The 64,503-nt window shown below is 34.8% G+C and overlaps 3 protein-coding genes, 1 non-coding gene and 1 pseudogene across 5 annotated transcripts in view; 3 read left to right on the forward strand and 2 right to left on the reverse strand.

Annotated features, from left to right (window-relative positions):
* LOC143257853 (hemicentin-1-like) overlaps positions 1–536 on the reverse strand; it is a 23,538-nt gene extending 23,002 nt beyond the window's left edge. The window contains exons 1-2 of the mRNA XM_076516884.1: positions 192–536; positions 1–62 (exon numbers count right to left, since the gene is read on the reverse strand). The exon at positions 1–62 is cut by the window's left edge and continues 233 nt beyond it. The gene's annotated coding sequence lies outside the window, so the exon portion shown is untranslated. The remainder of the gene's footprint in view (positions 63–191) is intronic.
* LOC143257854 (cell adhesion molecule DSCAM-like) overlaps positions 1–15,782 on the reverse strand; it is a 15,818-nt gene extending 36 nt beyond the window's left edge. Inside the window, exons 1-5 of the mRNA XM_076516885.1 lie at positions 15,742–15,782; positions 4,893–5,170; positions 2,742–2,861; positions 1,758–1,922; positions 1–62 (exon numbers count right to left, since the gene is read on the reverse strand). The exon at positions 1–62 is cut by the window's left edge and continues 36 nt beyond it. Coding sequence (XP_076373000.1) covers positions 1–62; positions 1,758–1,922; positions 2,742–2,861; positions 4,893–5,170; positions 15,742–15,782 — 666 coding nt within the window. The remainder of the gene's footprint in view (positions 63–1,757; positions 1,923–2,741; positions 2,862–4,892; positions 5,171–15,741) is intronic.
* A 343-nt stretch (positions 15,783–16,125) lies between these two features.
* On the forward strand, positions 16,126–16,211 carry TRNAY-GUA (transfer RNA tyrosine (anticodon GUA)). Its single transcript is given in 2 exon segments — positions 16,126–16,162; positions 16,176–16,211. It is a non-coding gene; the product is annotated as a tRNA-Tyr (tRNA).
* Positions 16,212–44,817: 28,606 nt separating this feature from the next.
* LOC143257855 (uncharacterized) lies at positions 44,818–49,773 on the forward strand (annotated as a pseudogene). The gene is made up of 3 exons (XR_013032005.1): positions 44,818–44,889; positions 48,842–48,980; positions 49,295–49,773. The product of XR_013032005.1 is annotated as an uncharacterized LOC143257855 (transcript).
* A 6,970-nt stretch (positions 49,774–56,743) lies between these two features.
* LOC143257856 (uncharacterized) lies at positions 56,744–59,185 on the forward strand (the record flags this gene model as incomplete). Its single annotated transcript, XM_076516886.1, has 2 exons — positions 56,744–57,064; positions 57,760–59,185. Coding segments are annotated over 2 exons (765 nt in total), but the record flags the coding sequence as incomplete, so codon positions are not given.
* Between the last annotated feature and the right edge of the window lie 5,318 nt (positions 59,186–64,503).

The following is a 64,503-nucleotide window of genomic DNA, read 5'->3' on the forward strand; positions in this document are numbered from 1 at the left end:
TGGACTTTTTTGTCCTTCTTCTACACTTGGAGGGAAATTAAATGGCTGTATTTTCATGTGCACTGCAAGATACGATAATGAAACATCAAAACCATAGAATAATAAGTAGTACATGTATTAGTTTTTTAAAAAGCTGTATATTTGACTGTAAATAAAAAAAATAAAGTTGAAAAAAAGATCAACTTTCTCACCTTCACAGAACACATTGAAGAAACATAACAGCAATGAGAGAGATGTAGTCCAAGTCACCAATCCGACTGTAGCTCCAACAAGAGTTTGCGAAACTGGGAGTTGGTAATGCGCCATGTTGATTTCCTTTGTATAGATGGTAGCTACGTGGCATCCAGTTACTCGAATGTGCTTTCCTACTAGGGTAATCGAGTGTTCATATTAAGGTCGCCATTTCAATTCTGATTCACTACTATATTTAACACAAAATATGCACTTCAGGAAATATGGCCCCTCGTCTGCCCAATAAAACTTACCGACTGTACTTTATGAAGCCAACCAGAATAGCGAACATAACACCTATGATAAAATATTCCAATAAACTAGAACGTCAGCGCCACGCATTGGCAAGTGTTTGAACTACTATAAATCATAATTATAAAAGTAAATATTACCAACGATCAGTAGTAAAATGATTATAATAAAGTATTTATTGATGCAATTGAAATACATTCAGTTAGGGTGTTTCAACAACAGATTAACAACTGTTTGGTTTGTTTATTATATATACATACGCAATGTAAATTAGCCATTCCTAATTCTGAGATCAGATAGTTAGTATAACTCACCATCAACTGTAATCGAATATTAGGAACTGACTGTTGCTCTTATAATGCACCTATGGCCTCAAAATACGGAACGTGATTTTATTTTTTCGGCTGAGGTTCGAGAACCATGTACTATCGGATCTATAATTCAACACTATAACCACGAGGCTTCGGTCATCTCATCAATAACTGTAACCACAACTTAACGATCAATGTTGACAATATTTGTATATATTAGTCAGTCTTTAGATTTCATCAAAATGTACCCTTTCTTGACGGGATGACACATGAGATGGTCACCTTGATAATAGGATACAAAACAAATGCAGTAGGAAGCATTACGCATGCGCACACCCAAATAAAAATTGATGTTTACGAGAATATAATGTGATAAACTGTAACGGGTAAGGTTGGACATGCGATAAAAGGTATTGAATACTCATATTTAGCTCCCTTTTGATTTTAATCACAAAAAAACATTTTCCACAAAGAAACGATTTTATTGTGCACTACGTCATTGAACAGAAGACCCCTTAGTTTTATGATAACAGGTGTGACCTTTAGACTTGATCACTGTGATTGGTCCTGCTCTTTCTAAAATCTACGTTTCTATACTCTATGGTTTAGGCGCTCGTTACATCAGTACAGAACTCCAAAGGGGTTTCTGTTGCTGTTTTCCTGGAGCAAGGCTACACATTGGGCTATTGGCACTGCCCACTGTGGGAAATCAAACCACCGATTTTTCAGAGACGACTCCAAAAGAAAACAAGCAAGAACATTCTGTTTTAAAGTCAATTAGATCAAACTTGGGATACGATAGAAATATGTTTATTGAGATTTCTCTCAATCAGACGGACCAAAGATATTATCCCATCTACAACATGTGTTACAAAGGTAAATAAAAAATAACGTATGCTTCTGATATGAGACCTGATAAGTCATCTGCCAAAGGTGTTCAAAGTTAGCTATAAGACAAAATACCTTTCACTGTTAGCTGTATGGTTTTCTTTAGGGTGCTACCAATTCCATTTGATACTTCACACATATAGTATCCTCTGTCGTTTTGTGTGACACCTAAAATTCGTAAAGAACCATCTTCGAGTTTGCTGATTCTTGCATTTTCCATGACAGGTGTCATTTCAGTACCTTCAGAAAAAAAAAAACATATACAAGGTAAGTTTATTCCATCCAAATCTCCATCTGGTTTCTTCATCGTTTACAGAAGGGATTTGATGTAATACACATGAAGGAATTTTTTATATGTAAAACAGAGACGGTAAAATTCCTTCAACGAAAGTTGCGGGATAGAAGTAAATATTCTGTATAAATATGAACCGAGTTTCTACAAATTTCCCTTTATTTGGAGGCGTCGCTGATATTTTCATCATTATTACGAAGATCGAAACGCTGACTCCAAAATAAGAAATTTATGGACTTCTTGATTTCGAGATACACGCTGAGTTTTTTATCATGATTATGAAGACCAAAATGTCATCCCCAAATTAAAAAAAAACCGGCTAGAGAAGTCCACATGTTGACCACCACATAAATACATCTAAAGAAAGCATAATTACAAAATTTCTTTTCTTTGTTTTCTTTGTCTTTAGCTAAAAGTTACACTACTAAAGAAAACGTTCGTGAATACATTTGGTAACTTAGAACATTTAACCATATTTATAGTTTCGCTAATAAATTGAAAGAAACATGTGGTGAGACTGTTAGAAGATCATTCGTTTTACAATTTAAATGCGACATCGTTTCATGAGAAAAATATGTCTCAAGTACGACCTGTTTTTCAGAATTTGTTTAAAACAAAACCAAGTTTTGTCACATACTTGATTATGAAGAATTAGAAGTACAAAAATAGAGGTCGCTTATACGACAAAATTTGGGGGAAGTTGGTTTAGTTTTTTTTAATTAAAGTAATTTTTATGTGCGTTATTGAGAAGAAAGAAAAGTACAAACCTAGAGGTCGCTTCCAGTGAACACTGGGTCGAGGATAACCCCAGGCGCTGCAGTCCAATATACTGTCTTCTCCTAAACTCACTACAATATTACGAGGCTCGTTCCTCCACTTGGGAGGCCCTGAAACACAATGGTATCAACAAATTAGCATCATTTTTTAAAGAAGACACTCCAAACCTTAATATATTACATTTGTAGGTTAATCAGTCCTTTAAATATTTGAATTTCGCGCAAAGCTAAATGAGAGCTATCCGCGCTAGCCATCCCTAATTTAGTACTGTAAGACTAGAGGGAAAGCAGTTAGTCATCATCACCCACCGCCAACACTTAGGCTATTCTTTTACCAACAAACAGTGATATTGACCATCGCATCATAATGCTCACACAGCTGAAAGAGCGAGTACGGTTGGTGTGACAGGGATTCGAACTCGCGACCCTCAGATTGTAAGTCGAGTGCCCTAACCACTTGGCCATGCTGGGCCGGGAATATAGGGATACCATTCTATCACAACAATTTGCTTTATTTTTAATATTTTTTTCCAAAAATTGATTGAATGGCGTTACTTTTCATATGCAACCACCAGAGTGAACATTAAAAAACGAAGATGCATAAAATAGAACAATTCGGAACATTGTGTTGAATACTTAATTAATTAATATATACAAAAGCTTTGTAAAATGAAGAACTAATAGATAATAAAGTGCGCAAGACAAAGAATTAATGTGAAAAGTTAAAAAAAATTCAGTTTATAAAAAGTATTAAAACAAATGGATATTGGATATAAAATAAACAAACAAGTTACTAGTAGAATTTCATCTAAACATTTTTTATACAGTAGTGACCTACATAGAATGTAGCAAACAGCAGTACTATATAAAATAATAATTAAACTTAAACAACAACAAAATAACGTTGTTTTGAAATGTACTTATTTTATATGTCGTTAAATGTTTATTTTCGAATTTCGCGTCGAATTACAAAAGGGCTGTTTAGCCAAATCTAGCTCTAATCTTCACCCAATAGATAATTCTTTGAATAATGGGATTTGACTGTCATTTTCTATATAGCACATCCACTGCTCCAAAGTGCGAAGCGCATTTTTGCATTAATGGGTCGCTAGCCATGAAATTTTGGATCCGCGCTAACCGTTAGTCTACGTCTAATTCATTAAATACACATACATGTGAATTAAAAGTTCATATTGCTAGGCTAAGAAAGAAGGCACTAGTGTAAAAAACTAAGAAAATGGCGGATGGACATTGCAGATAGAATAAGTAATGTCAAAATTGAGAATTTTTATAACGATTTTTATAAAAACTGGCATTTTCTTAATTAAGAGACATTTACATTTGTATAATAACTGCAATTTTAATAGTGAGTACAATAAAAATCAACGAGATTTTTGGTAATCGATCAAGTTGCTGTAATTAACCCAAAACAATGATTTGTTAGCCGCAAAAGGCTTAATATACATCGGGCAAACAAGAGATTTAAGCTAAACTATTAGATGACGCTTCATTCGAATATTGTCAAACCTGACCGTTCAGTAACAGTTAAAGTATCTTGAACGTTAAATAAAGATGTAACATACGGACAACAGTTATTTCTTAAACCGTGTGTCTTTTTTTTGTTTTACTAACCCGAATACTATCTGGGACAGATAAAATTACTATAAGTAACTAAGGTAAAATTGTCGTAATATTGTGATTCAGTAGAGATTTTCTGATTAAAATGTTGTCCAAAAAAAACGTCCTAAACACGAAAAGAAATGTGTCCCAAATTATTCCTGAATAGTTCATGTAATATTAGTAACTTTCTTGTTGATTTTAACCATTGGTGTTCATAGTTTTGTCTGATAGTACGAAAATATTCACAGTATTCAATTGTGATGAACTATAACATAAGAAAGACGTGAGAAAAAACAATAATAACAACAATCTGTCTGTCCGAAAGGTTGCATAAAATAAAACTATAATTTTTTTCTTTTAGGTGCCAATTCATTCTTTATTATGTACACAGTTAATGTCTTCATCCAAACAACTTCTGCACGCTGATAACTTTTGGATACAAAAGCTCTAAAGTTTAACAACTTTTACTTTAAAATGTACTCATCAGATAAGCTGGCTAAATAACGGGAATATAAACCAAACCTCTCACAAGGAGCTCAGTGGTGTATTTATCCTCTCCATCAGAACTCCGAGCCACACAGGTGTAATTTCCAGATGATTCTACAGAAGGACTCTTGACCACAAACACGGAGAATGTTTCATGGTCTAAAACTGTCCACTGTTCTTCAGTTTTAATTACAGAAGAGTCTTTAAACCATGTAAACTTGACCCTATTCTTAGCACCCACTGTGCTACAGAGCACCTGAACATCTTCACCCACTCGTGCATCAGCTGGGAAGTGGAATGGTTTAATTTTAGACCTGAAAATGTGAATTCGAAGAAATTCCACATTAGTTCTTTCTTTTTAGTAACACTTTACAACGAGGTCGAAAATATCTACAAAACTGAATTCACTGGTTGATATGCTGAATAAATTAAAACATTTTTTTTTTCTCTTTTAATCAATGAATTCCCAAATAGAAAAAAACGTTATGTAACATTAGTAACATTCTTGTTTTTAACCATTGGTGTTCATATTTTTGTCTGGTTATTAATGTTTGATACGAAAATATTCACAATATTTAATTGTGTTATAAACATAACTTGAGAAAGAAATATTATTTAAAAAAGACCAATGGCTTACCTTCACACAACACACCAGTCAGAAACAGTATTAAAATCCATAATATTCGGTGAGAGAAGAAAGACGCAGTCGCCATAACAGACTTTTCCAATCTGCAGTACACTCTTGTTACAAGCCAACCAAATGCTTCACTGTAGATGTCCAAATGTGTTCAACCAACATTAAATTCCTGAAGCAATAATGATTATATCCAATAAAGATAAGTTTCTTATTTACTTTGATTGGTAGATCAAAGGAAAACACAATAACACTTCAATCAGTTCGTGTTTCGTCTTTGTCTTTCAAACATGAAATCTCGCCTATATATGGCGCCGTGCGATAAGGAATTTTTTGTAAGGCACTTTGTTAATTTCAAGTGAATCTTAAGCGCCACACAGTGTTATTTTAATGTACTACAAATTAGAAAGATCAACCGCTTGAGGGCTAGATATTTTAGTGTAGTAATCAGTATTTGTTCGCTTCTTTTACCTTATTTTCATCTTGAAATAATTTGTTAAATTATAATTATTGTACAACAAACGTTTCATGCTGTTGGTAAAAGACACAAATGTTTGAATAATCAAATCACACGAAATCTTAAAAAGGCAAATCATCTTTATGTAAGGAATTGTCGAAGTTACTTTGAATCTTCCCAGTTTATTCGTTATTAAGAACAGCATATCAATTTTCCCCAGTTTTCAAAAAGCCAGATATGACAAAGTTAATCCGAGAAAATGGTTTACAAACTAGATTTTGAACATCAAATTTGTAATGTTTGAGGTGACATTCCGGTTGACCTGATCAATGAAAATACAGTCTTGCGTTTCTGTTTCTACGTAGTTAGGTGTCAAGTGCATCGTTAAAAAATAGAGTTTAAAAATCGTTTGATTGGCTGGTTGGTTAAGCTGGAATTTAAAAGTATTAAAGAGAAATTTTAAAGATAAACGTACTAAATCTATCTGACAACAACTGTTAATATTAAGTTGATTATTTAGGGCTGTTTACTGAATCTAGCGCTTTCGGCGGTAGCAATCCCTAATTTAGAAGGAAAACAGTTAGTCGACATCACCTAGCACCAAATCTTAGATTTCTCTTTAACAATGAACAGTGAGATTGATTATAACATTATAACCCTCCCATGGCTGAGAGAAAAAGCATATTTAATGAGAGGTTTTTATCCCGTTACCCAAAACTTTCGAATCGAGCTCCTTATCCATCAAGCCATATCAGGGTTAAAAATGGGTTTAAAATAAGCTTGTTTTAATTTTATAATTTTCTTTGGGATTTCAACCACCTTGATAAAGAAACTTGTAAATATCAGAAATTAAAATAAATTATTTTCATAATTACATTTTAAATATAAGGGCAGAAATATTTTGTCAAGTATTATTACAAACTTCGCGACGGATTTAGAAGACCAGGGTTTCGGAAAATTAAGTCAAGTTGTTATACACCTACAACTACCAGAGAGGGAAAGATTTAGATAACAATATTCAACTGTGCATAAACTTTTAAAGAAACATTCGACGAAATACTTTCAAAGGTAAACCCTCACCGGGAGCAAGCAGATGAAGATATTCGTTCTTAAGAATTCTGAAGTTCTATGTACCTATTTTATTCGTTTTATATCAATAAAACCAGTCTTTTGCGCTTATAGTCAGATGGTCAGGGCATGCAACTTGCTACTTGGATAAATTAATCTGCTGAATAGATTAGCCACAAAAGCTGCACCTTACAATGTAATGATATAAAATGGTTAGTTAGAATGAAGGTTCTTACCACCAGATCTAACGAAGAGGAAGATCTGTGGAGACATCTATATGAGGAACTGAACTAGTGAGGCAACGTGAGGAGAACAGTTCTTTCTAATTGTCGACAGTTCTCATGGTTAAATTACGTCTTTAGCAACATAATCTTTACAAAAGATGTCTGTAAAATTAAAGTAGACTCACTTGGATGGTGAAATTAATTAACCATTTTCCACACTCATACCCATTCCATAAGAAAAAGTGATCTAGTGGTTTGAGAAACAAAGCATGATAAATATATAAACTATACAGCAACGAAGACTTATTTCATTCGTAACAACTAAAACATATTAATCAATAAATCACTGACTGCACTTAACAACCCTACAAAGACATTAAACTACATATAAAGAGTCTGTACTGCGTGCTGTAGCTTATCCTATACATAAATAAGAATGTGAGAAGGATTGCTTGCACTATATCTGGTTCGGTTCCACAAGGAGTATTACAAGCATAATGTCTACCATTATTTTTAGTCGTCTTCTTAATATTCAATGATTCCTCAACGCTTACAATCCAACGTTTCTTGTCAGATCTCTTATCTACCATTCAAAGAACGAAGAGACTGAATCATAGTAACTCTTTCACAACTACAGACATTACTGACGAATTAAAACTAATAATGTGATTCAACATAAGAAGTATAGACTCCTTGTAAAAATATTAAATTAAACAGCAAGTTTAGATGTAGATAAATTTGCAAGAACAGCTAAGTTGTTTTCCAATACGTGAAGCCCGGCATGGCCAAGCGTGTTCAGGTGTGTGACTCGTAATCTGAGGGTCGCGGGTTCGCATCCCCGTAGCGCCAAACATGCTCGCCCTTTCAGCCGTGGGGGCGTTATAATGTGACGGCCAATCCCACTATTCGTTGGTAAAAGAGTAGCCCAAGAGTTGGAGGTGGGTGGTGATGACTAGCTCTCTTCCCTCTGGTCTTACACTGCTAAATTAGGAACGGTTAGCACAGATAGCCCTCGAGTAGCTTTCTGCGAAATTCAAAAACAAACAAACAAACCAATACATGAAAAAGTGGTTATGTGATGTTAGGTTCTAAGTACAGTTATATTGAATAGTAACTTCTTTCTTTTAGATAAAAGCCACATTAGGCTATCAGTTGTGTCCATTCCAGAAAATCGAACTTCGGATTTCAGCGTTGTGATCCCATAAACTTATTGCTGACCACTGGGAGACTTGATCAGGATAATGAAAACATTGTCCCATTACAGTGGAGCGCCATTGAGCCGTGGACCACTAAACCGCTAAATCGCTTAAGCCGCTGTAGCAAGTCTTGTGAGCGATGTGAGCGAGGATTATCGCGGCTCACCGCTAATTTAAGAGCGTGTAAAAACGCGGCTTACGAATTTAATCCTGGCTTTATAATCAAGGGAATATTTAAAAAGGATTTACTTTAATTTGAGAAATAAATAAAATATATTACAATAGAAATCGACCGTTAATCTACCTTATCCGCTCTCTATGTCAGCTTTATGGAGGCCGCCATTGTTACCGAATCACACCTCTCCATACATTAAAGTTAATCCGCGGTAAATCCGTGAAAAAAAGTTATCAATAATTAAAGTATAATTTTTAATTCGATAATCCGATATAATGATCACGCAATGGCCCCCGGATGAGGCTCCTCGGCGGAGCTGTTGGCGACTTCGGCTTTTCAGTCACAAAGGTTTAAGCCGCGGACCACTTAAGCCGTGGTTAAGCAGGTTGACCCCCCAAATACCGCGGCTTAACGGCGCTCCAGTGTATATACACACTGCTGGCCAAAATCTTAAGGCCAATGAACATAAAGAAAAAATGTGTATTTTGCGTTGTTAGACTCAACCACTTATTTGAATATAACTTCAAAAGTTAAAAATAAGAAAAAGGAAAAAAAAAATAGCATTTAATAGGGAAAATGTGAACATTATGAAATTAGCCTAAATACTAGCTGGTCAAAAGTTTAAGACCATACGGAAACGAAGCGTTAATCGGTAAACACGTAACAAAATTTAGTCATTTGTGTTCAAGCATTAGCGTTGTCAACATCTCCCATTGACATCTCCTGTGTTACATTGGGTAAAAACACAGCAAAAGCTAAAAAGTTGACAGAGTTTGAACGCGGCAGAATTGTCGAGCTGCAAAAGCAAGGTCTCTCTCAACGTGCAATCGCTGGTGAGATTTGGCTCATTAAAATTGCTGTTACAAATTTCATAAAAAAAGACTCTGAGGGATACTGAACGAGAATTTCAAATGGTCGGCCCAAGAAAATTTCGCTGGCGTTGAGGAGGAGGATTCGACGGGTTGTTCGGCAAGACACCAGCCGATCGTCGAACCAGATTAAGGCCCTTACGGACGCAGAATGCAGCTCAAAAACAATAAGACGGCATCTACGAGAGAAAGGCTTTAAAAAACCGTAAACGTCTTCAAAGGTCACGCCTCCTTCCACACCACGAAACAGCTCGGTTAAATTTTGCTGAGAAACACCCAACATGGGACGTAGAAAAGTGGACGAAGGTTTTGTTCTCTGATGAGAAAAAATTTAACCTGGATGGTCCAGATGGCTTACAACGTTACTGGCACGATAAAGAAATTCCATCGGAGACATCATTTACACGACACAGTGGAGGAGGTTCCATCATGATCTGGGGTGCTTTCTCCTTCCATAGAACAATGGAGCTTCAGGCTATACAGGGGCGTCAAACAGCATCTGGCTACATTGGCATGTTGGAGAGAGCATCCTTATTGACTGAAGGCCCTCGCTTATGTGGAAACGGCTGGATCTTTCAGCAGGACAACGCTGCAATCCACAATGCCCGCAGAACAAAGGACTTTTTCATGGCAAATAATGTGATTCTTTTAGACCATCCAGCGTGTTTGCCCGAACTGAACCCCATTGAAAGTGTTTGGGGGTGGATGGCAAGGGAAGTCTATAGAAATAGACGTCAATTCAAACAGTGCATGATCTTCGTGAAGCCATCTTCACCACTTGGAATAACATTCCAGCCAGCCATCTGCAAACGCTTATATGGACAATACCAAAGCGAATGTTTGAAGTTATTCGCAATGACGGCCGTACAACTCACTACTAAGACCTTTTGTGGGCATTTCCTACCCTGTTTAGGACTTCTTTTTGGTATGGTCTTAAACTTTTGACCAGCTAGTATTTGGGCTAATTTCATAGTGTTCACATTTTCCCTATTAAATGCTAAAAAAAAAAAAAAAAATTTTTATTTTCCCTTTTCTTATTTTCATCTTTCGAAGCTCTACCCAAATAAGTGGTTGAGTCTAACAACGCAAAATGCATATTTTTTCTTTATGTTCATTAGCCTTAAGATTTTGGCCAGCAGTGTATATAGGTTACAATAGACCTAAGAAAATGGTTTAAACTCATATCAGGAACTTAGAAAATAAGAGAAAGTGATGAAAGAAATTTAATCCATTCCAATTTCCAACATACCTGATGACAAAAATGAGAACATCTATATCACCACTTTAAATATCTTAATTAAGTTGTATTACTTTACCTCCCAACCACACTACACAGGAAATAGGCTTTAAAAATGTAATTAGGCTTAGTAAGAAAGGTTAGCAGAGAACGTAATCTCTCATATTTGTTGATTTTATGCTGTTTTTCATTTAATTGCCCCTCAATGGCACAGCGGTAAGTTTGCAGACATATAACGCTAAAAACCGGATTTCGATATCCGTGATGATCACAGCACAGATAGCCTATTGTGTAACCGTGTGCTAATTACAAACAAACAATCATTTAATTAGTACCCTAATGGCTCAGCGGTATGTCTGCGTACTTACAACACTAAAAACGGGGTTTCTATACCCGTGGTGGGCAGAGCACAGATAACTCATTGTATAGCTTTGTGCTTAATTCAAAACAACAACAATATCATTTAATTAAATGTTGTACTTAATAGAATTTAAGATAAGAACTGAATTTAAAACAGACTTTAGTACCATAAATACTGGAAAAATGTGAGCATAAGCATACATTTTATTCTACGTTGTGAGAGTCTGTTTATTTGTTTAAATCAAAGCCACGTTGGTCTGTCTGCTGTGTTCACGGTGGGGAATAAAACTCCAGATTTGAGTTTCGTAAGTCATTAGGGGATCATCAGTGGATGCGCGAAAGTTAACTAATTGAACAATTTATAAAACCAAAGGGTAACTAAAATGAAACTTCCATTAACTTCGGATTAAGAAACACTTTTCTTCGTACATTTGATCTACCTTATATATCATGATTATTAGACCAATTATTTTCTATATCTCTTATAGAATAAATTAATCTTAACAATGAAAATAATTCTTTTGTAAATGTTTGCTTTAAACAACTGTAATGTAGTGTTCAATAGTAAAAATAATAATAGTTATAGGAAAATCAATGATCATACTTTGATAATCAAATTTAACTGTAGGTGACAGCACTGAATACTTTTGTGAAAAAGGCAAAGTGTTTGCGTCAAACTATAAAAGCACTTATTTAAATAACGAATGATATGATTTGATTTTATTAAAACAACTCATTATTGCCTAATTACAAGTAATAATAAGCATAAATCAAAATACAAGTACAGTCCTGGGATAGTTGACCTTTGTATGTCGCTGGAAAGATTTTTCAAAACTAAATTCATAATTAAACTTTCTTTACAAATATTATTATTTGCGTTTTAATTTCTCCATTTTGGTATTATATGTTTGTTTGTTTTTGAATTTCGCACAAAGCTACTCGAGGGCTATCTGTGCTAACCATTCCTAATTTAGCAGTGTAAGACTAGAGGGAAGGCAGCTAGTCATCACCGCCCACCGGCAACTCTTGGGCTACTCTTTTACCAACGAATAATGGGATTGACCGTCACATTATAACGCCCCCACGGCTGAAAGGGCGAGTATGTTTGGCGCTATGGGAATACGAACCCGCGACCCTCAGATTACGAGTCGCACGCCTTAACACACTTGGCCATGCCGGACCTAGGTATTATATCATATAAGTTACATCACATTATCATTTTTTTTTCTATTTTCCTACTACCTTTTGCTATTATTTTATGTTTTTCATTTTATAAATATTGGTTAACACTTTTATAACTATTATCACACTTGAGTCTTTGGCACAAACTAAACCTAGCACCGACAAATTTAGATTGTGATTGTCTAGCTCTCAAGGCTAACTCATGGCCCGGCATGGCCAGGAGGCTAAGGAACTTTTTTATTCTCCTGAAGAATAATAGTGAACTATTAGAAAGTTTGGGATCTCATTTGAAAGCTAAATAAAAATTCTATTATACTTAATGTTATTCATAACGACAAAATACTTAGTTAATTATTAATAACCAGCAGTTGCCCATTGAAACAATTTAACTCTCTCTTTGTTAACCTGGAGATGACATAAGAAAGTCTAAACGTTATTCTCTACTTTATTGTAAGAAAAGTTTTAATACCTATACTGGCTGTCTTGAGATACATTTTTACTTCAAGTGGGTTTCTTGTTATCACGAGGTTTTTTCTCGGGTCGACTGTTCAGGAAATAGAAGGATTAGTATTGATATCGATATAAGAAGTGTGAGCTTGAAGTACTGTTAAATTATTTTATTTCAAATCTGTATAGAGTATGTAAAGCAAGGCGTGCTAAAAACCATTATCAGCCTCAGTAGTGATATACAAGTGCATCATACTTTCTATATATCATATACTTTTCACCATCTCTAATGTTGCAGAAAGTTTTCAAATTTTCGTGTAGTTTGCTCTTGAGCGGATTTTAGCACAAAATTGGTCCAAAACTGTTGGACTTCTTTCATTCAAATATTTACTTGGACCACTGGTTTCTCTCTTTTCTACATTTTTTTTTCACTATATTTTTCGCGTCAAATTTTGTTTTCTCTGGTTGTGAAAATTTAGAGGAGTTTTTATGTTAACATAAGAAACAAAATTAAAATGTCTAAGACTGCAAATGTTAAAATAGAGTGATAGGTCACACGATGAAGCCAGCATGACAAAGAAACGAATGGTTTCATGTTAACAGATAACTTAGGTCTCAAGATATTTCCTACTTAACATTCATCGTGACCGATTATTCAGAGATTCAACTTGAGGGAAGAGAAGTCGAAGATGATCTAGTAACTGATCCAGTAGAAGGTAACATCCGTTTCTTTATAAGTAAGTACACTTGTTTTTCTTTGTCGCACGTTTTCAGTAATATTGATTGTTTTCATCATCCCTATTTGCAACGTATCTTAAAAACTCAGCTGAGTGTGCTTATTTAGATAACTCAGTTACTTTCCTCTTGGACACTACTGTTAGAAGCTGTTCTATCCTATACTTGTAGAGAAATGAGCTCACATGAGAATACTACAGAGTTAGCGTTTTTTTCTTGCTGGCGAAGTATGAATATAATAATTTATATTTGTGATGAGACAACTGTGTTAACCTTATCGTATTTTTAAGCAGTAAGTTTATTTTTCAGCTCTTTTTGAGATTTTCGAGAAGAAAAATGTTGTCTACAATAGATGATTTGTTTTTAAAGACAAAGCTATATAATGAACTATCTGGGCTTAGTTTTTCACAGGTATAAATACGGTTTTCAATGTTATAAGCCTTCAGACGTTGCTGCTTGAGCCACTGGAGGATAGGTATGTGTGGGGCAGGGGGGGGGGTAAATGTGGCGAAAATGGTTTGGTTGAATGAAATGTTGCTAATCCGGATAAAGAATCAATTGTTTAAAAATAATACAGGACTAAGACTGCTGTCTTATGACAAATATAATCATTTGTCATCAGCCTTATTTTGACACTATACAATTAGATTTTGTTTGCTCAAAGACTTTTTTTTTTTTTTTGTATTATTCTAGAAGTCCTGACTCAAATTTCTATAACATACGCCACTGCAGCTGGCTCATGGATGAGAATATTCTAAACAAAAAGTATTCTATCTTTGAAAAATAATCCCGGTATGGCCAAGTGGTTAAGGCGCTCGATACGTAATTCGAGGATTCGAATCCCTGTCCTACCGAACACGAACGCTCTTTCAGCCGTGGGAGCGTTATAAAGTTCGGTCAATCCCGTTACTTGTTGGTAAAAGAGCGTGGAAAACGGTAAGTAATAAACAGTTTTATCACGCATTAGAACATCATGTCACGTCAGTTAGCCTGCTACGTAACAAAAATACTAGTACATTCTAATTCGGCTTTCCTGTTGTTTATATTCTCGGAGACTGACTATAAAAATGACAAATTTAGAACCGAACAAAAGTTTTCTCAATGGTTCGAATAGTTATTATTATTAAAAATCTGTTTCGAGAGAAATAAAGAAGAAATTGGTTGAAGCTTATGTTTATCATTTCTGTGATATTTCACATTTTATTAGTATTCGCCATTTTGGGTGTTATGTGCCAAAATAGTACATTATTTTACATCCTAAAGGCGGATTTAAGCTATAGGTGGTTTTAGTGTGAGGTAGATATCAACATATTTGTACTACAGTTAATGTATTCAGTATTTTAAAAATGTTTAATATTGTTTATTTGACTTATCGGTACAGACTTCTGCTTCTTCATCAGTACGTAAAGGTTCAAAGTGTATCAGGTATTTTACAGTAAGTCTTTTTTTTTAATTTCGCGCACAGCTACACGAGGGCTATCTGTTCTAGCCGTCCCTAATTTAGCAGTGTAAGACTAGAGGGAAGGCTATTATGTTATTAGTTGACAACAGGTGGCAGCACTAGTGTGATACATAAGCTCTGATCTTGTTACAAATAAGAATGTGACATATAAAACCTGTGGTGATTATCTTATTAGCTGACGAAAGGTGGCAGCACTGGTAGGAAGCATTAGATCTCCTCTAGTGACAAGTTACTATAAATATTATTTGTTTAGCTTAGTTTATTAATAAATAAACGCCACGTAAGTTAACAGTTCTTCAGACATCTGGGCTGAGTATACAAGAATATTTTTTATAAAGTTTCTTTGGTTGTGTTCCGTTGAAACAAATTCGCAATACGCTCTTTAGGGCGTTTGCATGGCCATTTGCCTTTTTCTCAATCCCTAGCTTTTGGTTTTACAAGCAGCAGTGGGTGCTTTCGACAAGTTGCCTTCCTTCTAGAAACTTGTCTATAAATATCTGATGAAACCTGTAGTGTGAGGTTCTACTACAAACACGCATAAAAAAAAAGAAGGATAGAAAGGAGGAAAGGGTAAATAATATGACAGTTAAAACATTTCTACGTTTGTGGGAAGTAGTTTATATTTGACGATAGCTCAGTTGGTAGAGCAGTAGACTTTAGTTGAAAGCCTGCTATCCATAGGTCGCTGGTTCAGAACCGCCTCGCGTTGTTACTTACCTTTTGGACTTTATGTAATCATACAACTGATGCTCTCTTTCTCGGAATATGCTGTGTTCTCTTCAAAAACAAATGTATATAGAGAAAGTTCAATAAAACCAGAGGACCTCCTTCTAACATACCATTTACAGTTGACAATTCCACATTCAACTGATGTTGCCATTGATATCGGAGATCAAGTCTACTCTTGTAAGGTTGTGTTTAAATAAGTATGTAATAATTCAGTAGTGAAGTACTGTTGGTTTATAGTAAGTATGCAAAAATACTGCTATTCTCATCTTGTTTCCAGGGTCCAATTAAAACTTCTTTATGTTAGGTTTCTAAGAGTTTTAATGCTATTAGTTTGAGCTCTTATCGTGGTTGTAGCAGGTGACGACATTCTCTCAATGGCTTAGATAAATTGCACCTGTATTTACTGGAAAACCGAATATTGGGGGTTGAGAGCGAGGTGAATGACCATGAAAATTAAGAAGGTTTTTCAACCGTTGTCTTTAAAACCTATATATCCGACGATAGCTCAGTTGGTAGAGCGGTGGACTGTAGGAGGTTAACTGTAATCCATAGGTCGGTGGTTCAAATCCGCCTCGTCGGAAATTTACTTTTGTATTCATTGTATGAAAATAAATTTACAATTTTGAAACCAAACTGATACAAACAATGTTATTGTATGTTACTAGTTAACGAGCAACAGTTCAAAAGCTGGTTTCACCATCAAAAACTCCACGTGGTATAAAAATTTTAAAATATGTATTCAAATAAAATAAACATTATTAACCAAAGACTATCCTTTTATTACATGTCACAAATAATTTGAAAATCAGGAATATACTAAATAGATTGTGACAAATTTATCTGTAGATTAGTTGATGGTACTTTTCTGAAGAGCATCTGTCTACTTCATTATCTCACAATCAACTTTTAATCACACTAATCATTCTTATTCTCATATTGTTTTATCAAAATTTGTCACTATTTGTTTCAAAATATAGTTTCAATTATCTAGTACTGTATTACGAGTTACTTAAAAAATTGATAACACTAGAGAATCGTGGATGGTAAAGTTAATATATTTGAAAGAGTTTACTTTGAAATATGAAAAGTAGGTGAAAATATTGTTTGTTTGTTTGTTTGTTTGTTTTTGAATTTCGCACAAAGCTACTCGAGGGCTATCTGTGCTAGCCGTCCCTAATTTTAGCAGTGTAAGACTAGAGGGAAGGCAGCTAGTCATCACCACCCGCCGCCAACTCTTCGGCTACTCTTTTACCAACGAATAGTGGGATTGACCGTAACATTACAACGCCCCCACGGCTGAAAGGGCGAGCATGTTTGACGCGACGGGCATACGAACCCGCGACCCTCAGGTTACGAGTCGCACGCCTTAACACGATTGGCCATGCCAGGCCAGGTGAAAATAGGATATAAAACTTGACCTTAAATTGCTTTGAATAGATAACTTACATTCATCCACAGTACAAAACTGTATCGAATTTTAATTACAACAATGCTTTATCTCTCAATAACTGAGTACTTCTTACAACTGTATGAACAAACCAAGAAATTACATGAAACTCGCAACACTGTAGTTTGGTGTTTTATGGCGCAGAGCAACTAGGCTATCTGCGCAGCGATACAGTAGTATACAGACTCCATCTAGTTGAAAGACTGTTGAATAAGGCTCGTCAAGGATCAGTTCTGTTGTTGAAGGACTGTTGAGTAAGAGTTGTCAAGAACCAGACCTATTGTTGAAGAACTGTTAAATAAGGATCGTCACAGATCAGATCTGTTGTTGAAGAACTGTTAAGCAAGGATCGTCATAAATCAGATCTGTTGTTCAAGTTGGCTGTATTACTACTTACATTGACACAACTACACCAATTATACCTCAGAATGTATGAAAGTATCAAGCACAACTACCGTGTTTCTCCGAAAATAAGACAGGGCTTATATTAATTTTCACTCCAAAATATGACACTAGGGCTTATTTTCGGGGGATGTCTTATTTTGATATATTAACACAATGAAGTTACAAAGTAAAACTATCAAACTAACCATTTAAAATAAACTATTATTAAACTAGTAAACTAACTGATTAATACTTAAACAAACTAATTAACTAACTATTAAACTAATTAATAAATTATTATTTTTTATTTCTTTCCTCTTCCTGCCACTCTTAACTAGGGCTTATTTTAAGGGTAGGGCTTATATTAAAACTATCCTCAAAAACACACTAGGTCTTATTTTATGGGTAGGTCTTATTATCGGAGAAACACGGTAGTAGAAAACTATCAAATCCAGCAGTCTCCACAATACACACACACATAGTGAGAACACCAACCATTACGAATTTCAAAGTAATCTCATATGGATCATCCAATACTGAACTTTAAATTAAAGAAAGTTTGTAAATTCCCAACTTGAAATAACAACACAACTTCACTACAGTTAAATCTGTTATGAATAACTGTATAACATTGTTACATTATTTTATTCTTTGTTTATTTGGCTGTTTTTTTAATTTATTTCATACTTTTATTCTGTATTTTAATTACATTTTATGAAATGTTTAAATTGTACAGATATGACACGCTTATTTTAAGACAACACAAACCAGCAGTACTTTATTATTGTTTTATTACATGTTACTTTAAAACAACACAAACCTAAAACTAATATATGTTTGAAACTGACTCGTTATTATAGTTCATGTTTTCATCTTGGGAGACAGCTTGTGCGACACTGGCTAAACATTCACATAGGAAAACCTCTATTGCTTAGGAATAGCTGTTCCTAATCGAGAACTGATGACATGAGGAAGACTAACACCCGCCGCCTTTACTGACAGTAATTTATAAGGACGTATCGCGGTTCAAATCTCGGACATTCCGATAAGTACTCTGGTTCTGTGGATGAATGTCAGTTATTTATTCAGTGCAATTTAACATTAAATTTTATATTATATTATCGCTTATTTTTCATATTTCAAATTAAAGTACTTCAAATCCCCAAACCTCTAAAATTATGAATCATTTTCATAATTTCCTCTTTGTGTTGTACTGCTAGATAAGATAAACTATAATTTTGAGAAAATGAAAAAAAAAGTTTGAAATAATGTAAGGATATTAAAATTTGATCTGATTGAAAGATAGTAAGTTTAATGGAAAGTCGACGAAATAGCAAGGCACTCTCCACGAAAGAAAGTGCAGTCCGGCATGGCTAGTTGGTTAGGGCGCTCGACTCGTAATATGAGGGTAGCGTGTTTGAATCTCCGCCCCACTAAACATACTCGCTCTCTCACTCATCCCACTATTGGTTGGTAAAAGTGTAGCCCAAGAGTTGACAGTGAGTAGTGATGACTAGCTGCTTTTTTTCTAGTCCTACTCTCCTGAATTAGAGACGGCTAGCGCAGAGAGCCCTCGTATAGTTTTGTGCGAAAATTCAAAAAACAAACAAATTAAGTACGATTAACCAATCGACAGATAACGTTTACAATATTTGTTTAGTATATTTTTAATACCCAATAATTTATGACAAGTAACAAGCTATGAACGTACTGGACCTTCAGGAGCAGCAGAAGTTTGATGCGAAATTGTCTACTGTAAGTTGTAGTAAAATGGAGTTTTTGGAAGGAACGCCTCTAAGGTTATTATTGAAACATCTATATACAAGTTCGTTTCTAAAGATTATACAACATATTCCGAGAAAGAAGACATCAGTTGTATGTTTCCATAAGGTTAAGTAGTTAAATTGTGGCGAATACTAGTGTAAAATACTGTTATGGTAAAGTACAGGGTGTTCGGAAAGTCACTGTGCACTCGTATATTTATTAACAGACATGTTTCAATATAGAATACAGGAGGTAAATATGAATGACAATTATAAACAATGTTGAAATTGATCCCCGTTAGCATCAATACAGGCCTGGATCCTTCTTATTTTGTTTCTAAACACCGCTATCAGTTGAAGGCTTGAAATAGACTGAATGAATGCTGTTATCGTTGCTTTCAAAGCTGCACAGTGACTTTCCGAACACCCTGTATGAGAATGTTGTGATTGTTACAGCAGTTAAAATAGCTGTAGAACTAGTTCTGACGTGTAACGGTAGAGGGCGTGTGAGTAATTTATTCTTTTAAAGCCTTTCGACCTGATGTGTAAGGAAGAAATGTAAACAATTACTTTTTTGTTTGGTTAGGAAGAAGTTTATGAATCAGTATCGCACATTGTTCAAATTAAGTTTTGTGGGAAAAATTTATAATTATGTTTAAAATGTATGAAATACTTGTCAGGAAACTTACCTTTTTCTATTATATAGTAAGTTAAAATATATACTGTGTGCTGTTGTTTGGCTAAGGATAATTCTACAGTAGGTGTCTGTGACTTGTTGGTGGTAAATTTGAAAAAAAACAAACTGCATTCACTTGACATAAATAGGCATAGCCCTGATAGAGGTATTGAATACCATGCTATAAACTTACGTGTATTCTACCCCCCTCGTTTATGCGAGGGTTTAACATTAAATCGATGCATCCATCACACAAGTGCAGAAAGAGTAAGAGGTCGAAGTTGCACCTGACCCTACCAGATCCGTGTGAATCTGAAATCCCAAAGAAGCAGAAACACTTCACTTGCTTCTAAAATAATATATATATATATATTCAAAACTAAATAAACGTATGTACAACAATTTTTTTTTACACTATAGAGATCACAGACATACCATAAGCTCTATATAATTCTCATCTTGTTAAAAGTCCACTTAGGCCTATTCAGTTGCTTTAGAATTTCATTTGATAAGCTGTTTTTTTCTCGTCAAACTATCCAATCAGAGTTCACTTGAAAGTTTCATCGAGTGGTTGTATCTTATAGCTCTAAAATTTTCTTTCTTATTTATTTTTAGGTTCAATTACTTAAGAAATATCTTCAACAAAATAAACAATTATTCTTATCTCTTTCAAACACCCTTTGTCTCACTCTAATATATATCAACCGTTGGGCCTATATTAGTTGTTAGGTCTTCCTTCTATGTTCGGAGGTCTTTCACGTGACTTTTAGTTTCTCGTCTGCTCTTATCTTTTTTTCTGTCTACGCTCTTCTCACTCTAATTCTTGTTGTTTAACAAACTCTCGTATTTCACTGGTTTTAACCCTAGACGTTGTCCTCCTTATATTCAATTATCAAATTTGTACATGGTTATAATATTGTAATTTCCACACTATTTACGCTACTGCTACCGTTATGTCTAGATAGGCCTACTTATTTTCGCTGTCAATCACGTTTCCTTCTGTTGCCGTTTACCACTGTATAACCCCGGCTAGTTCAACAACTGTCAGGACACTTTTCCAAGTTATGTTCACCAATTGTCAATTAAAGGCTTTTACTTATACTTCCTAATAGTACAAATATATAATATGTTGTTGTTGGGTTTGGGATTCTTTTACAGGAGAAGTAGAAAAATTCAAGAACAAGTAATTCAGTAAATTAAAAAAATCAAACGAATATATATATATTCGGAACTACTAAAATGTATGTACAACGTATTCTTTACACTGTAGAGATCATAGATATGTCATAAACACTCAATAGTTCTCTTCTTCTTGTCCAAACTCCACTTAGGCCTATTTAATTGCTTTAGAATGTCACCTGACAAGCGAACTATTTTTCTCTATTGCTATTAACAAACTATCAGAGTATAGTTCACTTACCTGATTGTCGAGTTGCCACGGTTGTATCCTATACTTCTAAAATCGTCTGCTCCTTTTCCCTTTCATTGTATTTCTGAGAATCGACTGACAATCTGTCAAAGTCCACTGAAGCTAGTTCAATTACTTTAGACTTCTCTTTGACCAAATAAACTATTATTCTTTTCTCTTTTACCATCGTTAGGCCTATATTAATCGTTAAGCCTTCTACTCGTACAACGATTAACTTTGCATTTAACTCTTCTTTAGCAGAATTCCTTCTCATAACTTCACCTGTTCAGTCTTTCTACTTTTCCCCCCCTCACCTTACACTACCTATTTGTTTATCACTTTACCCTCTGCCCGTCTTCTATATTCGCGACGCCATGGATATTGCACGTGACATGCAATAGTCTCAACACCGATTAATTAAAAACACAATTTCCAATAATCGTCTGCTTTTAACCCTTATATTATAAAAACAAAAAACACACTAAACAGTTACAAAAAATGTAACTCACAAAATAAATTAATTAATATTACCAACACTAAACAGTCTTTTATGTCACGACAATATCAGATTACTTATTATTGTATTTATTATAAAGCGCAAAGTTGTATACTTGGCTATTCATCGCAAGGAAGGAGACCCAAGTTTTAGCGTTATAACTTTAAAATTACCACTGAGCCGCCCGGGGCCAGGTGGCTTCATACGAACAGAACGTCTTCTTTTCTTAGTCTTTACATTAACTTTAAAGTTAGCTTATTAAAGCAACATTTAAGCCCAGACAATGCAATTTAACACTTTCCCAGTGTAATGTTAATGGATAAAGCAGTAGATCTTGATGCAGTAGATAATCAATGAAAAAAACAAACATTCCATATAATTTAAATGCGGTATTGAAGATCACCAGAGATTAATCGAAATGAAATTTATTGTACCAAACTTAATTATCTAAATAAAAAACAATTACAGCTGCTTCTACTTACCATTCGGTATAAATATAGAAACTAAGATTCTATTCTGACAAAATTTGGTTGCTTGGTTATTTGTCATCGAAGCACAGAATGTTTGTTGTTCAGCCATTGTGGGTCAAGATATCAGTGCAAAGAATTCAGGTAAAGGAAAATGAAAAGGGAAACAAACAAAAAAGAATACTTGGTTGATGGAAAGGTGGATTGTAGCTTGTTTTAAACTGTGCGAAGCTACTCGAGGGATATCCGCGCTAAATGTCCCTAATTGTGAAGTAACATGCTTTTAAGGGAAACCAATATCCAACGCTACCTACCGCTATCTCTTAGACTGCTCCAATGGTTCCCAAACTGTGCACCCGGGATACTTCAAATTTCGAGGGAAACACAGCGATATCAATACCTGTCGAACACCACACGAACTACTAGCTCGAGGTTGTTCACAGTTTTAACATCAGCTCGCGCTACATTCCTTTTGATGATGTTCTCGAATGTTTAAGATAAGTATTTGTTTACTTATACTTTTGGCTACGCCAGTAGCTTTTCGAACTTTCTAGTTTCTCAGGTTTTGTACATAAATACATGTCGACTCTCTGGGTCAACAGTAATCGATATAACTAAGGTTGTTGTGATCAAATATTCGCTAGGTCTAGCCAAGTTCAGTGAATTATTTTGTTGGTTTTTATTCTTTGTGCATAAAAATGGAAATATTTTTAACATTAATAAGAAGTGTGGGAGTGAAGAATTAAATGGCAAACCAAAGACTAATGGCAAAGTTGTAAAGAAACGGAAATATGAGGATAGTTATCTAGACTTTGGTTTTATTTCAGTAGATGTCAATCATGAAGAGTGTCCGCAGTGTGTATTATGTCTAAAAATTTTGGCTCCAGAGTGCATGCTTCCAAGTAAACTAAAACGCCACTTAGAGACCAATCATTGTAACATGGCTAGTAAATCCCGTGATTATTTTACCAGAAAGTTAAAATAATTAAAAGAACAAAAACAAGCATCAACATCAATACCAAGCAATATTTTGCTAGCATCTCACAAGATGCCATGTAGAGTAGTGAAATGTGAAAAGTCTCACACTATGGCAGAAGAACTGATTTTACTGGCTGCAGTGGATATGGTGAACATTATGGTTGATGAATCTGCCGGAAGACTGATTTCAAAGGTGCTTTTATCCAACCATACTACCAGTCGTATAATCCAACATATGGCCGAAGACCTCAATGATCAGCTATTTGAAAAAAAAAATAAAAGGGAGAGAATTTTGGTTACAGCTAGATGAGGCGACGGATAGTAACAAGGATGCTCATTTAATTTGCTACACATGGTTCGTGGATGGTGCCAAAATTGTGGTAAACCTTCTCTTTTGTAAAAGTATCACTCCAGGTAGAAAGGCTGAAGACTAATTTGAGATCCTTGACACTTTTATGTGTGAAAACGTAGACTGGACCAAGTGCACTGGCGTCTGTACCGATGGTGGTCGCTCTATGTCCGGCTGTTACAGAGGGTTGCAGCACTTATACAAAGCAAAGCTCTTGATGCACTAGGGACCCACTGCATAATCCACAGGGAACTCCTTGTATCAAAGCACCCTAGTCCTACGTTGAACCTAGCCCTGGAAAGTATGTTGAAAGTGGTGAACTTTATAAAAACTCGGCCACAGAAGGAGAGGTTTTTAAAAAGCTATGTGAGGATATAGAATCTGAGCACATCTTTGTTGTACTACAATTACAACTTGCGATGGCTCTCCCGTGAGAATGTACTGTCTTCTGTGTTAGAATTACCACAGGAATTCTACTCTTATTTTGAAGAAAAAAACACGAATGTGCTAAAAACTTCTTGGATACTGATTTTTTGTATCAAAATTAACATACCTGTGTGATCTCTTCGAGAAACTGAATGTGTTAAATCTCTCTCTGCAGTGAAACAACATGCACTTCTGAAATTTACAGAGAGGGTTTCAGCTTTAAGGAAAAAGTAACTACTGTGTAGAAAAAAAAGAATAAAGATGGTGGCAAAGATTGTTTCCCATGTTGCAGTAGTTAGTTACATCCAATGAAGTTGATTTGACCCACGAATAAAATCTGTTTTTGAGAAGAACCTAACACAGCTCAGAGACTGATTTGAAAATTACTTTCCAGAAGATATGGAGAACTTTGCACGGCTCCAAGAACCATTCAAGGCTAAGACCCGATCTGAATTTATCTCTGCAGAAGAAGAAAATTTTATTGAGCTGTCTTCTGACAAGACTTTAAAAACAAAACTTGGCAGCATGGAACTAACTGAGTTTTGGATATCAGTAAAAGATGAATATTCGCTGCTAAGTACTAAAACTCAGCGAATCTTAATTCCATTTGCGATGTCATACGTTTGCAAAGCTGGATTTTTGACGGTTGCTGTGATAAAAAGCAAGTACAGCGCGAAAATCAATATGGAACAAGAAATAAGGGTGGCGGTGTTCAATCTGATTCCAAAGTTTGAAAAGTTGTGCAGTGCCCGACAGGCGCATACATCCCATTCGTAATTGTGGTTATGTAAAAATGAAATAAAAATATTAGTTTTACTTTCAATTTACGTGTATTATTCTTTCAAACGGCTACTAAGATGTAAGAACAAAAATACTTATTAAGTATTAAGTTGTTTGGATCTAACTACTTAATAAACAGAACTGTCAGGTTTTCTTTCTTCCTGGGAGCGCCGTGAAAAATTGCTGATACACTAAGAGCGCATAGAATCGTAAAATTTTGGATACGCTGGGCTACTCTTTACTAACAAATAGCGCAAATAATCACACTTTATAACGCTCCCATAGCTATAGGGGGAGAGTATGTTCGGTGACAGGATTCAAATTGATTAAACGGAGACTTATTATGTTTCTTTCAGACCTTTTATATCATCAATGAGAACCTGGTTTTACTAAAGAATATTAAATGATTCTTAAAGATGAAGATAAAAAAAGTAGAATAACGGATTAAAGTTATACGATAATGTCAGAAATACACATCTTTCTTAGTGTTTCAAATTTTTAAACAAAATGTATTTCTTATGTTTTTTAATCCCACCTGTATATCAGCAGTAATTCTGAAAAGCTATATTATTAAAAATCGTGGTACCAAAATAACCCATTATAAATGCGTGATCAGGATAATGGCAGGTTTGTTAGAAATCGGTTATAATGCTGGCTGCATATACACATATATTACTCTAGTTATTTGTGTGAACAAAGTCTAGTATAACGAGTGACAACATTCCCATTTCTGGTTGATAAACATACTAATTATCGATTGCACTAATATTTCATCATTTTGAATGACAAACATTGCCTCATTATATACACATCCAGAATTTTCTCACGCACTTAATTTTCGCAGTAGTTCACCGCATCAACGAATATTGTTTAACCAAAGATATGATAATTTTTACATAAAAAAAATGTTTTTAACCACCAGATAGAGCCTGAGGGTCGCGGGTTCGCATCCCCGTAGCGCCAAACATACTCGCCCTTTCAGCTGTGGGGGCGATTTAATGTCACGATCAATCCCACTATTCGTTGGTAAAAGTGTAGCCCAAGAGTTGCCGGTGGGCGGTGATGACTAGCTGCCTTCCCTCTAGCCTTACATTGCTAAATTAGGAACGGTTAGCACAGATAGCCCTCCAGTAGCTTTGTGCGAAATTCAAAAACAAACAAACAAACTACTTAACTTACGAAATTAAATATATCAAAATGTCAGGGTTATGAAAAACCAGATAGAGCTTACAAACATGCTTATTTTATGTCTTCGTGATTTTCACAAGACACTGTGAGTTTTTATATTGATATTATGCCAAAACTAACTTTTCTATTACTGTTAATAATATTTTTTATTTTTGTGACTTTTTACTTTTGAGTACCTGTTGCATTATAAAGCTCGTCTATTCTGCTTATTTGATTACTAGTTTGGCACGTCAGGTTATATGTTCTGCTCGTTCAGTTTATTTGGCAAGTCATCGCGAAATTCATTTAATTTCCATGTTTAAAGTGCGTGTACGTAGACATATATATCTTCATTGTCATAGATCTTTGTTACATAACTCATTAAATGTTTTTTATTATGTGTATTCTTATGTTGGTACCTTGGTAACCCAAGGTGCCCAAGGTTATTTCTTGTGTACTTTGTTAAGATAAGTTGTTATTTCTTTATTTGCACTGTCTTTTTATTTTTGTCGCCAATGACAGATTCATTGGTTTCTTGTTTTGTTTATGTAAACTGTATTATATGATGAATTAACTGCTGTTCAAAATTACTTCTTAATTTTTCTTTTTTATCTAATTTATTAACTTTGTGGTATTTTCAACATGGTAATCTGTAGTTATTGTTACATGCTAATTCATTAACTTGTGTTTTATTTGTTGTATTTCTGTGCATACCCCCTCCTTGAGGTGGGATAAATAAAGAGAGAGAAAAAAAAAAAAAGGTAGACTGTAGGTAGAAAATTGTAATCCATAGGTCGGTGGTTCAAACCCGCCTCGTCGGAGTATTTTTTTTCTGCGTGACCAAAAATAAATGGTGGTAGTTTTTACTTAAATCTTTAGCAGCTGTTTCTTCTTCTCTTCACGATTTTGAAAATATTTTATTAAAGTTTTATCTAATGTGAAACGAATGAATTTATATTATTATATATATTATATTATTTTATTTTATTATTTATTATATTCATTTTATTAAACAATCTTTGAAAACGAAGGAAAACCATGGTTACTAACTATCAGAACCACAAAAAACACCATAACTGATAAGAAAGAGGGTAAACATAATTCCTCAAGAACTTTGTAACGAATATTCCTTACGATATAATTTGGAAGTTAATACAGCAAGACCTCCAATGAACTTCACCCATCGTCTATACAGTTTCAATTAACCGAAGAACAGTGTTGTCTATTACAGTTTTAACACCCCATAGCTGAAAGTGCAAGGCACGTAAAGTGGCATATTGCGACTCGAACCTTGGACTCCATGTTAGGCATCCCGGCACGCTAACTCAGAGAGAGGTGGTATAGAATTGAAAATGATTCATCTTACTTGTACATGATCATGGTCTCTGGTGAACTAAGTGGTAAGTTTATGGGATTGCAATGCTAAAATATAAGGTTCAATTCCCGACACACAGAGATCGCAGTCAGTCCATCGTGTATATTTGTTGTAAAAGAAGATGCTAGGATAAAAAAAGGTCGTCATTCATATTAAAAGTTTTTGCTTAGTTATAATGATATGTTGATGAGTATAATAAGTTGAATCCTAATTAGGTGCATAAACAAATCAAGTACAGCTTTAATAACTACAATGCCCAATAAGCCACATACAAGCTGTTTTAGTATCAAGTCTTTATATCTTTACATGTTAGTTGTATACAGCTACCAACAGATGGCAATAAAAGAGTAATACCTCTAAAACTCTGTACAAATCTGAATGAATGTAGGTTACGTCACGTAATTATCTACAGTTTTTCACAATTATATGCATATCTAGTTATAAAACTACTAGATGACAGCAAGTTAGTGTCTTTAAAGCACGATGTAACTTTATATGTGTTTATATCTTAGTTAAATCATTTAATTGGATTCAAGTTTTCATAAACGCCCTCCATAATATCGCTTCGAGTATTAATATAAAACTTTATAGTGACTTACTTACCAGTCTAATACTAAAAGGTTTTGATTTTGAACGTCGAAAGTGTTTTGCCAAAGTTTATTTCATTAGCATGAAAACTATTTTATGAAATCACGCTTCCTAAAAATCCGTTATGTTTCGTCACCTTCACCCAGTATAATTTATTTGTATACATATATATATATATATATATTGTAAGGCAATTTTCTCGTGTTAACTATTGTTACTATATTACTTAATAGCAGTAATATTTATGAGGTATTTCTAACACTTTGCTTTTAAATATTTACTTTCACATATAATTTATACGCTCCCATAACTTCTTCCTTACTGATTCTTTACGCTTCCTGAGGCGGACGCACCCTCAGAATTTGCTTATAATAACTTTAGAATATTGACATTTAAACTAAGAGACAACCAGTTTTAGTGGTTTGTGTGACTGTGTATAAAGTGACGAAAATAATTTATTACTATGTCCATAAACTTACTGGTCCCATTGTTTGATACAGACAGAAGCAATAATTCATATTGGTCCACAAGGACGGATAAAATTCGGACGAGAGGTGTGAATTTTGGATGAAATTGCAGAGTCAGAATTGTACAAATAAATAACTTACCTAGATACAGATTGTTTGAGAATTATACTTCATTTCATTGTGAAATGTAATATGATTTCTTTTAAAATTTACGAAATTATTTCATAAGTTTAAATTACATTCTAAAATGCTAAGTCTCGTTTTATCAGTTCTAAAATGAAAGTTTGCTACCATATATACTATATAGTCCTCTTGTGGGCCTAGTTTTAGTATCAGGACTTACAATACTAATATTTTATAGAAAACTTAGATAGACTATTTTTCTAAATAAACAGAAATTATAATAAAGATACCCTCGCTCTCAACGGTTTTCAGCTTCCATTAAAAACAAAAACTCTTATTTTATTATCATCTTTACCGAAAAGCGAAACAGTTACTGTAAGTTAAGATCCTCTGCTATTTTAAATTAAAACAAATGCACTCTAGCGTACGTTGAAAACACTAAAAACTTTTCTCTTCACTTTAAACGTGCGGATTTTGTTCACACGATAAGGGCCTGTTGAAAGTGATCCAGTTTCACTTACGAGAAAGAATATTCGAGTCTTGAGGCAATCACGATGAAGATATAAATAAAAAAGAAATAAAATGATCACAGTCGAATATCACGAACTGAAGAAGTGGAAGATTTTTAATCTGTGGATCGAGAAATGGAGATACCATCCTTGTCACGTACCTGAATTACCTTAGTTTAGCCTAAATTATAAAACTTTCAAGATTTTCCTTGTATTTCTATGGCAATATTTAATGGAGAAAGCAAGGCAGTTTATCATGATATACAAACAATAGCAAGTACTTACAAATTACATCCGTTTCGCGTTCATCAAGAAACTTCAGACACCAAAACACAAAACAAGGACAAGAAACGATACATTGACTGATAATTTCATGAAATAGTTACCTAGTTTGTCAAATGCCAGGAAAAAACAGCTTTGTTACATGTGGGTTCCAAAGCTTGTTAGTTAGCGAAAATCTACTCGATGCGCTTTGTCCATCCATAATTCTCCCCCCTCCATGAATTAGCGATAAGTTTATAGACTTACAATGCTAAAATCGGGGTTTGATTACCTGAGGTGGACATAGCAGATAGCCCAAGGTGGTTTTACTTTAAAATAATCAAACGAACCATTCAGGGTTTTAGCTATGTGAGTCCACTAACTTACCGCTGACCCCTCGGGGGCACCTGGTTCGAAGAGAATCAAGATTATTCAAATCATATATTTGCGCAGTAGATAATTTTTATTTGATGGACACGAGAGTTTGTTTCTTGAAGTTCGCGCACAGCTACTCAGAGCCTATATCCGCTAGACGTCTCTAAGTTTCAAATGATGCATCGGAGGAAAAGCGGCTAGTCAACACCATCCACTGGCAACTCTTGGGCTACTCACTTATCAACGAACAGTGGAGCTAACTATCACATTAACTCGCCTCCCACGGGGTAAAGGGCAAATACTTTCGGTGATGGTGTTTGATCTCACGATCCGAAAATTACGAGTCGAATGCCCTAACCACCAGGCTTAGCTAGATCTTGAGAAAGCCGTAAGTTAACAGCACGTGGGCTGTTGTTATTTGATCAGAAAATTAATGATAACTTTTATCTGAACGCACATGATTGTGACTTACGAAGTGTGGATCCTATAAGTTTGGACATGTTAACAAATATCCCATTCTGTGACTTCTCTTACATAATATTATTATTCTTGTACTGAACACGAATAAATAAGTTTAGTTTGTATTTATCTTCATCCTCTACTCACCACAGCTTCTTTTGCCAATTGCAGAATTTTCTGGCAGTTTCATCATTTGAAGGTTTAATTTAAACTAGTAAAGTATTGTGGTGGTTTCATCGTTTGGAGATATAAACTAATAATGTAGCATGGTGATTTCATCGTTTGGAGGTTTAAACAAGTAAATTAGCATGGTGATTTCATCGTTTGGAGGTTTAAACAAGTAAATTAGCATGGTGATTTCATCGTTTGGAGGTTTAAACAAGTAAATTAGCATGGTGATTTCATCGTTTGGAGGTTTAATTAAGTAAAGTAGCATGGTGATTTCGTCGTTTGGAGGTTTAAACAAGTAAAGTAGCATGGTGGTTTCATCGTTTGAAAGTTTAATTTAGTAGAGCAGTACAGCGGTTTCATTGCATGGGAAAGATTGGACGAGCAAAATATTTTTTATCGCATTGAAACATTTTAAAAAGCATCTCATGGTTTGATAGCTTCATAACCTTACGTCTTTGTTTGGTCAATAAAGTCGACTATGGTGTTTGTATAGCCTGGTGGTTCGGGCTTCTTACAGAAGGAAAAAGGTTCGAAACCCGATGTGTCGTTAAACATAACCGTTGCGGCCAATCTTACTACTAGATGAAGCTTTGTATGCAGTGGCTTTTGCTACTCCTATCATGGACATTTCTAAATTCGGGATGATTTAACAATCTCTGAACTAACATGTAGACTTCAGACCATGTGTCGCACAACGTGTCGCTCAGGTTAAAAATAATATATTCCAAACTGTGCTGAGACTTGAGAGGATTTTTTACAATAATAATAATATTAACAATCTGATGTTAGAAACAGGAAGAAGCCATCGTTCTTTATGTTACAACAGTTTAGAGATAGGCAGGTCATCTCTCTTTATGTTACAACAGTTTAGAAATAGGAAGACCATCCCTCTTCATGTTAATAAACTCAGATTGCTTATTTCTACCCTTGCATCTATTTCTAACAATTGAAACTCGTATGAAAGCCAAAAACAAAAGAATTTCCAACTTCATGAAAATAGTAATTAATTTTCAAAATATAATCTCTTAAATTAAACATCATAACAGTCACATAGAATTTTTAATTGGTTGTTCCATATGGACCTAAAACACTCGCTACATTCTTCAGGTGTGATTACAACGCTTGGTCGACTGAGCGTGTTATCTTCTAGTGATTTAGGCCTGTTATGAATAAAGCGTTAACTGCTAGTTTCAGATCTGTAACATCGGAATCCTATATAAGTGGAACAGTATATTACTAGCAGCACGCATGCGCGTCAAGAATACGTATTTAGTGAGAAAGTATCAACAAAAAACAATATAACAATGGGTGCATGTGTTTTGTTTTATTTTTTCATGTTAACTTCTACGTTTGCAAAAATTATCAACTTTTATTTTTTTTCTTCCGATGCTTCTTGCTTAGATGGATTCTTACAAAGGCTTAACAAATACCTGGCTGATGTTTCTCTCATTTAATTTCTCGAGGAGTTGCAGAATAGTAAATAAGAAAAAAAAAAAGGTTGAAATAAGTTTAATGTTATTTTGTTTTCGAGACGTGATTTTATCTATCTCTACCAAACGAAGCAGTTTTAGGCTAAACCGATTTATTGCTTTATTCTCTGGATTAATTAATGTAGGGAAGAAAAACAATTGATTTGTAGATTTGATTATAATAAGACATTTGTTTTAAAACGAAATGCTTTAACGACGAAAAAAATCGATTCAGGATATGTGTGTATAATTTTTTAGTTCTATTGAAGAACTACATTTCACGCTTATAGTTATCACCTGTGTTGAAATAAACAACTTATGTTGACTGGATTACTACGTTGAAAACATGTTTTAACGTAACGGAAAATTTCAGACTACTGCTTGATGCCATTCCTAATTTTCAATCATACACACTAAACGTCTCCAGCCTCACCCCACTGGCACAATGGCATGTTTGCAGAGCATAAATAGCCCATTGTATAGCTTTGAGCTTAATCCCAAACAAACAAAACACGCTAAGGAATCGACTGTCACTTTTATAACGCACCCACAACTTATGATGCGTTACTTTGAGATATTGCACAAATTCGAACCCGGGGTAATAGCTCCAAAATAAAGACTTCTACTACAGGGTCAATCTTCGCTTATTATAGGTCTCACTTAATCTCAATTAAAGAAGAGCAAGTATTTGTTTTTAGCTTTGTATCGTTTTCTGGTAACGGTGAATGAAGCCAGAAACTACTCGGGTTTATCGTATTATGTAAATGGATTTAGCTAAAAACACGACAAACGTGTAGATTTATCTAACAATGTCAAAAGTAGGTTTTCTATCTGCTCTTTAAAATCAGAAAAACTACTGTCACTATTTCCTGGTGTTCGTTTAAACCTACTTGTGCCCATTTCCACCAATTTTAAGGCATATTTCTATAACCATGTATGACCCAAAATACTAGTAAGTCCCTGGCTTTGTTGAGTACAGTGTACCCCCCCCCCCCCACACACACACAGAGGATAGAAATAATTAATTCCACAACATACTGGGATTATCTAAGTTTAGTAGCAGGCATAAACATTAAATTATGAAATGCTGATAAAATTGGACCCTGTCGGTAGTAAATGAAATAGAAACAAGGTGGCAGTTTTATCATTCTCATGGTGTTTTATGTTTTTGATCTGAACGCACATATCGACTAAAATGGCAGGTCGAAGGTTTGCAGGTCAGATATAAATAGTTACCCCAATTTTGAACTACTGACCAAAAGTAGAACTCACTAGCACTAGGAATTAATCTGGAATTTACCAGAATAACGAGGTGTAAACTACCACTCCTATTGTTTGTTTGAAGTTAAGCACAAAACTACACAATGGGCTACCTGTGCTCCGCCAACCACGGGTATCGAAACTCGGTTTCCAGCATCATAAGTCCGCAGACATGCCGTTGTGCCACTGTGGAGGCACCACACTTATAGCACATGTATAGTTGAAATTGAAAATTGTGTTCAGAAACATTAGGTCTCTAACCCTGGACCCTTGAAACTGTCCTTTGGTAATATATCTATTGTTTTTCAAGTTTTACATTGTTAATATTGTAGTTTAATTGTTACTACTCTAAATTTTATCTTTCGAACTGTGTGTTTTTTGTTGTTGTTGTTTTGTTTTGCTGTAAAACATAAATAATGTTCACTGGTTTAAATGAGCAAAATCCCTAAACGTGCCCTCGGAAAACAATTTCACGTAATTCCTGGTTTGGTTGAAAGTAATGGTCTAATTAACTTTAAATAAAAAAACAAACAAACAAACCAGAAGAAACCAGTCTAGCTCTCGTTATTTTTACTCGGGGATTCCCGGACAGTGTTGCCACCAAGTATTAATATAATATCGTCTATGAATGTGAGATTAAGTATTTGGCATTATAAACTTAACCAAACACATGGATTCACTGTCACGGCTATAATGTTCTTACAGCTGGAAGTGTATAGTGTGTTCAGCGGTATATCACTACTCAAATCCTGGATCTTACGATTTTTAGCCTGGAACGCTTACCACTAGATCGTATCCGGATCTATGGTTTCAGAAATCTAGATTACGACCTACCCTGATATATTCAATCAACCAGAACCTTCTGAAGTGTATCCAAAATGTTGGATTTAATTCAAAAATTCAAAGTTGGTCTCAAAATTCGATTTTTTATTTTCTAGGTCAGATAGAGGAGATAGTGTTACAAATATTTGATTACTTTAGTATTTTATTGGACGGAAATGTGGATTTCTCGTTATTTGAGGTTGTAATTATTGTCTAGAAGTCTAAAAAGATTCCATCTTTCACGCCCCTGTGGCACAGTGGTATGTCTGCGGCCTCACACCGCTAAAAACCGAATTTTGATACCCGTGGTGGGCAGAGCACAGATAGCCTATTGTGCAGCTTTGTGCTTAGTTATAAAGAAACAATACACATTTAAATTATTTTAAAAAGTGTTAAAATTAATTTAACAAAGGTTGAAATGAGCTTGTAAAGTGTTAAAACAAACTAGTCAAACATTTAAACGAATTTATCAAGCGTTAAGATAAACTTACAAAGTGTTAAAATTGATTTTAGTTGTCATTCTTAATAATCGAAAAGCGAGACAGAACTTGACGAAGTTGGTGGCATTGATCAATATATTACTTAAGACTTGATGTTTTGGTTTCATTTCAACGATTAAAATTTGTTTTATGATTTGTTTCACCTGTAAGTATCTCTTTTCATTTTTTATTTAAATAATATCTTATACATAATTTACATTAAAATAATTGCTTTAACCAGGAAATATGTTTTGTTGGAAAATATCAACAGCACGTTCCAACAATCATTGTTCCGTTAAAATGCTGTAGCCTTCTGTTCGTTTTAGTTACTATAATGTATAAACCAGGTTCGTAACGTGACACTCAGGTAACCTCGAGATGGTATCATTTGCAAACATTTTTCATAAACGTTATTTATATTTCTTTCAAGCTTTTGTTTAGAGAAGATATGACAGTTCAATAGGTCCGTGACGTAAATAATCAGAAGTGAATGTACAATTTGTTAGAAGTTGTTAATAGGGGGGAAACAACAATAACTTATCATTAAAAAAAAACAAACTCACACAATAATAAAACAGTTACTTCTGGTTTTGTTGAATTTCGCGCACAGCTACTTGAGGACTATTGAACATGTTCGGTGACGAGTTTCGATCTAACTTTGAACAAGAATCAGATCTTGAAATATCTTTTTCTGCTAATAAACCAAATATGATGAAAACTGTTTCTGTTTCCTAAGTGAATCGTTGACTGTTTTGAAAGATTATCTACCAAAGTAAACAACAACAAAAACAGAACAATAAATCCAAACCCTCACAGATGTCTAGTGTTTCACAAAATAAGTTAACTTTATTAGCGAAACAAGCCTACTCCTAAGCGTATACCAGTGACAGTTCATCATACAGTTTGTTCTTGCTTTTGTTCTTTATGAATTTTATTTAAAATCAGAAATAACAAAACAATTAAAATATAATCTAGTGCACAGTAAAAATATTAGAATGTTCATTGTGTCATTACAGAAACTACTCCAAATGAAGTTAGACACTTATTCCTGGGTGGGAAGTAGGCTTTATGTTGTTTAAGCCTGTTTGCACTCGCTAATGTGAAAGAACAAAACAAAAATGTGTGGAAGTATTTTTCTTTCCATATGATCCTTAGATCAATGCTTTTAAATATTTATTGAATTCTTTTTTTATATCAATTTTTATTCACACACGCACACTTTTTCTTTTTATAGAGAGACAACATATTTAAATTCCTTATATCTCGGCATTTCATGAAAGTTATTTATATATGTATATAAACAGGTCATTCCTGATATTAGAGTACAGAAATGTTGATCTGAGGTTCCGTGATTTGTATCCTGTTATCACTGAAAAAATAACGCTCTTGTACTTTGAAGCCATGTGCGAGTTATAAGAGTGACAGTCAATTACACATATTTAATTAGAGTAAACCACGAGTTGGAAGTGGATGGTACTGGTTAGCTTCCTCTCTCTAATCTGTCACTTCAAAATTAGGGAAAACTAATGCACATAGCCCCCAAGTAGTTTGTTTCGAAAGTACCAACAAACAAACAAATAACTGAATATTCTCTATAACGGACTTTATTTACTGAATCAAATAATTGCGTAAAAATACAAAACAACTACATCAAATCATGGTATAAGGATACAAAATAACTTGAAGTCAATTAAGTTGTATAAAAATAGTGCACGACAAAACTTAACTTTCTGCAGTAATGTGCGTTTTCATATTTATCAGTGAATAGACAATGACAAGCATGTTTGAAAACCTTGAACACAGAAACAATACTAATTTGATAACAATGTTTATGGTAACATTTTTTAAAAGTAATTAATCGTCCTTCATAACAGTAGGTTTTGAGTGGAAAATGCAGCAGTTCAATACGAAATGATTCAGATAAAATTCAGTATGTCGTGCCATAAATAAGTATCGAAATAGGCGAAAAAATATGTATAATGAAATGTCATTTTTAGTTATTTAATGTTTTATAGAATCAGGCCAGACCTTACCTGGAAGCACTTACCATCATATATTTCACTCCCCCCCCCTGTTTTCTTCCGCTTCTTTTCATCCACTCCTTGTCAGTACTGATGCAACGAGTCTAATTTAGGAGGCGTGGCTTTTAAAGGGGACTATAAACCAGACAGACTTCGAGTTTAATGAAGCAGTTAAACAAAATAGGGATGAATAGGGGTTGTTGGAATAGCTGTCTAGAACTGATTAAGATTGTTCGTTTGACGAAACGTCTTTGTTAAACACGATTTTGAACAATTCAGCGTAACACGAACTTCAAAAAAAACCAAGCGCGCTGAAACAATGTACGCTGCTCTGAATTAAATTGTCGTGTTTTATTTATTTGTAGACGCGTCAAACTCGTTAGAAAGAATGAAATTGTTGTTGTTTCCAATTTAGGCATAATGTTAAACCTAAAATCTCAAAGCTTTACTTCCCTCTTGTGGATTTTTAGTACACTATCACTATTATAATTCTCATTGTGATGTAGCAATATACGTGTAGGCATGACTTGGCCTGGTAATTAATGCTCGGGGTCTAATCCCATCACCGAAGACACTAACCCTTCTCGCCCTTTCAACCGTGCGAACGTTATAATATAACAACAAATCCCATTTTTTATTGGTAAATGAATAGCTTAACAGCTAGTGATGTTGATCACCTGTCTTCCCTCTTGTCGAGCACTTAACAATTACCGACATTTATTGCACACAACCTTTATGTAGTTTTGCGTGAAATTCAGCAAACAAGCAAATTACAACAGTAGCACTAAATCTCATCGTATATGTTTTCTAGTCCTTATGTTTTGAGTTGATATTTAATCATAGATAGCGATAGAGCTTTGATGTAAAGAGCCAAGCTGTACAATAAACTGTTTTGGGTTTTATTAATCTCGAACCCAAAATTTTAGATTCATAGACTATCAAGCTCACAACTGAGCTACCGAGAAGCTCCAAACTGAACAGATATTGTGAAGATACAAATAACGAATGGTATGGTACATTAATCATATATATATATAACTCCTTTTTTGTTGAAAATTTTAGTTTTATGTATGAAAATGTCTTTTTTCTGACATGCCCGCCCTTTCGACTATGAAAACGTTATAATGTGTGATCAATTCCAGTATGCGTTGGTAAAAGAGTAGCCCAAGAGTTGGCAGTTGGTGGTGTTGACTAGCTACCTTTTCTTTATAGTCTATCACTTGCAAATAATGAACGGCTAGCGCAGATAACCATTCAGTAGTTTTATGCGAAAAATATAAAAGCGTACTAAACTTTTAGCTAAACATTTAAAAATTCTGAAAAAAATTGAAAATGACCGTATGAGATTCGAACCCACGTTTTTATTCTAGCAAGCAGGCGCTAATGACTTTGATATCAAGACCATGAATGTGAATAGGCCAGACCGTCGTGAGAATATTTGGACCTATGGAAAACTTGCATTGCAACGTAAGCTATTAAAATAGAGACAGAGGAAAAAAATATTCAAAGTATTCATGCCCGGCTGTTTTTACTAAAGAACTCGAATTTAATAAAAAGAAAGGAACACGACGTACCGTTACAAAAACAAACAAACGACCTTTTATTGTGTTTAGTTTGTACGACGAAAGATGTTCTGAAGTTTTCTTTATGATCTCGCGGTACACAGGACAGTGAAATGTTACAGCATAGAATAAAATAAAACGAGTATTAAATAATATCAAATTGCTCCGAAAGAGGATCTGCAGTTTGAAAACAAAACTCTGGTGTCCGAACTATTTAATACAAGTTAAAACTTTGGCTGAGAACTTGAGGGTGACAAAGTACAGTATAGAACAAAAACAAGAACTGATTAAATCATTTCAACATTATAGGACGCTGCTTTTGTCAGCAGTACAATGTATTAAGCCTAAGGTATACGGTGTAATATGTAACCGGATTAACGTTTCAAGATATATGAAGTTCAAATCTTTGTAAGACCACAAACGAATTCTTGTTTCATCTCCAAATGTTCAAAGATATCTTGATAAAATAATAAAGAAGATAAAGCTAGAGTAGAAGATACACACATGGATGAAACCGGTAGGGTGGAAAATATATAGATAGGTGAAGCCCGTAGAAGAAATGTTACATACAACGAAACCGGTAGAGTAGGAGATACACACACGTGATGAAAACAGTAGAGTGGAAAATACACACATGGATCAAACCGAATTATATCCATTTCATGAATAACTTCAGTGCCACCTGCACTGCGACAACATTAAATACTAGTCAGTGACATCTACAAATTTGGAATAACCTTTCTTGTACTTATACGGAAATTGTGAAGATGTACTAAGTGCAACTTAAGCCTAAAGAAACACCGTTCGCTACAGTTAAAAGAGATTACAGACTGGAAGTTGTTAATTTCTTGTATCGGAGTTACTGCTTTCCTTCTCGTTTGTTCGTAATGAATATTTGTTTGTTTGTTTTGTTTTTGAATTTCGCGCAAAGCTACACGAGGGCTATCTGCGCTAGCCGTCATTAATTTAGCAGTGTAAGACTAGAGGGAAGGCAACTAGTCATCATCACCCACCGCCAACTCTTGAGCTACTCTTTTTACCAACGAATAGTGGGATTGACCGTAACATTATAACGCCCCACGGCTGGGAGGGCGAGCATGTTTGGTGCGATGCGGCGCGAACCCGCGACCCTCAGATGACGAGACGAACGCCTTAACCCACCTGGTCATGCCGGGCCATAAATATTTGTACAAAACTAGACAGAGGGAAGATAGTCAGTGACCACCAACACTTGGGTTACTCTATTCGAATAGCAGGATTTTATCGTTCACTTACAATGCACCCAAAGCTCCAAAAGTTGCAGAACATAATTTTATGGCAAAGGACTCGAATCATTGATCCTCGAGTTCACAGTCTGATACGCCAATGATAAATTACGGTCAGCTGATAAATATAAGTTTGTTAAAAGCACCTAGTAATGTCAGGACCGTGGTCTGTGAAATATTTGAACACGTGTCAGCAAGATTTACCTGAAATGTATCGATTTTCAAACTACATGACAAAAGATAGCAGTTACTTTATACCACAAGGTATGGTTGAGCTTGGGGTAAACCTGTAAGACTGATATACCAAACTGTATTGCTTATAATTCTCCTCACGCTCATTCCTATACGTCAGGACGTGTCCCGAAAGTCGTCAATAGTTGTATCTGCTGTGTTATCGTTTCAGGCAGAGTTCGTAACAATGGTTTCGACTGGCAAACTCGAATTAAATACGTGACTCTTGTCTCTATTAAACACTGGGCCAGAGCGTGACTAGGCATAAGATAGAGGCGGGGCATTAAACCAACAATATATTCCACAATCAGGCAGTAATTATTGAGTTTAGGTTGTGTTCTCACACGAAAACATTTCGAGGAACTGTATTTAATCGCTTAAACGAGATAATATACATTCGTCCACTACGTTTCGGAATGTCCTAAGTTGTATAGTCGTTATTTTGTATGTGTCTACAGGCCAGCCCTATTGTTTCACTAATTTCTCTCTAATTAGCCTTCTGACAAAACGAAACTTTTAAAAATTCTGGTTGATAAAAGACAGAAGAACGAGCTTCAGTGGGTCACGTGACTGTCGTTTTCTGGTTTAAATATTCGAAACATCCATTTCCTATGCTAAATTTTTTGATAACACTTTCTTTTCTTTCCTTTTTTAAAATCGTGTTTCTTATTGGTGGATAAAATCTTTGAAAACAAAGTCCTACAATCCACTTGTTTGCATGAATTCTAAAAATAATAAAAAAAATAAAAAATTACTACGTTTACCTTGAATGTTTCAGCCTAATTAAAACATTAGTTTCCAACAAATGAACACCATTAAAAACAAAAACAAAACGTTGCGACGGATATATTACTAACGTATCGCCTCCTAGTGGCATAGCAGTATGGTTGTGGCTTTACAAGATGAGAAACTAGGTTTCGATACCTCTGGTAGACCGAGAACGTATAGCCCATTGAACAGCTTCGTGATTAATTACAAACTACTTGCTAGAATACTGATATTATTTTGTGAAGTAAGATCTCTAACGAACGAAAACGAAATTAATCGAACAAAACAAACTGACTTCAGCCATTGAAACACATATAAAGAACAGTCAAGAAAAACTTCTCTTGTTCTAAATCAAATTGTTTTAAAAGTTATTTTTCTTTTCTTCGTTTAAAATGTTGTTTACGTTGAAAATTAGCTGTTCCATTTGTAAAGGTTCACTGGAATGTTTTTGTTGTCCATTGTTCTCTGTTACAACATATTCGTGTTCTTTCTGAAAACCGTGCATCTTCACAATAGCCCTGCAGCGCAGTTCCCACTACAACAGGATCCGTTGTAAGACTGTTATATCCAATTTTCCCTGTGATCTTTCAATACTGTATCTAACGTATGAAGATGACATATTTCCTAGAAGTCGTTTCAACAGTATGATTATGGCCAACTGGTTAGTGCACTCGTCTTGTAATCTGAGGGTCGCGAGTTCGAATCCCCGTCACACCAAACATGCTCGCTCTTCAGCCATGGTGGCGTTATAAAGTGACAGTCAATCCAACAATTAGTTGGTAAAACAGTAACCCAATAATTGGCGTTGGGAGGTGATGACTAACTGCCTTTCTTCTAATCTTACACTGCAAAATTAAGGACAGCTAGCAAGTAGGTTTGGACAAATTTCAAAACAAACAAAATCGAACATCTATTCCAAGCTCATTCTTATTTGATAACAATAGTAGTGCTACCTTTTTAATTCAAATACTTTTTAATTTTCTCGGGCAGTTATATGAAATAAAATACATGCGTGAAGTGAGATTACGACATCGGTCACTTGTTCGCTGCAATGACTGACTAACTTGTTCACGTATCGTTTAAATTTTAATCCTGTTCAGGTTTATAAATACCAGTTTTATTAAACGTTTTAAAGACTTTAAGTTGCATGATCTGTTAACGATAACATATGTATACCCAGGTAGGAACTCTAATGATGGATGAAATAAGGTTCGTGAGGAATAACAATATTTATCGACTCATCCACGTGTTCTATTTTGCACTCTATAGTTAAGCCTCGTCGACGTCCGCTGTCCTATTTTATTTCATTTTCATTAAGACAAAGCATATTTTCTTATTATTTTGAGGTCCCATTTCATTTAAGGCGACTCGTAATCTGAGGGTCGCGGGTTCGCATCCCCGTCGCGCCAAACATGCTCGCCCTTTCAGCCGTGGGGCCATTATAATGCGACGGTCAATCCCACTATATGTTGGTAAAAGAGTAGCCCAAGAGTTGGCGGTGGGTAGTGATGACTAGCTGCCTTCCCTCTGGTATTACGCTGCTAAATTAGGGACGGCTAGCACAGATAGCCCTCGAGTAGCGTTGTGCGAAATCCAAAAACAAACAAAAACAAACAAACATTTCATTTGGCTATCTCACCTACCCTAGCGGCATTTGTATCGTTTGATCTTATGTGTAGTGGCTGCACAAAACGAAATAGAAGCACTTTTCCTTCATTCTCTTTACGTGTTAATTTATATCGACAAGATGCCATCGACAGCCGTTAATTTTCTTTCTGTTACACAGGAAACAGCACGCTTATAACTGTTTCTTTATTTGTTGAGATTTACTCAAAGCTGCTCAAGTAGTAGACTAGAGAGAAGATAGTAAGTTCACACTACCTACTATCATCGTTTGAGCTACTTTTGATCAAATATTTTGATTTGACCACTATTCTTATTACGCACCCACAGCTAAAAGGTGAAGCATATCCGTCGATTTATTTTCTTCGTTTTCTTCAAAATAACTCTCGAAGCTGTATATGTGGCTACTTGTACATAGCCTTCACTAAGTGTGAACGGTTAGGTTAGTGAAAATGCAGCCACTTAGTAACATTTACCGTCAACTTTTATCTAACAGAACAGTGAAATTTAACTTATACCACCAGACCTCCTTCACTAAGGTTCAATTAATCAAACATTTGTTAATCCCGCATATTTTCGTGTTGTTACTTTTTTGAATAATTTTATTAATAATTCTCATGTTTTAACTTTATAGAACCTACGTTATTGACATGATAACTGGCCTTTATGCACCTTTGACATTGAAGCAGCAACGGGTGGTTTATTGGTGTATTTTCTGCATGAATGACATGTATACATGATATGTATTCGACACATGAGCTAAGTAGTCAGTTTGAAGAGTCGAAGGTTTAGACATAACTTAAGTTTCTCTTGTTGCCATGGGATATATGTTGTGCCTACCGAGGTGAATCGAACCTAAGCTTTTAGCGTTAAAATCCGTGAGCTTACCAATAAGGGTACGACTTAATTCAGAACTTCTGATTTAATAAAGAGCACGCAGTGAGCAGTGTCCGCTGCCCATAAGTGTGGGCTAAACCAAATAGAGGAATTATGTGTCATTATTAAAACGTACTCACAACTGAAACTGTATGTTCAGCGTCACATTAAAAGCTCTAACCTTGGACTTTCCAGTTTAAAGAGTGGTAGGAGAATCACAAGGTTACACCCGAAACTTGGTTTATTTAACGTATTTAAATTATGAAACTCTTGTTTTACGTATTTGTTTAATTTTAGTGGAACACAAGTTACTGTTATAGTTACGCATTCAGTGTTTACTATGAAATTTCAAACAAACTGTTATGACCAACATACACGAAATACTGAAGTTTACTTTTAAAATAGCACATCTAATTGTTTGTAGAAGAAGGACAGACAGATAAGTGATATGACTTTAATATTCATTTATATTTACCATTCCTTATGAAGGTAGACGGTATTCTTTCTAAACGTTTTTCAGTACTACATATAGACTTAATGAGCATACTACCAGACACATTGTAATGTGACTAGAATCCTCAGTATTATTGGTTATGATGGGGGGAAGACATGCTCTTTAAATATCTACTGTAAAATAGTTGTCAAAATTACAGCATATTAGCGTCTGTAGAAGCGAGAATTTAAAACGTTTCAGTGTTTTTATTTGAAAGATGTCAATATTAAAATATCTTGCCACATGACAAACGTTATGGCTCAGAAATTCTATTGTTTTCTATAATGTAGTTCAGTGTTCAGAGAAGTTAGAACTTACATGATTAAAACTGTTCCGATTGAGAAAGGGTTAAGAAACTTAAGGCTGGTGTCTCAAAAGCGTAGATAAAAATGAATATAATATTATATATATTATAAAATTCAGTAAATAATTTAGCATGTGACAAACTTCAACTCGTGCAACTTCTGAAGGTCGTAAAAAAAACTCATACTTTCTTATTCCAAAGGTCTCCCAATAAACCTGATTCTGTTTCACGAAGTGGTGATTAACCTTCGAAGAATATTCTGATATTTATTAGTAAGCATAAAGTTCTTCTATTATAGTGACGTAATTATACATTCAAAATTAGGATGACAAAGTAAGAGTCAAAATAAAAAAAATCTTCAAGGTGACCTACATCAGATTCTTGTTCTGAACTACCTCCCCCTCCCCCAATAAAAAGGCCCAATACTGCTCCAGTTCGTGCAGTTTTCACCTTTCCTTCCACATAGTTCATTCTTTGAGAATGTATTTTCTTTTCTTTTAGATAATTTCATGTTTCGCGGGTCATTCCCGCTATCGCGTCAGTTTCCAACCTTGAGCTGCCTGCAAGTGTCATGTCTTCCATGAAATCATCTAGATTGTGGTTATTCCTGTTTCGATAATGCACCAACATCTTTTGAATAATACAGGTCGGGATGTTGTGTTCTTTTAAGGCGATCTTATTTCCTGCGACACGAAGCTGTTTAGACCGAGTTCCCGAATAACCGAGCGATAACATCACAAGATAACGAGCCACGTTTATTACTTCTCGAAACAATGGCGAGTGCGATTTATTCAGACTTATCCAACTATTATTCGTGGACGTTCCAAACATTTGAAAATTAAACCTGATCCATTTCCACACATTTCATTCCTTTCTTACCGTTATTGTTTTCTCAAGATAAGTAGAAAATAAATAAATTAGAACCCACAGACATCCTGCAGTAATAGACATGATCTGCTGTTTGGGTAAAATAAATAAATTAGAACCCACAGACATCCTGCAGTAATAGACATGATCTGCTGTTTGGGTAAAATAAATAAATTAGAACCCACAGACATCCTGCAGTAATAGACATGATCTGCTGTTTGGGTAAAATAAATAAATTAGAACCCACAGACATCCTGCAGTAATAGACATGATCTGCTGTTTGGGTAAAATAAATAAATTAGAACCCACAGACATCCTGCAGTAATAGACATGATCTGCTGTTTGGGTAGGTAAAGGTTGGCGCCTGTTGTAATTACCAAATACGACTTCGGGAAGAGTTGATCTACTTTCTATTGAGGTTTCGTTGTTCTATCACGTTTGTGGCACGAGTAATTAGAGTGAAAGGAACAAGTGCTTATGAGTAAACAGCTGGTAGCCTTTTATGTCACTGAATTATCAGGATCTGATAAACAAACCCTAGAATCGAAGGTAATGTTAATTGCTCATAACCCGTTTGTTTGAAATAATTAAAGGAAAAAGAGAAGGAAGGGACTAAGTCGAAATTTTGAAGATAATTTATAACAGAAACATTTGGAAACGTTTATCAGGTTTTGTTGAACATTTAAAACACTGAATATATATGTATGCAATTATATGAAAGAAAATGTTTTGTTAATTGTTAAAAACTTTCACCCCACTTAAGTTACATTTTATTATATATTATTTTTAATCAAACAGGTCTCATGGGTTTCAAATCGACAGTCCCCCCTCCCTCAGTGTCTAAGCGGCTTACAATGCTAATATTCGGGCTGGTTTCTTTGTTTGTTAGAAATTAAATACAGTTACATAAAGGGCTCTCTGGACTCTGCTCCCCACGGGTATCGAAGCCTGATTCTAGATGTATGAGACCACAGACATTCCGCTGTACCACTGGAAGTGCAGACAGCAAGCACTGACAACTAGTCTGCAGATATTCCGCTGTGCCATTGGAGGCACACACCAAGCACTGATAACTCATTGTTTAGCATGAGCTTCCGCAAAAATTCTACCGTGGGATAGGGTTACAAAGTAGTTTGAAGTGGATAAAAATAATTATATATATACCCTAATATGATATAATAATTACGTTTATTATTTTCTGAACAACGGTAAGTGTCCCTCTTGTCTCACCCCTCGGACGCTCATGTTGTGTAGCTTATTCCTTAATGAGCGAAAAAGAAAAATCGTATTGAAATAATTATATGACAGATTTTATTATAACATCAAGTTAGTAATGAGGTCGAGTTTAGCGTAGCGGGCTTCGGATCAAAAACACCGACTTGTAACACGTCATAAAAGGCGCAGTGCACTTCCAATATTTGTTTTACAATAGTTGTGTTGGCGGCTATTTCTGCTAACTGGCTATCTTCTTATTAGCCAGCAGGAACATATGCATGGTTATGTCTGATGTTAAGTGTCTCTAACCTAACATTTTCACGTTACTCCCATCTAACCAGAAATTTCAGAGTTCATTACTGCTAAGAATGTTTACTCGCCACAATTTTACACTTTTTGCTTCCCAAACATTGAACTACTACAGACTTAGCAATAAATTAACAACACCCTTAGCCAGTCTAAGAGCTACTCTAAGTAAAAAGAGAAATTTCACCCTCATTCTTATAACGCAACCACGTCAGCAAAGTCAGAGAGCGAATTTAATAGAAAGGTACTTGCGAATCATGGGACTTCACACTCATGTCACATGGCGCGCTCAGTAATAGGCCACGCTCAACTCAGTTTTTCAGAATAACTTATTTCTAAACAATGTATTTCCAAAAGCCTGACAACATCGTGTTGAAACTTGTGAAGAAATTTAACAACAACTCACGTGTGAAAACAAACAAACTTTTATGGATCTATAAGAATCTAGAACTACAAATTGCAAACTCTTAGGTTCAAGCTTTTACTTTCGAATACATAGCACTATTCAGTTCAAGGATTAGAAAAATAAAAAAGGCATTTATGGAGGCTAAACGGTAGTTTGTAATGAGGAATGTCTGAACATTATATTTTGACCTGTCTGAAAAGGGGTTCAGGCTGAAAATATCATTCCAAATTTTAGTTATTAACGAACCTCCGTCCCCAAAGTGCGGAGTGTGTTTTGGAACAATAGTGCACAAACTCTGGATCTAATAACAACCCAGCTTACGTACATGTGGATTTATAGGACTCTTGTTTCATTCTTTATCTCTAAACTAGTCTGAAAAAAAAGAATATATTCAAAGATTTTTTCTTGATTATTATAAAAAATTATGTCTTCAATAAATGATATTTTATTATTTTATATTTTTGTTTTTAAAATATAAGAAACTGCGTACTTTGGGTTTTACCGATGAAAATAGTTCATTAATTAAGAGAAGAAAAGTGTACTGAACTAAGCCTAAAATACATTAAATGTCGATTAAAAAATAAAAGAACTAAATACGTAGTTTACGAATCACAATATGTTCAAGTTTACAAATATTGAAGCAAAATACTGTTTCACTCAAAAGTGTATTCTTGATATTTTTTCAATGAACAGTATCTCTAACAAATATAAACAGTAATATTATTCTTAGTTTTCTGTTTAAAGCTAAGCCAAAGGCTACACAATGGGTCTTTTGTGCTCTGCCCATTACGGGTATCAAAATCCTGTTTCTGTCATCTAGTTCATTCTCAGGTTCACGAAAAAAAATTAGAAATAAACTTTATGACGAATTAAATTAGATTGAAAGAAATAATTATTTATGTCACGTTTACTGAAGGACGTTACTAAAAAAATAACGAAAGTTTTAATGACTTATTTTTAAGTCACAACGGGTGTTTCTTTTTGTAAATCACACAATATGTGCTTCGATTTGTTGATGTATCTAGTTTGGCAATGCTGAAAGTCGAACCATCATTCTTCTGGCGAAGAAACCTTTACACCTGACCTTAATTTTTAGTTTTTGGAAATTCAGTGTTCAAGCTCAAAATCAAACAATACCCTTATGCCCGAAACCTAACATAAAACAAAGAAATTCCAATGAATAATTCACTGGTTAAAGTAACTACTTGAAAAAATTATATAAGCCTTTTTTTTTGTCTCAAATTTACCATAACTATTTTTAAGCCTCGCATTGATAGCACAGTGGTTCCTAATTGTTTTTAACAACACTTTCATTTCCGAATTCGATAAAGTAGGGCACTTTTTTACTCAACTGCTTCTCAGAGCTGAAGAAAGTGACGTCTAACCTGGAGGCAGTTGAAAGAAAACAGACAAGGACATTGAAGGAAATAGCCCATGAAGTAGACCACAGAAATACCTGACCTTTAATTAAAGAACATACATATCTTACGTGATTGACATTTGAATGCTGACTTCCACATTTCATTTCATTGGCTTACAACTACAGTGACGTCAAGAAAAAAGTGATTTCTAGCTGCTATAAAAGCTTTTAAACTCCAACAGCTAATACACTTAACCAAAGAACTTCTTTCGTATTTAATATTTCTAAGCAAACTTCAAGCGAACAGAAATGTTCCAGGTAAGCACACGACCGTAAATATTCTATCTGTCAGTTAACTTACGTATTGGCTAATACCTTCTCTCTAAAGTGAGTTTCCCTTGGGCTAGTCAAACTGCCAATCGAACATCAGCTACTCTCTTAGATTTCTTTCGATTTTTAGACTTCATATCTTATGTTGCTTAATTAAACTGTTTTATACGTAGCAAGATATTATTGTTAATGTGTTTTAGCCACAGAATGATAATCTGCTCTTTCTCCACCACGGGGAATCCAAATCCGAATTATAGAATTGTAAGTCCGTAAAGTTTATTGCTGATCCACCAGAAAATTCTGTTGTTCAGCATGTTATTATAAAACAGTTTAAACGGAAGACAGAATCCGTTGCAACCGTGATTATGACTCAAACAGCAGCGTTATATTATTGAGTTAAAAGATCCAGTTCAAACAAAGGCAATACTATACTGAATTACAGGATCCGTTGTAAATATTAGCAACACTACATAGAGTTACATGATCCATTTTTTAAACAATAGGAATATTTATATTGAGTTAAGGGATCCATTTTAAACAATACCAACAGCGTGTTGAGTATCAAAAAAACATGATTTTAGAAGAATGTTTCGCCCCACCTAGCATAGTTAGTGGTTTTAACGTAATTGCTCATGTTAGTCTAGATTTGAAACATAGTTTGAAGCTATATATAAAGCCCCACATCCTCTTGACGAAGTTAATTAATTTTTACATAGTCAGTCTTCAAAATTATGTCAATTATCTTTAAAAAAAGACTTTGAATAAAACAGAAATGTGAGGATTGAATATTTATTTAAGTTTAAAAATTGTTCGAATTACTGATAGATGTTCTTTTCAATTGGTACAAAAGTTTTGATTTTTAACTTTTTTATTTTGATTGTTAGTTCCTGGCTGTTTTGGGAGTTCTTGCCGCGGCTCAAGCCGGATACATTGGTGGAGGAGGAGGTGGTGTGGGTGGATTCATTGGTGCTGGAGGGGGGAGGTGTCGGAGGAAACTATGTAAACCTGGTTCCTGTGCAGATTGTAAGTTATACATCACTTAATTGCGTATTATTTGTGTGCAATTAACCTAATGCAGTCAACGACGAAATGTGAATGTTTAAAATCACACTTAAACAGAGATAACGTTCAGTATTTTACTGACAACGATAAACAACATATATAAGTTTTAACGTTTCGAAGATGTACACATTGAGAAAACAAAATGTCAAATATAAACCAAACACAAATACATGAGCTGAAGTATGAACGTAATTTACTGGTATAAAATAGTATACTTATCGAACGACTATCCCACTGTAATGTGTGATTTATCTTTTTCATTCCTACAAATATAGGGAACCACTGGCGGCTATGGTCAACAACCAGTGTATCCTTCCATTCCGACACCTTATTCTTTCGGTTACGTCGCTCCTGCTATTGGAGGGTTTAGCGCGCGCCAAGAATCTGGAGATGGATATGGTCAGGTTAGAGGATCCTACAAGCTTTCTGATGCAGATGGACGCCAGAGGAAGGTTCAGTACGTTGCAGGTCCTCAAGGATTCCAAGCTCACGTCTACACCAACGAACCTGGTACCAAAAGCGAGAACCCTGCTGACGTCGATTTCCAGTCCTCTGCCCCTGTTCCTCCTCCTTACTACCCACCCAGGCAACATTCTGGCTATGGGGCTGCTGTTGGATATGGTCATCAAAAACACGTTGTTGTTCCAGCTAGTGGACCCTGGCAGTAATATGCATAATTGTTTAAGATATTTTGAAGAGCTTGATAGACCAAACTTGTATATGTTATTGTTTAATGTTCCAATACGTAGTTTTGTTTTATATTTTTCATCAAAAAAGTATTTAGTTTGTACAGTTAGAATTTATTGGAGGTTGAATCCAAATGTCAGTAAAGATTGTTCTGAATATTACTGTAAATTTTCTGGAATCCTGGTTATTGTATAGTGGGCGGTTACACGACAAACAAATTCGTCTCAAAAGAAATTTGTTTTATTTAAATTAAACCCGAATATCAATAAACTGAGAGTCAGGATCCATTTTAAACAATATTAACACTATATTGTAAATATTGTTTGTTTGTTTTTTTTAATTTCAGTGAAATATCTTTATTCAGTGGCTCATAACGCTAATATCAAGGTACGATCATTACGGCGGTACATTAAGCCTAAATCCGAAATCGTTTCATCTGCCACTTTATTTAACCAATTGTAATACATTCGCAGAAGAACATATTTCACAAAGCAGGTCAGCTCATTCCATAACATAACTGGTATAATTTTGACAGGTGACTGGAAGTCATAATTGAAAGAAATAATAACAATCATATAACTCTGTATAAACATTTGTTTTTACTGCGGTAAGCTTCACAACTTCTTCGTGATCAAAATAAATTGTAGAACTATTTGTTTGTTTGCTTGATAAGCAAGAAGCTATGGAACCCAGTTTTTAGCGCTAAAACCATTCAATGCTACTGCTGAGCTACTGAGGTACCGTGGGACTGCTCGAGGTTTCGAAAATAGGGAAGGGAGCTTTCCAGTAAAACCTAATGGTAATAATATATCATGAAAAAAATATCAAAAGCTAACACAAATATTGTCGACTTGCTGCTGGGTCCTGTATCATCTTTAGGTTGTGGCTTTAAGTTTCTTGAGACAGTTTCCATTTTCAAGTGAGATTTCACGCAAAGAATTTCGATTTTAAACTTGACTGATCAAACCCATAGAACAAGGTGCATTTAGTTATGGATGGGAGTCACCCAGCAATCTGACTGTAAATCGAAGAAACTAGAAGCTCCTCCGCACGTTCAGTTTTGGATGCGTAATAAATGTGACAGTCACTCCAGTCGCTAAGTTCAAGTAAACGAACAAAACCACTGTGCCAGCGGATGTTGTTGCTAACTGCTTTCCCTTTATTTAGTATGTATTTCAAATTCAGGAACAACTACACCTGAGTCCAGTAAGGGTGTGACTTGAGTATTTAAGTCAAATGGCTCATAAGGAGTACTCAAATTGCAAATACAAATTAATCAATACGTTAAGAATGGGAAGTGTATTATTTATTATTTTTGGTCCAATCATAATTATTCAGTATATAAACTAGTAAATTTTAAAATGTTAATTATAGGGCAGTGAGTATCAAATCTTTTAGGTTTTTTAAAGGCTCAAACTAGATTCGCACCTCTTTATACATAATACAGCGATTTCAGTTTATTTTGAGCCTTCTGAAGAAATCAGATCACTAAACCTGAAGTAAGATGAACAACTGATCTTTAGAGTTATTATTTCTCTCGGTTATTTTGTCTTAATGTGTGATATTTAATGGGACTTAATTTAATATTACTACGTAAAAACTTACAGAACCAAAACTTTTTTGTATAACGTTAATCCCAAACCAGGTCCGGCATGGCCAAGTGGTTAGGGTATTCGACGTGGATTCGAATAACCATCCCATCAAAAATGCCCAGCTCTTTCATCCGTTAGAGCGTTATAATGTGAAATCAATCCTACTATTCGTTGGTAAAAGAGCAAGCCATGAATTAGCGGTGGGTGATCATGACTAGCTGCCTTCCCTTTAGTCTTTCACTGCTAAATTAGGCACAGTTAACGCAGATAACCCTCGATCAGTTTTGCGCCACATTCGAAACAAACAGAGCACCAAGTTACACATAACGATCATTCGGTGCTCTTGTCACCGCTGATATCGAAACCCAAATTTTAGCGTTATAAGCCCTTTAACCCCTACTGATTGATCAAAACTCAAACATAATCTCTGAGAAGAGTCATTTATCATTCAACTAAACATAAAAACAAACCAAGGGAAAATCTCTGTATTTAAATAGAGAGAGAAGTGAGAGATATCTGGAGATTATCCATCAATACTTTTAATGATTCATCGTATATAAATTTTTTGTCTACATTTTTCTAATCTCCTGCTTTACGACTTTCTCGGTAACGGAGTTAATAATAACATAAGAGCTATAATAAAAAAAAACTTTCGTCTTTTTTATTCTGATTTCACTTAGATTTACCTGGGACAATATATGTCAGCCATCTTTAATTTTGAGTTTATAAACCAGCTGGGGGAGCAGCTTAGCAAACACTTTCATTAAAGCAAATAGTCTACTCGTATAGGGTTTTGACCATTAATCTTATAACATACCCTAAAGGGCCCTAAAGCGTGAAGTGGCAATTTACAGCAAAAAAACAAACAGTGGAGCCTCGGGTACGATTCGGAAAGCTTAACACAATGCCACCCGAACGCTGTTCAAAATGTCGATACAACTAACATGAATATTTGTTCTACTCCCACTAATTCATGTTGTAGTTTTAGTATTTTATATAAACATGGTGGAGGCGATACACAGTTTAAGCAAACATTTTCAGATGTAACTTTCCCCATCTGGTGGCTTATAATATAAACACAGCCTAAATTTGAGGAGTTAGGGGGGAAAATACATACGATTACGTTATGCCTTCAACTTTCTTTCCCTACAGTTTATAAAGTTAAAAACTGCTGAGGTCTTCCTGCTAAGATAAAATGGATCTGTTACAAGACACAGATGTTACTATGGGTACGAAAAACACGTTTGTAGTGATTCACGACGTTCAACAACTTGTCTAATAACATTTATTATTTTAAAATAAAACACCGAAGAAGATAATTATCTGGTAATGTCGTCATTTCTAGTTAACTTAGGATGAGATGTTTGTCATTCAGTGTAATATTCTGAACGAGGATATCTGATGTAGTAGAATTAATGGTTTATTCTTAACAATGAAAATCTCAAGAATGATAAAAGTTATTATGTAGGTTTACGTTACTTAACCTCTTTTTAAAAGAATTTTAAAAAAACACGAAAATGCTATAAAATAAATCGTTCAGCTTAACGGTAGATCTGTTGCCTGACAAAAGATCACAGGATTTGAATTTTTAGTTATTTAGCGCAAAACTACGTTATCAGCTATTTGCACACATTTTGTTGGGAATCGAAACCTATATTTCAGCGTTATGAGCCGTCACGTTTTCTTTTGGGTATCTTGTAACTGCTTGTTGTTGAACGTAAACCTAAACAATGAGCTATCTGTCCTGTGATCAGGTATCACATCCCGGTTTTATGTACTGTAAGGCTTCAAACTTACAGTTTAGTCTGTAGAGAGCGTTCTTCTGAGACACTGGCATGCAGTCGTACTCTCCCCCAGAAAGTCATTGTTAGTCTAATTTTTCTGAAATAAACGCCATCATGTTTGACATATTTCAATAATAAGGAATAAGATAATTATTATTATTCAAACACTTCTGATGAATGTGAAGGTATTCTTAATAAAATCAGTTTCTTTTTAACAAGGTGAACAGAGCCTCCACCGAAACGTCGAGATATTGTTTCTTTGTTTATTTCATTTTACCGCTTATACTTTTTTTATAAAAAATTAACTCAACGCATACAGCGCCATATACAAACATGGCGAATAATTTTTTTATATTACAGAGTTGGGATTTTAAAATATATATTGTTTCCACACAAGGGGCGATGGATGCAGATTAATGTACTTCAGTGTATCCTTTTCAGTAAGCACAAACATTGATTTCTTGATCGTTCGTTTCAAGAAAAAGTTTCACAATAAGTTATTTGTACCGTGTCGCCGGGATCAAACCATGAGCCTAATAAGCCCTGAAGTTTAGTGCAGAACTATCAGTAGAAGGCCTGCATAAATATTCAAATATACCAATAGTACAATGATTACTATTGTTATTACTATTACTGATTACTAAACAGTGTGGTATCACAAAGTTATAATATATTTTGAATCCAGCCTTGCTTAAATTGCAACAATCTAGTTTTACCAAAGAACTTAACGACTCAGTCCTACCACAGTTTGTAATATTTTAAGTCTTATAAAAGAACGTAACACATGCGGTAACAACCTAGTATTGACAAAGAACAGCCCAGTACTGACTCGGTTTATTAAATACTTTTATTTATTCATTGCCAGTTAATCTGCGTTTCAACAAAACACTCATATTTTCCAGCATGATTTGCAGTTTATTTTACACAAACATAAAACGATAGAATTTAGATGGACAAATGTTTTTTCAAGTCACTGCCAAAACAGACGATTTTTAGAAAAACTGATATCTTACTATTTCAGACGTCACGTTTTCTCGATCAGCGTCGTTTACAAACAATTTTCTACGGTTCCAAATAAGTACTATAGTTATAAAAGTAGCAGTTCTAAAAATATCTCTTCCGCCATTCAATCTTTTTAAACTTACTATGTGTTATGAGTTTTGTTTACTCTAACAGTAGAAGTGATCGAAATCTGCCAAAATATATGAATATCAGAAAGGATATCAAACTAACTTAAGACATTTTCAGAGTTTCCATGCCACTTTCTCAGAAACAGACGAAACAGGTCTAATAAAATAAATAACTCCGACTAATAAAAAATAACCATAAAATGTGCAAACAGAAAAAAATATTGAAATACCACTCTTATCGTTTGTCATTATGTTCTCCTACTGAAGGTTAGTGGATTAAAAATGAGATATTGAACTTAGTTATTATGCATATATAACATAATAAATACCATTAAATCATAACATTATATAATAAAACATATATATTAAAATTCTAGAAATTTTCACACTCTATCACACGACCATAAAAAAGCTTACTACGTCATAAAGTGTAAGAAACTCGTTTTATAATAAAACTGTCAAGAAAGGTACCATACCTGTAAAATAAAGTTTTAAAACTTGTCAGATAATGAATTTAGAGAAAAATATTATATGATAAAGTTGGAAATTTATTTCCTACTACAATTTAAATCTAGCTGTTTGATAATACAGTGAAAATGTTATATAAGCAGTCATGAGAACATATTATGTCTCATAGAAATTACAGAAATTTTATGTTTAAATAGAATTATAGAAAATATAATCTGTATTATTAAAAAACAGCAACTTCTTAAGAAAATAGAATACATAAGATGAGATACAACAGAGATCGAAGACCTGCATCAACGCTTCTAGCTCTGACTCACCTCTGAAACATTAAAGAAAGAATAACGTTTAACCGAGGTCAAAGTTTAAACTCCACGGTTGTGAAAGTTAACACGACATAATATGGCCTGATTAATCATTTTTGTATCACTTTCTTGATTCCATATACGAGTTGTTAATAGCACAAGGTCATGAATTATGAATGCTGGCACACGAAAGGTAAGACGTTGGATTATGTTTTCCAGCACGATTACACACCTTAAAAATTAATGTTTAAAAAATGTTTCACAATCACTGAATATCCATGATTATAAAGCTTATCTATACATAAAAAATTATATGTCACATGAACATAACGTAATAGAATAAATATTTATAGCTAATATTGTTAAATGACGTCAAAGGGGTCTAGGATTAAAGACGTGAACAATGAACGTTGATAGAGTATCATGTGACCTCGAGGTTTTTAATAAGATTTTCAAAGAGGTTCATACATTTTGTATCAAAGCCAATAGGTCTATGATAAACAAATCCTAAGAGACGTGATATTATATGGATTTTATAACGTTATATAGCTACTTATTGTGTAAGATTCCTAATCACTAGAACCTGTCTTTCATAACACACAATCACAGAGAAAAGTAGGCCATTGTTTTTAACAAAACACTCTTTTCAAACTGAAGAAGCAGAGATGTTTCAAACCAAGGCTATTTCAGAAAACCAGAAATTAGATTGATTTTATTATTCATTGTGTGAGAAACGCTCATTGGTTAATCATAGAGACGTCAACAAAACCCACACAGTTTTTGATCGTATAAAAGCCGCATATAGTCAAACAAATCACAACACCAATCAACAGTACTTCTGGTACGAGCTGCTGCATTTTCAAAGTTATCCAAATCAGGGAGCATGATCAGAGTAAGTACACGTTAGAACTAACCTTTTAAGTAATGTTAACATAAATCATATAAATAGTATTTTATTCGTTATACAGTAGTGTTAAATTAGTGATGTATTATATAGGATATAAGGACGTTGTTCATGTTAAATGTTTTCATAATTCTGTCTTTAATTCTTGCTCCAGTCTATGTTATAACTAACCACAGAAGTTTCTAATCCCGTTAACTCAAATTTATTGTCAGTTCGAGTTGAAATATGCAGATAAATGTTTTTAAAAGACACGACGTTTCGTTGTCTGTGCTAATTTTGTGTTGACTTGTTTGCAATCATCAACAAACGATTTTCTCACCCAAACACAGACTTATTTGTCCAAAAACAAAACTTATCACATCAAAAACCTCTAAGAAAGCGTACGATCAGGTTTCAATATCTTAGAATAAACACTTAAAAAAGGTACAAAGATTTCTCTAGTCTATACAAGATGGAGTCTTGGAAGAAAATGATATCGTAACGTTCAAGAGAAAAATGTTTTGTAGACAGATACAGAAAAGACTAATGTCTTTGAATAATTTTCAGCATATTGAACAAAATTATTTTCGTTATAAATTTTTCTTTACATTCTACAGGTTTTGACAGTTTTGGGATTTTTAGCTGTATGTGAAGGTGGATTTTTGGGGGCAGGAGGAGGAGTGGGAGCTGGTGGACAGGTGGTGGTGGAGGATTAACAGCTGGTAGACATTTTGGTGGTGGAGGATTAGGAGCTGATGGACAGTTTGGTGGAGGATTAGGAGCTGGTGGTCACTTTGCTGGTGGAGGATTAGGAGCCTGGTGGACATATGGTGGTGGAGGATTAGGAAGTCGTGACATTTTGGAGGAGGATTTGGAGCTGCGGACACACTGGTACTGGAGGATTTGGGACAGATGAGATAAGTGGTGGAGGATTTGGAGTTGGTGGAAAGTTTGGTACTGGAGGTTTAGGAGCTGGTGGACAGTTTGGCACTGGAAAATATGGAACTGGTGGACAGTTTGGCACTGGAGGATTTGGAGCTGATGGACAGTTTGGCACTGGAGGATTTGGAGCTGATGGACAGTTTGGCACTGGAGGATTTGGAGGGTGGGAAGTTTGGCACTGGAGGATTAGCAGTAAGTGGACTCTTTGGTGCTGGAGGCGGACCAGCAAACGGATTCATGGTGGTGGACGAGGAGGAGTAAGTAATTACAATTTGATATATAGTTGTATCCTTACTTTTCCAAAATGTGGAAACAGCGATATATATATTTATATATTCAAAAAATATATTGATATTTAGAAGGAACACTATTTTAAAGGAATTTGTCACACAATTTATCGACATTTGTTGTTTATACATCAGTCTTGAAACAAATACTTTATTTTTTAGTCGGAAACTGAATTTCCTCACCTAATAAACTCTAGAAGGAAGTAATTCTTCCGTTTAAGAAATTAAAATGGTCTGAATAATGTAAGCATCAAATTATAATGATGACTTTAATGTGAATATTACTGTTATATGTTTTTGAATATATCTCAGTAAATCTTTGTTTAATTTGGATTTCAGTAAAATCTCATTTGATATATATTTCACTAATTCATCTCGATAAGCATATCAATAATCTCTACATTTATAGGTTAACTTCATACTTAAATTTGTCTTTTGATAAACAACCCGGAAACAGTAAGGAAACTTTACTTTATGTTTAGAAAAAAATCGAATAAATCAAGTTAAAGTTTAAATGAAACTTAATAAACATAAAAATAACCATGACAATAAATAGACAACGTGTGATATTCCTTCGTAAACCATTTGAAGAAAACTCTTGTAACCAACATAGAAACGACATTGTTTTTATATACGTATAGATATAAATTAGTTCATGCTTTTAGGGACGTTACGGCCAACAACCAGTTTACCCCTCAATCCCCACACCCCACTCATTTAGCTACGTTGCACCCGCCGACGGGGGTTTTAGTGCACGGCAAGAGGTTGGAGATGGATATGGTCAAGTAAGAGGAACTTACAAGCTTTCTGACCCAGATGGACGGTTTAGGAAAGTTCAATACACTGCTGGTCCTCAAGGATTCCAAGCTCAAGTATACACCAACGAACCAGGTACCAAGAGTGAAAGTCCTGCTGACGTTAATTTCCAGTCCTCTGCTCCCGTTCCACCTCCTTATTACCCACCTAGGCAACGCCCTGGATACGGTACCCCTGGTGGTGGTCGTGGTTATCCAAACACCCTGTTCCAGCTGGTAGACCTTGGCAGTAACTTGATCAATTCTGAAGTCAACGTTAAGGAAATGTTTTTGTGTATTTTATTGCTTAGCTAAATAATCAATGTTGTCGTATTTCATTATTATTTTACTGATTTATATATTCTATCAATACTTCACTCGCTGTCTGCTTTTCCTCTAATATATAATTGAGGATTTTCGAAGGAATTATCTTAAAGATTAAACTAATCTCAGTTTTTACCTGTTATTTGCTATAAACTATGTGGATTAATGGCACTGCATGTAGGACAAGAACAAAACAAATGTGTTTTATAAATAAAAATATGTAAATAGGTGCATTTGTTGATTAAATGTTTGATAAATGATAAAACTCAACTGTTCATTATATTTTAGATGTTCATTAAACTTGTGTCTTTGGAGTACCATATTGGTTTGTAAAATACCCCAGAACGTTTTCCAAACAAATAATGAACAAAGATGTAGCCTATCCGGTCTGTAGTCCAGAATAATAAAGTTTATAAGTGTTGTAAGGGATATTAAAGCAGGGATCAAGTTGTTCACAATATAGTTCTAAAACATTTTACAAATATTGGGTGGATGGCGGTTACATTCTCCACAAGATTTTTTCATTCGTTTATTATTTAAACCTGATGAACTCTCATTTACCACACAGACATCAGTGAGCTCTTTACGAAGATAAAGCAGTGTTCCAGGTATCAAACAAGTTTCTCTGTCTGTTATGTTTTCTAAATAACAGATATCACAATATATTATGTAATATAGCTTTAATATAAAGCAAAGCAAACTCAAACTAAATAAGATATTGAATCTAAGATTTTTAAAGTTATGTAATGATAAATCGCTTTGTTAAAATAAATTTTACAATCAGAACAAAATTTGAAACGTTTTTGTGTTGAATAATTTCGTGAAACAGTAGATTTAAGAAATGTTTGAAATACAGAGATGAAGAAACCGAACGTTTCACGAGATAATCGTTGGTCTGCTGAGTTGAAAATGACAACGTTCACAGTTCGATTTCTTGTTATGTCTCTGTTCAAATCAATAACACTAATTCTGTTTATATTTCAGCTTTTTTCTTTTAATTAACTTGTAATACTAAACTTTTACTATAATAAAATAAAATATTATGCCAAATATAACATAGCAGACATTTAAGGGGAATTTTCTGTAAAAATTTAAATTTTTTTTTTGTGGGATATTATACCTTTCTTCCAGTCTGTTATACTTCATCTAATAGTTCCGGGTGGGATTTACAACACTGAAATTAGAGCTTAATACACTCGGTGGACACAGCAGATAGCTCAATGTTGCAAGGTTAAAGTAAAACACACTCGTCTAAAAGTGATTCGGTAAGATAAATGATGCTACTCTGGTGATTTAAATGAAATAATAAAAACCATAAGTTGAAGTAACTAAATATCACAGTGAGGTTTAGCATTTCAGTTTTAACGGAGAAGTTTTTTCTAATTCCTTTTTGCAGTGAAAATTAAAGAATGAATAGAAATAGTACAAATTTATTATGAAGTTTGTCATGTGTTTCATATTGTGTGAATACTAGATTGTGAATAGAAAACAATATATTGAATTATTTTAAGATGAAAGTAATACAGTGTAGGTTATTTATATTTTCACTAACAATATGTTATCGTAAATATAGTTACATATAGATATAATTTGGTTATCATAGTACATTCCGATAAAATTATTGTCCAAATACGTATTTCAATACTTTTTTTATACCTAACTAGATACCCTTTCCTGTGTTACGTTTCAACAATCCTTATTTGTGTGACACCAGTGCATGACTTGGTCGTAATCGCAGGTTCGAATCTTCGTCACATCAAACATGCTCGCCTTCTCAGCCGTAAGGGCGTTATAAAGTGACAGCCAATCCAACAATTAGCTGGTAAAATATCAGTCCAATAGTTGACGGTGGGAGGTGGTGACTAACTGCCTTCTCTCTAGCATTACACTGCAAAATTAAGGACGTCTAGTGTGCAGATTTGGTGAATTTCTAAACAAACAAACAAACAAAATCGAACTTTTATCCCAGGCTCATTATTATTTAATAACAATAGTAGTGCTACCTATATAACTTCTGATTTGATTAAAACTTTTTAATTTTCTCCGGCAGTTATATAAAAAAAAAAACATATGCGTGAAGCGTGATTACGACATCGGTCACTCGTTCGCTGCAATGACTGACCAACTTTGAATCTCAATCCTGTTCAGGTTTATAATTACCAGTTTTATTAAACGTTTTAAAGATTTAAGTTCCATGATCTGTTAACGATAACGTATGTATACAGGTAGGAACTGTAATGATGGATGAAATAAGGTTTGTTTGGAACAACAATATTTCTACAGCGATGAACCTTTATCAACTTATCCACGTGTTCTATTTTGCACCCTATGGTTAAGCCTCGTTGATGTCCGCTATATTTTTATTTTATTTTCATTGAGACAAAAGCATATTTTCTGCTATCATTTGAGATCTCATTTCATTTGGCCATCTCACTTAACCCTAGTGGCATTTGTATCGTTTGATCTTAAGTGCAGTGATTGCGATAAACAAAATGGCAGCACTTTTCCTTCGTTCTCTTTACGTGTGAATTTATATCTACGAACTGCCATCGACACGAAGTTGTTTTACTTTCTGTTACACAGCAGCACGCTTATAACTGCCTGTTCGTTTGTTGAGTTTTGCTCAAAGCTACTCTTGTGGTAGACTAGAGGGCACAGTAAGTTCACACTACCTACTATCTATCACCTTTTGAGCTACTTTTGATCAAATATCTGGTTTGACCACTACTCTTATCACGCACCCACAGCATATTCCCCGATAGGATTCACCCGTGGGATATTTTCTTTTTTTTTTTGTTCAAAATAGCACTCGAAGCTGTATAGGTGGCTATTTGTACATAGCCTTCACTAAGTGTGAACGGTTAGATTAGTGAGAATGCAGCCAGTCAGTAGCACCATCGCCAACTTTTATCTAACAGAACAGTAAAATTTAACTTATACCACCATGCCTCCTTCAGTAAGGTTCAATTAATCAGACATTTTTTAATCACCCATATTTTCGTGTTGTTACTTTTTGAATAATTTTATTAATAATTCTTATGTTTTAAGACTTTTCAGTTTAAAGAATGGTAGGATGACCACTAGGTTTCACCATAAGATTGGTTTATTTAACGTACTTAAATTACAAAACTCTTATGTTACGTATTTGTTTAAATCTAAGTGGAAATACAGCTTACTTTTGTAGTTACACATTCGGTCTTAACTATGTGATATCAAACAAACTGTTATGACCAACATAAACGAAATATTGAAGTTTACTTTTAAAGTAGTGAAAGAAAAGCATATCTCTTGATTATAGAAGAAGGATAGACAGATTAGTGGTATGACTTTAATAAACATTCATATCTACCATTCCTCATGAAGACAGACGGTATTCTTTCTAAAGGTTTTAGTACTACACATAGACTTAATGAGCATTACCATACACATGGTAATGTGCCTAGAATCCTCAGTATTATTGATAATCTAGTTTACGAAGGGTGAAAACATTCTCTTTAAATAGCTATCGCGTCAATTTCCAACCTTGAGCGGCCTGCAAGTGTCATGTCTTCCATGAAATCATCTAGATTGTGGTTATTTCTGTTTTGATAAACACTTTTGCCTAATAATACAGGTCGGGATGTAGTATTCTTTCAAAGCAATTTTATTTCCTGCGACACGAAGCTGTTTCGTCCGAGTTCCCGAATAACTGAGCGATTATCACAAGATAACGAGCCACGTTTATTACTTCTCAATGTGGCGAGCGTAAGTTATTCGCACACAATTATTATTCATGGACGTTCTAAACACTTGAGTTCCACAGAATTAAACCTGAACCATTTCAACACATTTCATTCCTTTCTTACCGTTATTGTTTTCTCTCAAGATATGTAGAAAATAAATAAATTAGAACCCACAGACATCCTGCACTAGTAAACATGATTTGGTGTTTGGGTAGGGAAAATATTGGCGCCTGTTGTAATTACCAAATATGACTTCGGGAAGAGTTGATCCACTTTCTATTGAGGTTTCGTTGTTGTATGACGTTTGTGATGCGAGTAATTAGAGTAAAAGTAACAAGTGCTTATGAGTAAACAGCTGGTAGCCTTTAGGTCGCTGAATTTTTAGGATTTGATAAACAAGTCCTAGAATGTTAATTGCTCATAACCCGTTTGTTTGAAATAGTTAAAGAAAAAGGGAAGGAAGGGACAAAACGAAATTTTGAAGATAATTTTAATAGAAATATTTAAAAACGTTTATCAGGTTTTGTTGAACATTTAAAATACTGATTACACTGTAACACAGGTTTTGTTTCTGGACAGTATGTGTTATTTCCTAATTTCTGTGTTGTAGAAGTACAGGAAATGGCCATTAGTCTCTTCAAACTTTGCTTTTGTGACCTGGATAATGAAATTTAGAAATTAACCTATTTTCTATGAAAATACGGGCAAATTGCACATTTTCATTTGTATGAGGTCTGAATAACACAGCATATGAATCAAGATTTACATGTATTTATAATAAAGTTATACAAAAATGAACAAAATGTTTAGAAGTGAGTAGTTTTCGAGATTTGCGACTGTAATGTAAATCACTTTCACGAATCAGCCCCAAATATCGTCTCCCATCATGTTTTTGTTATACACTCCTTTGTAGTGGCGTTCAAAGTCCAGTATATCTTGGTTCTCCTTGAATTTTCAAGATGAGCGTCAACGATATAGACATTCAGGGACATCCTGCAACCCATTTTGCCGTAGTTCTTCACCAGAACCTCAACCAGTTGCACATAATTTTCGGCCTTGATTGCCCAAAGCCCCGAACCACTGCGGCAAAGGTGCCTCAAGATTTTTCTCTTCCTATAGAGCTTCTTGCGGAATTTTTTGCACTCCAGAATCTTTTTTTTGTGGTCCAACGAAGACACTAGCTTTGACCTTTGCCTGAAACAGCTTATGAAAAAGTCTCGAAGGTACTTGAAAGCTGCAAACTCCTTATCAAGAGCTGTGACAAATGTTTCATAAGACCCAATTTTATGTGCAATGGTGGGAACAACATCTTCTGGAGGTCCACTAGAGACTCACACTTGACATTTAGCCTGCTCACAGGGAACTCGGTCCATTGTGACCAGTGCTTCCTGTTGTAGTTCACTGCAGTGTCCCCGCTGTCCCAAAGGCAAAGATAGCATGGAAACTTGGTAAAGCCTCCTTGGAAACCCATCAGGAATGCCACCATTTTGAATTTTCCAATAACCTCCCATCCATACTCATCATACTTCAAGGTTTTTAGCAAGGTCTTGAAACTGTTTTATTCCTCTTTGAAGTGCACCGAATAAACCATGGGAAGAAACGGATACTTATTCCCATTATGGAGCGGCACAACTTTGAGACTTCTGGATGAGCTATCAGTGAAGAGGCGCCACTCGTTCGGGTTACAGACAATTCCAGCTGCTTCCAGTTCTATCACCAACTGCATCTCTGAAATTGTTAACTAAATCTTCAACGTCTACCTCCTCTTCTGATTTGCTGCTCTCTTCTGAGAATAGCTGGGAGCTCAGTTGGTTCACGACAAATTCTTGGAATAGTGAACTTCATGGCTCTCTTTTCCCCTCTGTACCATCCTGCAAAAAAAGCAAAATAAAATTGTCATTTTGAAGAATATATTTATTTCATCCACAACTAATGTGTAAGAGGTTCATGTAAATATTTTATATGTGATATTTTTTCTATATTAATGGAAATTTTAAAAATTAAAAGATATTTAAATTTTAAAAGGTCTAAAATTTGTATAATATAAAATCTTACTATTCAAGCAAGCAAAATTGTTCGTCTTACCTCCATTTTTTTTTTTTTTTTGCAGTGCTCGCAGGTAAAATAAGGTGTCCGGGGTTTGTCCTGATCCCCGAAGAGGCATGCTGAAATATGTCTTGTAGGATTCACACATTTTAAAATAAGGTGTCAGGGTTTGTCTTGATCCCCGAAGAGGCGTGCCGAAATATGCATTGTAGGATTCACACATTTTAAAATAAGGTGTCCGGGGTTTGTCTTGATCCCCGAAGAGGGTGCCGAAATATGCATTGTAGGATTCACACATTTTAAAATAAGGTGTCCGGGTTTGTCTTGATCCCAAGAGGCGTGCCGAAATATGCATTGTAGGATTCACACATTTTAAAATAAGGTGTCCGGACTTGTCTTGATCCCCGAAGAGGCATGTAAGAAGGATTCACACATTTTAAAATAAGGTGTCCAGGGTTTGTCTGTGATCCCAGAAGAGGCGTGCCGAAATATGCATTGTAGGATTCACACATTTTAGCAGATT

This window comes from Tachypleus tridentatus, chromosome 7 (assembly GCF_004210375.1).
Source record: "Tachypleus tridentatus isolate NWPU-2018 chromosome 7, ASM421037v1, whole genome shotgun sequence".
NCBI classification, from domain to species: domain Eukaryota; kingdom Metazoa; phylum Arthropoda; class Merostomata; order Xiphosura; family Limulidae; genus Tachypleus; species Tachypleus tridentatus.